General features: G+C 42.3%; 2 protein-coding genes across 2 annotated transcripts; one reads left to right on the top strand and one right to left on the bottom strand.

The window, feature by feature from the left end:
- Nucleotides 1-21,480: 21,480 nt before the first annotated feature.
- LOC147464320 (Glutathione S-transferase family protein) lies at nt 21,481-53,591 on the top strand. Its single transcript, XM_086514001.1, has 6 exons — nt 21,481-21,982; nt 35,191-35,325; nt 35,475-35,562; nt 52,511-52,605; nt 52,881-53,048; nt 53,246-53,591. The coding sequence occupies exons 1-6, from the start codon at nt 21,658-21,660 to the stop codon at nt 53,410-53,412; spliced, it is 978 nt and encodes a 325-aa protein (XP_086370127.1). The 5' UTR covers nt 21,481-21,657; the 3' UTR covers nt 53,413-53,591.
- A 4,560-nt stretch (nt 53,592-58,151) lies between these two features.
- LOC147464319 (uncharacterized) lies at nt 58,152-59,870 on the bottom strand. The gene has a single exon (XM_086508897.1). It carries the CDS (start codon nt 59,390-59,392, stop codon nt 58,919-58,921), a length of 474 nt encoding a protein of 157 aa, XP_086365023.1. The 5' UTR covers nt 59,393-59,870; the 3' UTR covers nt 58,152-58,918.
- Between the last annotated feature and the right edge of the window lie 12,219 nt (nt 59,871-72,089).

Below are 72,089 nucleotides of genomic sequence, written 5' to 3'. Positions count from 1 at the left end.
AACTGACAAAAATTGGGAGGTCTTACCATTTATAGATGGCAGTGTCTATATCCCGTACAAGTTTTGATGTGATGATAACCGACAAGCATGACAATTACTGGCAATGTAAAAGAAAAAGCTTTTGAATGGAAAGTTTATGACAAAACAAGAGTATAACAATTAATTGGTAAACTAAGTTGTGAAAACTTGTACTCTAATCTCGAAGTAGATGTGGATGTTTAGCATCTGTTGATGTAATCCTTGGTTCTTGAAGCAAATCTTCTTTGAAAAGATAGTTCGACAGTTGTCGGAGTGATAGAGCTTGCTATGCATGCATTTGAATCTTGTCCAATACTGACATAGACTTAGAAAGTCAAATTTGGAATGACATATTTGAATTTTTTGAGTTATCGAATCGTCCATCTTCAAGCTTAATTGCCTCTGTACTTGCATTTTGAATGCTTGTCGGAAATAAAATTGCCACCCAGTAGCAAACTTAGTCTCATACGCCGAGACTGCAATACTCTGACCGATATGCCCGACTGCGGGGTGTGAATAGCTTTATGTGTGAGTTATCACACTGTGTAGGAACCCTAGTTTCAATAGGGGTGATGTAAGCAAATCCTTAATAAATAAAATAAAATAAAAAAACGAGTCTGCAGCTTAGAGACACAGCGATGCTTGTTTCTTTGAAGCACCGGAAAACCGCCACAGAGTCTTGCTCGATCTCTGGCTGCCTTTATTGCTCACGGGCATGGCTAGCGCTGCCTTTTGTTAGCCCTCTATGGTGGAGCCAGTTGAATATTCAAAAGCTTTTTGCTCACAGCTTCTCTTCCTACTGTGAGCCTACTTGATGGCCTTTTGCAGCGCCCTAGCCAACTTGCCTATGAAGCAACAACGCGAGTAGCTCTCTGCAGCACCACGAGCAATGAGTAGGGAAGCCTTGTCTGGTGATGAATCTCCCAGGCTCTGAAGCGCTGTGATCACCAAACCATGCAGTTCTGCAATCGGCAATAGTTCAGAACGCTTTGGCGGCCCACCTTCTCTTGCTTGTGGTTACTCAATTGCGGCTCTGTAAACCCCTCAGCACCTCCGGATTCGTGTGCCTCTTGGAGCATCACCTTGAGACGTTAAGCTTGCCATGAGAGAGCACCTAGCTCTGATACGAGTTGTTGGGATCTTGGTCTATGGGGGATGCCACCTTGGAGCCATGGCGAGGAGAAGGTGCAACAGAACAGGATCCTGCAGAGAGAAACGAGAGAGAGAGAGAGAGGAGAGAGAGCGGGAGTCGACACAGTAGAAAAATAACACTATATTATTTGATGATTGCTTAACCTTACATATAAAGGCTTTTTTCTTGCCATGCAACCTTTACTTTAACTAAACTTTATTGCATGCCTATAAGAGGCTTTTCCCACTGACTGGCAAAGGGCTTGAACCCAACATGTACTTCTCATTGTGGTTCTTTATGTTGATGATTTGCTGATCACTGGACCAAATGAGAGACATATTGCTGAATTTAAGGCTGATTTGAATGCTACATTCAAGATGAAAGATTTGGGGCTGTTGCATCACTACTTGGGTATACAGTTTAAGCAATGTGATGGTGGTATTGCCTTGTGTCAGAAAAGTTACATAGAGACATTGCTATGTAAGTTTAGACTTGAGGATTGCAAACCTATTACCACTCCCATGGAAACAGGTTTGAAGTTGAGTCTACATGATGCTGGCGATCCTATTGATGTCGCTCTTTATCAAACTATTGTTGGCTGCCTCATTTATGTATGCAACACGAGGCCGGATATTCAGTTTGCAGTCTCACACGTCAGCAGATTTATGCATAGCCCACGGTCTAAGCATTGGCAAGCTGTCAAGAGGATTTTTCGCTACCTTAGTGGCACTTTACATCTTGGCTTGTTTTATCCCAAGGGGGGATCATTGCTGCCAGACTTACATGCTTTTTCAGACTCAGATTGGGCTGGTTGTTTTGACACGCGAGTGTCCACAAGTGGTTTTTGTTTCATGCTTGGCAGTTCATGTATATCATGGTTGAGCAAGAAGCAACCTATTGTGGCCACTTCGAGTTGTGAGGCTGAGTACAGGCAGTCTTCACAGCTACGGTTGAGTGTGTATGTCTTAGACGTCTTATGGCTAATTTGGGTGTTGGACAGGACACTGCCAACACTATCTACACTGACAGTCAGAGCACATTGGCAATTGTGAGGAATCCAGTTTTTCATGGTCGCACAAAGCACATTGAGGTGCATTACCACTATGTCAGGGAGAGGCTCTGAACAGGAGAGATTAGCTTGGCTTATGCGCCAACACATGACAACCTTGTAGATCTTTTCACAAAGGCATTGTCTCGTGAGAAGCTTGAAGCTTTCCACAAATCTTTGGGCTTACTCCCCTTTGTGGACTGATCATGTCCTCAGGGCATGGCACTTCCCTTTACTCATGTGCCAGCTCTCCTTCACTGCATCACTCCAGGGGGGATTTGTTAACATATACATGTGGTAGTGATGTGTGTGAACACACTAGGACAGCCGAGGCATTTTTTCCCTCTTTAGGAGGTTTTTTCCCCCGAGCATTGTATATACGCCCATCACTCTAGGGCTATCTATCTTTCCATTGCACAGTAAGTAATACACTCTCTATTGTGTGCCTTGAGCTTCCTTCGTCTTCTCCAAGCTGTGTGCATTTCTCTGCAACCCTAATTCCAACAGACATGCTATTAGGCTGAAACACATTTTACTTGGGCCTCATTTAGGCTTACAATAGTGTTCAAGAAAAATCATTTTCCGAGACATACCGAGTTGCTTTCCTTGAGTTTGCAAAGTGGAACTTTTTGGAAAGTAGGGGTATTTATCAGGGTTTTACACTATTTTTCTCTATTTTGGGGCAAAATTCCTCCTTTTCCCTTTGCTCTCAATCGGCACTTTTGATATCAAAAACGGCACGCTATTAAGCTGAAACACATTTTCCCCGAACACTGTAATGGAAATGGCCTATTAACTTCGAGAGTAGCGAAAATTAGAGAAGTACTTTTGTGAAATTACTTTGTGAGCATAGCGGGTGAACTTAATTGATGGTAGCAACATAAACATAGCATTTAGTTAACTTGGCATAAACAATACTTTTGCAAGAGAGAGAGTTTAGAGAACATGACAACATTTGAGGACCGAATTTATCTGGAGCCGGTCCCCCCTCCAACAGGCATTTGTATTATAGTTTCTCCCATCAAGAGAGACTTGTTACAATACAATCTTTGTGTTCCTTGTGACCTAGGTGATGCAACGAAGATGGAAAGCTTCATGCATCACGAGTAAAACATAAACTTTGTGGAAAGCTTTAACTATCCCAAGCCTCAGTCCCAAGACCTCAAACACCTTCGAAGGTGGAGAGAGCTAGCAGGGGATGAGGGTAGGGAAGAGGAAGAAGAAACATTTCATATGAGAAAGAATTAGTTCCTCACTTATCATCATTCTTCTTGTTGCTAGTATACATAATAGCATAGTAATGAAGATGGAGAAGATAGCAAGCTTAAGCATTGAAGCATGGCTCTTGGTTGGATTTGTATTCCATAGCCAAGAGTGTTGGTGTAGGCTCTCAACTTCTCTACTAGCTTGGAGAAGGAGATGGAGCTCTTGCACTTTGCACTTCACACAATGAAGATGTGTGTTAGTGTGCGTAGGAGAGTATACCCCTCAAGCAACCCACTAGCTTGCTTTGGTCGACCCCCTCTTGTAGCTCATTCTTCAGGCTCATTGGACCCCTCCAGGCTTAGCCAATCACAAGCAACAGGCATATCAAGCAAGCATGCTAGTCATGGGACAAGTGGCCCCCTCCAGGCTTAGCCAATCACAAGCAACATGCATATCAAGCAAGCATGCTAGTCATGGGACAAGTGGCCCCCTTTGCCCTTTGAGAGAGAGGACTTGATAAATGCAAAAAAAAAAATTAAATTAACTAATTTGTTATTGGACCCCTTGGGAGGCCAACCAATAGGCTTTATGCACTCCATGAGGGCAACATGGGGAGGAGCTTGACAAGTGTCCCTTTTGCTTTCTTTGTACCAAGCTTGACTTGTGTGAGGGTGTGTTCTAGGGATAGTGATTGACTTTTTCACACCTTACCTCAAGCACCTTAGTCAACAAGCATGACAAAGCACCTCAAGCCTGGGTGGTGTTCAAATAAGCACCTCCAGCTCCCTAGTCGGCAAGCACGACAAGCACCTTAAGCTTGGGCCGAGTTCCCACCTCAAGCTCAACCCTAGCTTACCTAAGGTCAAAGGACTTTTTAATGCTAACCTTTGGAGGTCTTTAATGAAGCTAACCTTTAGGTATTTAAGCTCCACTAGCTAACTTGCTCTTTGACATATCATCTGTCATTTGGGCCCCTTTACCATTGGCCTCGTGTCGAGATAGACCTGAAAGCACATGTCTATATTCTAACCCTTGTTCCCGTCTATTCTCCCACATTAAATGATCAATTCAATATGAGAAAATCATTTGGGTTGGTTAGATATTAGATTTTATGACAAACACTGCTTGCAAGATGTACAACACGGCTTCCTCCCATTTTATACAACGAGTTAGCAAAGTGGTTGTACTCGTAGTGGTTCACAGCATGCGGATGGCTTGCTTGACTTTTGCAAGACTCGTGACTACTCTCTCTCTCTCTCTCTCTCTCACACACACACACACACACACACACATTCATTGGCTATTTTTTTAGTGTTCAACGCATGGGCATGGTGGGAAGCCTAGACCACCAACACACACTCTTGGGCTCAACTCAACTTGCCACCTCAAATTGCATAGTCCATGGACAAGAAGAGTGTGAATGGATAAACTGGGGGTACCCCTTCTCATTGGTCTAGCTCTACCCACTAGTTCACTAATGCCTTTGAATTTGATGTTCTCTTGCATGTGTCTAATATATGTGTCAAATCCATTTAAAAGATTTGATAGTAGGTTAGCCTTAAGACTTTGCAAAAATGGAGAGAGAGGAGGGAGGATTGTAGTATATAAGTGGTGTTGCTCCTGCAAAAATTAGTTCAAGAGTATCCCTCTCCCTTATTGATCCTAAGGTTCTCATTAATGTGTGAAGTATTAGTTGTATGAACTTATTTACCTTTTAGCTAAAGGATGTTCTCTTCCCTTTGCTTCTTTTGAACACGTCAAGTATTCTGTAATTGTTATTTATCATTCTCTCTAATTATGATTGTCTCGTCCTCCTCACCAAATCCATTTGGTGAACATTACAGTGGAAATGATGACAATGTGGAACCTACGTGCGATGAATCTAGTGATGTCTGCTCGATGAAGTTTGAAAATGGTGATTCAATGGCTTGATAGTTTATAGAAAATTCTCAATGTATGCTTAGCAATAATGCGATTTTTCTTTCTATTTTTTTCCCAATCATGTGTCCTCTCTGCACAAGGGCCACTTTGAGCCTACTTAAGCTTGATGTTTCTTCTACTATTGGCGTTGTGTCCAAATCCATCAAATGTGTGGTCCAAAGCGATGTAGTAGCACGTACGCTTTTCAAAATTACGAGGAAACAACAGAACTAAGTAAGACTTGCTTACGTCACATAGATGTTCTATTGTTGTGTCAATCCCTTACGAGTTTTGTTTTTGTTGTGGTAGCCAAATTTGTGTGGAGGGTCCACTGCCTGGATCTATAATAAATGAGAGCGTTAAAGAGGGTGCCAAACTAGATGAGCATATTGTTGTTGAGTGCCATCATGAGGATGTAGTGCCCACTAGTTCATATTCTCTTGTGCCTTATATTCCCACTAAGATCCCACTGTTTCACATTGTTGACATCACTGAGACTTGCCCTCGTTTTGCATTTGAGGGGTGCATCTTGAACTGATATAATGGGACTTACAAACAAAGCCCAGAAGTCGCTAAGTATATGTGCTACCTTAGGTAGAGGTTGATGCACTCAACATTGACACCATCACTTGTGCTGCTAGCGATCAATTTATTGCACAGTTTATTGACAACCTTAATATAGGAGACTTTGTGCACATTGAGACTGTAACAGCGAGAAAAAAATCTAAGTCAGATGGTTTCACATCTCCTTATGTGCTATTTTTCAATGCTTCCACGGTTGTAGAGAAGACAAAGCCTTTTGAAGTCAACCTTAGTTTCTACGCAAAGAGCAAAGTGCGTCAATTTTTGGATGAGGCACAATCCTTGCATGCACAAGGCACCCAAACGCACTTTACAACTGTAGCTTTTGTTGTTATACAGGGTCATTCTAGCACTTCAAAATCTGGTGTTTCCCAGGGTGATCTTGTAGTTCCGGACAGGCCTTCAGTTGAGGATCGTGCCATTGTAAGGCTACGTTATCTTTGCCCTTTTAAAAATTTGTTGCTTTCTAATATGTTCCCTTTCTTACCATTGTAGCTTAGCTTCGTGAATGCACGCAAAGATGATTACCATACTATCTTGCGTGCTCTTGAGACTGATGTGCATCATATGTTTGTTGCGCGAAATATAGGTTCCTTTACTAGTCGAAGCAATACACTCTCAATCTTGGATATTACTATCCTAGCATGCGTCAAAAATCCTCGTCTTAAGCAACAGTTGGAGGAAGCATATTGTCATAATAATCAATATCTAATTCTCCTAACTGATTTTCTCATGTTAAACTGATCATTTAATATGGGGAAGTGCCAGGGGAGAAAAAGCTAGGAATTGGTTAAGCTAGTAGACCGGCCACAGCAGGGATCCAAAGGAGGGAAAATAGGGATCCAAAGGGGGGGCCATCTGTAAAAGATCCATGTGCAACAATGGGCTTAAAAGACCCTAAGGTTCAGCCCATTAAGACTTCCAAAATGCTAAGGTTCCAAAATTCAGAGGTTGTGTCCAAAGGCCAAACACTAGGGAAATTGGATGCTTAGTGTGTGTCACAAAAAGTCTTTGTCAATCCCTACATGGGAGGGGGCGAGCCTTGCAAGTAGGGTATGAGAGAAACACACACACACACACACACAAGCTCCCTTTACACAAAGGGAATGAGGGACACATGTCAACTCCCTAGCCCAGATACCCACAAGGTGTACCCAATTCCTATTGGATGGCTTTGGGGGTGGACCAATGAGAATTAAGCTAGAGTAAATTTAGTTTAATTAATTTAAAAACACTTAATAAAAGAACCAATAAGAATTAAGCTCTCTAGAAGACTATTGGACAGTCTCCCAAGGGGACCAATGAGCATTCAGCAGCTCAATGGCTTGCCTGATTCCTATTGGCCAGGAGGCAAAGGGGTCCAATGAGAGTTTAGTTGAATCAAATAATTACCTAAAGCTCTCACAAAAGGGGAAAGGGGGACACATGTCAGAAGGCTATCACTTATGCTGCTTAATTACCATTGGCTAGGCCTGGGGAGGTCCAATAGGATACTAGCAAGAGCAAATAGCAAGAGGGGTCGACCAAGAGAGAGAGGGGGCTGATTTTTCAAAGGCATTATCACCTACACACTCACAATAGCTCATGTGTGAAGAAAAGAAGACTCTCTCTCCTTCTCAAGCTTTAATGGAAAGCTTACCACCTACTCCAAGCTTGTGAAAAGGGAGGCCTACACCAACAACTCTTGGCTTTGTGATGCAAATCCAACCAAGAGCCAAGCTTCAATGCATGCTCATCTCCTCTACCATGCTAATTACTAAGCTAAGCTATGCTAATATGAGTGATTATGTGAGGAAATGTACATCTTTCTCGTAAGAACACTCCTTCTTCCTCTCAATCTACTCTCATACCCCGCTAGCTCTCACCATCTTTGAAGGTGTGTGAGGTCTTGGGTCCGAGACCGTGAGGGAATCGATGTTGTGTTTGATAAGTGTTTTGAGTAGTGCATGAAGTTTCCATCTTCATTGCATTAGCTAGTATTGAAGGAACACAAGAAATTGTATTGTAAAATGTCTCTCTTTGATGGGAGAAACCATAATACAAAGCCTTTTGGAGGGGGGACCGGCTCCATGCAAATTCCGTCCTCAACTGTTGTCAATTGCTTAATTTCTCTCTCTTTTGAAGTATTGTTCATGCTATCTAACTAGGTGTTATGCTTTTTGTTGCTCTCTCCACCCAATCACTCTTGTTAATCTCATTAGGAATTTATTCTAATGAAATGCTCACTAGGTTCATGCTATTTTCCTCTACACACAAGTTACTACGCTATTAAATGTTACATTGGTATCACAGCACAAGGTTTCTCTTTTCTTGGTCAAGAAGGGAGGTCCTCAAGCTAGCTATAAATGGTTGGTACTATTAATTGCATGTGAGTAAGTAGAATAGGGATTTTTTAGCCTTGCAGTGTGCTTGCCTTTGTGTAGTTAACGGGGCATCACAGTCGAGAGATATGGTCTTAATAGTGGAGCCTACAGGGCTTGCCTACGGCTTAACCACTATTGAGCTATTAGAAGCTTGACAGGAGACAGTGTTGTTTTGGTGTTGAACGACCCTCTCTTCTATTCCTTGCAATTAATGGTATTCGAGCCATGGGTACAATAGCTTGAGTGCTTTTTCTAAAGGGGTAAAGAGGAGTAGCAACTAGGGCTTGAAGTGCCAAAGTACACCAAAAAAGTTTACACCTAAAAGTTGTTAGAATGGTTGACAATAGTAAAGAGAGTGAAATTAATGTTGATAGCTTTGATTTTGCTAATGAGCAAGCTACTAATGATTCCCCGACGCTTGTTAACTATCTTGTTTCTAGGCTTCAACAAGCCATGGGCAATCCATCCCTCCAAAGTGACGTGCAACGGCAGCTTTGTGCTCATGGAATTCTCCAAGCTCCCCACCATGACGAGAGAACACCTAGGAAGCCTCCTTGCGAGACTTCCAAAATAGGTCTCTCTCCGATTCGGGAAGAAGAAGAGGATCCCTATGAAGGGCTCAAAACTTTGCTCCTTGATGACGCATCTCCTTCTCAAAGGAGAATTCAAGAGCCTCCACCGAAGGAACGAGATGGATCCACGAAGACGGCGGGCTAAACGCTCTTTATCACCTCCAAAACGGAGAAGACCATCGCATACTTCTCCACACCATACTTCAAAGAGGGATGACAAAAGGCAAGAGAAGAAAAAGGCGAGAAAGAGGACACCCTCTTCTCCATCTTCTTCATCCTCTTCCTCTTATGAAAGTGATGGTGACGACAAAGAAGATCAAGGAAAGAAAAAGGCAAGAAAGAGGTCACCCTCTTCTCCATCTTCCTCAAATTCTTCATCTTTTGAAGAAAGTGATGGTGCAACCTTTGAACCATCAAAAAGAAGAGGCCATAGGAAATCCTATGTCGCATGGAAGAGGCCGTCCAAGCTCAAGAAGTTCAAACAGGGAGGGAAGAGCATCTCTTTCCTTACCTATGATGGCACCTTTGGTGCTACGGACAAAGTCTTGGCCTTTATGCAACAATTCAATGCAGCGTTTGGAGATGAGGGCTTCACGGAGTCCTCTAAGCTACACCATGTAGCTATGCACTTTCAAAAGTCCGTCAGGCAATGGTGGTCTAGCCTACGGGCCAACGATGAAGCTCCACGAACATGGAAAGCTTTAAGAGATTCCATTATGAAGCAGTTTTTGGCCAAGACAAAGTACTCACCGAATGGCGAAGCTTGAAGCTCTCTCCTTATGAATCCATCTACAAATATGTAGACAAGTTTTGGGACCTACAACTCAAAGCCACTGTCTTCAAAAAGTTGGATTTTGGAGAGCAAAAGCAGCAATTTTGTGCAGGCTTAACCGAAGAAATGGCTGAGTATGTCAACTCCCAAAGGCCACGCACCATATCGGTGGTAATACATCATACTATGGTGGCCTCTCGAATCAATTTCCAAACAGGGGCTAAGAGGAATTCTAAGCCCCTTGAAACAAGAGTTCCAATGAGCCTAAGGGGAAGGACAATGTCCAAAGTCTCCTAAGGGCAACTCCAACAAAGCTAAGGAGAAGGGAGTTTACAAAGGCAAAAATAAACTCTCTCCCGAAGAGCTTGAGCTTATCGCAAGGATAACCGATGTTTCAAGTGCGGCGAACAAGGGCATGTGTACCCCGCTTGTCCCCAAAAGAACAACCGCCATGATCCTCCTAGAGCTACCTTGGTCAAAATCCAAGAGGAGGAAACTCATCACAAAGGATCTCCTCTATGCCATGTTTGAGGACAGGTAAGAGAACATGATGCTTTTATTCTCTTTGACCCCGGTTCTACTCATAATTTTATATCTATAGAGTTGGCCACCAAGCTAGGCATACAAACCTACACAATGGGAGATGTCCTACCCGAGACGGTGCTTTCAAGGGGCAAGAAGCTTCAGTCACTCCCTTAATTGGGAAATTGAGGATCCATGTCCAAAGCTATGTGGACAAAGAGGACTTCTTTATCTCTCCTCTCAAGCATGAGGATGTAATCCTAGGGGCACCATGGTTTGATCGCATGGCTGCCAATGTTAAATTCCCTGGAAGGAGAATATCCTTTAAGTTCAGGGAAAAAGATATGTATATAGATGCTAAGGAAATGGGTAACACTATACCCATTGTACATACACAATCTTTCAACAAGTCAATAAAGAGCTCTATTTCCGTGTACATGATTTTTGTTAAAGATTCTCAAAATGAACCTAATGTTTTAGCAAAAGAAAATATACACAATCAAAAAGGAATTAGAGTTATCCAATTTTCTCAAGGGGTTTCAAGATGTCTTTATTGACGACATCCCTTGTGAGCTACCTCCTAAACGAGGGAATGATAACCATGCAATTGAACTTCTTCCAGGAAGTTCACCGCCTAACAAACCTCCTTATAGAGTTTCTCGAGCTCAACAAGAGGAGATTATGCGGCAAGTGCATGAGTTAGTTGAGAAGGGCATGGTTAGGCCTAGCTCATCTCCATTTTGTTCTCCTGTGCTACTAGTGCAAAAGAAAGATGGCACATATCGTATGTGTGTCGACTATAGAGCACTAAATAGGATCACTATCAAAAATAGGTTTCCCGTTCCATGGGTAGAAGACCTATTTGATAAGCTACAAGGCTCCACCTACTTCAGTAGGATTGACCTAAAAAGCGGCTATCATCAAATAAGGATAGTTGACCAAGACATTGTAAAGACCGCATTTCACACTACGTTTGGTCTTTACGAATACATTGTCATGCCTTTTGGCTTGACCAATGCACCAACCATATTCAACCGCTTGATGGAGAAGCTATTCATGCCTCACCGAACCTTTACTGGAGTGTTCTTTGATGATATCATCATCTACTCTAATTCATTAGACGAACACAAGCAACACCTCCAGGTAATATTTTAAGTTCTAAGAGAGAATAAACTTTATGTTAATCGAAAGAAAAGTGAATTTTTCTTACAAGAGATTCAATATTTAGGTCACATTATCTCTCAAGATGGCATCCAAATGGATCCATCAAAGTTAGAGGTAATAAAAGGATGGCCTAAACCAAGGAATCTTCATGAATTAAGAAGCTTTATAGGTATGTCTTCATAAAAAAGTTCTCACTAATAGCAGGACCATTACATGACTTAACAAAGAAAAACGTTACGTACACATGGTCTGCCAAGGAGAACAATGCTTTCGAAAAGCTTATCTCTTAGTCTGTGCTTACACTACCGGATCTCTCAAAGCCATTTGAGGTCCAATGTGATGCTTGTGGTGATTGCCTTGGACCTGCTTTGCTTCAAGAAGGGCACGCCATAAGCTATGAAAATCGAAGGCTCGACCCTATTGAGCAAGCTCTAGGCATATATGAAAAGGAACTCCTTGCAGTTCTACATGCCTTAGACTCATGGAAGCACTATTTAATGGGGACTCCTTTCATTCTACGAGAACGGATCACCAAAGTCTTAAGTACTTCATGACGCAGACCAAGCTCTCCGACAAACAAATGAGGTGGGCAAATTTCCTTTCGCAATTTCATTTTTATATTGCTCACATTGCTGGCAAGCATAATCAAGTAGCCGATGCACTCTCAAGACGACTGAGAGTGAATGCGGTTTCCATAGCAACTCACAATGATCTATCTTCTATGATATATGAGTGTGCTATTGATCCCGATTTTAGGGATGTGATTTCAGCCCTTGCACTAGGGAAGAAAGAGGAACCATTTACTTTACAAGATGGTTGTCTTCTCTACGGCAATAGACTATGCGTTACTAGCTCACTACGTGAGAAAGTAATGTATGAATCTCATGCTCCTCCTTATGCAGGGCATAGAGGGATTCAGTCTACCCTAAAGGGAATTGAAACATATTTCTATTGGCCTACCATGAAAGCAAACATACAAGAGTATGTTTCTAAATGTGTGGTATGCCAAAAGATGAAGTTTGATAGAGGGAAGCAACTTGGATTGCTTCAACCTTTGCCAATCCCTAATTCACCATGGGAGAGCATATCCATGGATTTTATCTTTGGATTGCCTAAGTCTATCCATGGTAATACGGGAATATGGACGATAATAGTCAGGTTCAGTAAACAAGCTCATTTTATACCTGTCAAAAAGACTATCAAAGCCCATCAAATGGCAACCCTCTTCATTTCACAAATCTTCAAGTACCATGACTTGCCAGTGTCCATAATGTCGAATAGAGATCCTAGAATGACCAGTAATTTCTAAAAGGGTCTCTTTGAGAATTTAGGAACAAGGCTAAACTTCTCTTTGGCCTATAACCCGCAAACGGATGGCCAAAGTGAAATAGCTAACCTAACAATTCTTGATCTAATAAAAGCCTATGTAACGGAAGTAGATCAAAGATCCCAATGGGAGAAGTACTTACCCTTAGTGGAGTATGCCTAAACACTATACATACTTCCATGGGAAAAGCACCTTTTGAGGTAATAGAGGGAAGATCAAAAAGTCCCTTACTACTTAAGGTACACGGGAAGATCTTCGCTACAGATGAGTATAGCCGAGACCTACAAGAATCTTTCCAAAAGATTAAGGATGCTATCTCTATCTCACAACAAAGACAAAAGGCTGTTGTTGACAAGCACAGAAGAGCCCAAGCCTTCAAAGAAAACGATTGGGTCTTACTCAAATTTCCCAAGGCTCGATTAAGGCACACGACGGGCAAGAATCCTACGGGACACCAAAAGTACTATGCTAAGTTAGCAAAAAGGTACTATGGTCCCTTCTAGATTCTTAGGCCAATCAATGAGATGGTCTATCAACTCAAGTTGCCCAGTCATTGGCTCATACACAATGCTTTTCATGTGAGCCTACTAAAGCCTTACAAAGGAGAGCCACCTCAAGGACCAACTATTGAAGACCCACCGAAGATCGAGGACCAAGAAGAGGTGCTGTAGCCCGAGTCCATTCTCCGACATGAAGACAAGGTACTAAGAGGCGGTAAGACTATCCGACGATATCTTATTAAGTTTAAGAATTATCCTTTTGAAGATGCTAGATGGATGCAAGGCATACAATTAAAGGATAACCTAAACCTTGTCAATGCTTACAATGCTTCCCTAGAGTAAGCAAATGTACAAATGTTAAAAGTGAACAAATTTTTTGTCTTATAAGACTCTCTTTTTCGTCATTGTGCTCAAAAATGAAGTAGTATGCATGCTTAAATCAAGTTTGCGGAGACGACGTCTCCCGAACATCAAGTAGAGCTTGTCACTCTACTATGGAAGATGATAGGACTAATATGCAGACATGCTTGCGGCACCCTCAGGCTCTCAAGCGCCAAATGGACTAGTCATCCAATGTGGAATGATGTCGTAGGGTAACATAGGGATCCTCTACCTGCTAGGAGAAAGGACTAATGAATATGCTTTATCTTCTCAACCCCATAGTCGAGGACGACTATGATTTCAAGAGAGAGGTAATGTCATAATAATCAATATCTAATTCTCCTAAATGATTTTCTCATGTTAAACTGATCATTTAATATGGGGAAGTGCTAGGGGAGAAAAAGCTAGAAATTGGTTAAGTTAGCAGACCGGCCACAGTAGGGATCCAAAGGAGGGAAAATAGGGATCCAAAGGGGGGCCATCTGTAAAAGATCCATGTGCAACAATGGGATTAAAAGACCCTAAGGTTCAGCCCATTAAGACTTCCAAAATGCTAAGGTTCCAAAATTCAAAGGTTGTGTCCACAGGCCAAACACTAGGGAAATTGGATGCTTAGTGTGTGTCACAAAAAGTCTTTGTCAATCCCTACATAGGAGGGGGCGAGCCTTGCAAGTAGGGGATCAGAGAGAAAAACACACACACACACACACACACACACACACACACACACACACACACACACACACACACACACACACACACACACATACAAGCTCCCTTTACACAAAGGGAATGAGGGACACATGTCAGCTCCCTAGCTCAGATGCCCACAAGGTGTACCCAATTCCTATTGGATGGTTTTGGAGGTGGACCAATGATAATTAAGCTAGAGTAAATCTAGTTTAATTAATTTAAAAACACTTAAGAAAGAACCAATAAGAATTAAGCTCTCTAGAAGATTATTGGACAGTCTCCCAAGGGGACCAATGAGCATTCAGCAGCCCAATGGCTTGCCTGATTCCTATGGGCCAAGAGGCAAAGGGGTCCAATGAGAGTTCAATTGAATTAAATAATTACCTAAAGCTCTCACAAAAGGAGAAAGGTGGGAACATGTCAGAAGGCTATCACTTTTGCTGTTTAATTACCATTGGCTAGGCTTGGGGAGGTCCAATAGGATGCTAGCAAGAGAAAATAGCAAGAGGGGTCGACCAAGAGAGAGAGGGGGCTGATTTTTCAAAGGCATTATCACCTACACACTCGTACTAGCTCATGTGTGAAGAAAAGAAGACTCTCTCTCCTTCTCAAGCTTGTGAAAAGGGAGGCCTACACCAACAACTCTTGGCTTTGTGATGCAAATCCAACCAAGAGCCAAGCTTCAATGTATGCCCATCTCCTCTACCATGCTAATTACTAAGCTAAGCTATGCTAATATGAATGATTATGTGAGGAAATGTACATCTTTCTCGTAAGAATACTCCTTCTTCCTCTCAATCTACTCTCATACCCCGCTAGCTCTCACCATCTTCGAAGGTGTGTGAGGTCTTGGGTCTAAGACAGTGAGGGAATTGATGTTGTGTTTGATAAGTGTTTTGCGTAGTGCATGAAGTTTCCATCTTCATTGCACTAGCTAGTATTGAAGGAACAAAGAAATTGTATTGTAAAATGTCTCTTTTGATGGGAGAAACCATAATACAAAGCCTTTTGGAGGGGGGACCGGCTCCATGCAAATCCCGTCCTCAACTGTTGTCAATTGTTTAATTTCTCTCTCTTTTGAAGTACTGTTCATGCTATCTAACTAGGTGTTATGCTTTTTTTTGCTCTCTCCACCCAAGCACTCTTGTTAATCTCATTAGGAATCTATTCTAATGAAATGCTCACCATGTTCATGCTATTTTCCGCTACACACAAGTTACTAGGCCATTAAATGTTACACATATAAGGGCAGTATTCTTGATGTTGGTCACAATCAAGAAGTAAGTATTTCTCTGACTTTTCCTTTTTCACAATAATAGCTCAAGAAAGCTCTAACTTGTCAAGTGGCTATACGTAGGTGAGTGGCACATTGCACTTTGTGAATGTGAAATTGATTTTGGTGGAACGTTTTTGTGGTCAATGCAAATCTACTATCACAAACAAAAGGCATATTTTTGCTCTGTTTGCTCAAAAGGTACATCTATTGTTCTGGTGCCCGAAGCTTGAAGGAAACATTTTGACCAACAAAGCTTCCCCAATTGACATTTCCTTAGTGGGTGACGTAGTTGACAAAGTGTTGCATCTTGACAAAAACTTTGTTGAATTATATGTTTAGATGTACTAGATGCACGTGAGATGCTAACCTCACTCGTCCGTACTGGTCAATTCACTGTCAACAAGTTAGGTCTTGTCACGTCTTTTGTAGAAGGAACAAAGTAGCACCCCTCCTCTACAATATTGAAGCTCCATCACCTCCACACGAAAAAAAAATTCTTTATATTATATTTCTTTCATCCATTACTCATATTGCCATCTCTCTCTCTCTCTCTCTCTCTCTCTCTCTCTCTCTCTCTCTCTCTCTCTCTCTCTCTCTCTCGCTCTCTATGTGCATGTTTCATTTCCCTTTCTTCCTCCCTCCCTATAGCCCAAGGGAAAAAAACTATACGTACATGTGTTCGTCAAGCAACAAAGATGCATCTTTTGAACCACTCATTCAGAATGATATCGATAGTGTTTTCCTAGCTAGTCACCCATACAATAATAAAGTTTTTCTCGTGTTCAATAAAAAAATCAAGTCGCGTTTGTCATTGCAAAAAATTAACAGCATCATGGTAGATGCGGTGAGAGTATGATTGGAGCGAACGCCAATTTTGACACTCTTTTTGGTGCATTTGACTTCCAACAAACATGATTCCTCTATTTTGATCCAAGTATTGTATAATCACACATCATCTATTGGTATTACTCTTGGTATTATCCATGTATTCTCCTTTAGATTTAGTATTCCATGCGAGGTTCATATTTATGGTGTACCAATACTTTCACCCAAAAGGACAACATTCAATGGTGGAGCCAATTCAACAACATTCCACAAAATCATCATTGGCAGTAAAAGTGGTTGCCTGCTTTTTTACTTGGGGAGGGTCGATACTTGTGCAAACGCAAGTATCATACCTAGGACAAAAAAGAAACAAAATCATTGAAGGATTTGTTTCTCCAGCAACCAAATGAACTCCCTATTTCCATCACGAGACAATTTGCTTGCTTGGATGCTAGAACCACCCTAGAAATAGGTGCAATAACAACAAAAATAAAAAAACTTAAAAAACAATTACACCCCATGATTCCCTTGAACATAGACATTGAGCAAGCCTCCCCACCAAACAGAGCCAATAATACATAAAAATAGCGAACGATGTTTCTATATATCAATGTTCTAAATGTGGACGTTTAATGTTTTTTTCACAATTAGCTCGAAAAGGGCGTAGGTCAACACTTGGGAGATCTAGAATCAATGAGATACATGAGAAGTGTTGTTAACATTTTGGCATCCTTGGAGAAAACAAAACAAATACTACCGAGGTTCATTCATGATGAAGCCTTGATACTAGTGGGTATTAAGCGCCATCTCTAGTACAACCATTCCTACCTTTTCGGAGTTGTCCGCCCATTGCTTACAATGAAAGCCACTACTCAACTATTGCAAACATCTTTATACAAGAATGAAAAAAATACTCTAAACAACAAGTGGCTCAGCCATTTTCATGGTCTGTAGTACCCTCTACCTAATGATTTTGTCGACGACAATCAACCACCAGAAGAAAATGATCTAGCCACAGATGTCATGCTCCATGGAATTGAGTCATCGTCGCAGCAAGTAGTAGATCATAGCGACAAAGTTTTCTTTATAGCTTCTGCCGAGGGAAATAGTCCTTTGAGTATTTTCAAAGATGAATACTGTGAAGAGCTTAGTTCTCCCACTATTTTCTACGGTGAGCCTCGTAAATACCACACACTTGCTAAGCACAGGTATCAACATGTAGCTCAATGGGAACTTATGAATAGTGATAGAAGATTTTTTATAAATATAGAGAATCTTTTTTTCAAAACAGTCAAAGCAATAACTCAAAAAATCATGAGGTCCATTTGGATCCGTTTGCGCAAAGACAAGCTAAATCACAATAAACTAGTGGCCGCACAAGTTGTCGGAAATACTAACATTGAGAAGATCTTGTCTTCTCAACTTGTATATCGCAACTTTGAAGCATTGCAAACATCTGACTATAAAGAAAAATTGGAACAAAATGCCTTCGCTATGATTAGATAGCTTGGGCCACCAACACTCTTTGTTACATTTTCTACAACTGAGAAACGTTGGAAACCTTTGATTGCAGCACTTGCTAAGCTCAACCCCATTGTGCCTACAAACACACAAACAAAAGCATCACATATACGAGATTTGGTCCGAGGTGACCCTGTAACAACAACTCGCTTTTACCTAAACCGTTTTAACGGGATGAAGAGTTTACTAGACAAGGATATAACTATATAAGAAAAACTCAAAGATTACTTTTTTGTAACCGAGTTCCAGAGCCGAGTTAGCCGACATGATCATGGGCTACTATGGATAAAAAATGCTCCTATTTATGGAAAAGATCCCAATGAGGATGTTGTGCATTTCATTGATAAGTACATAACAACTGATTCCATGCTTCTTCCTATATATTTACAAGAAATTCAAACACACAAGCATAGAAAGGCTTGCTTCAGAAGATGCAAAGGATGTCGATTTGACTTTCCTCGCTACCCAATGCCTTTAACTATGATCTTAGAGTCTTGTCGCTCTCAACATACCGACATCCAATACAACAAAAAGAAACAAAAACAATTTAAAGATAATCTATTGCTACTAGATTATAAAGTAAACATTACATTCAAACAGTGGCTTGTGTCTATGGACCTTCGCTTTGAGGAATACATCCAAGCTATAACATCCACAATCTCATGTCCCACACTTCTGATGAAAAAAATATCGAAGATATTTACACAAATAATTTCAATCCAACCATTTCAAAGCTTTGGGATGCGAATTCAGATATACAATACATTTTAAATGCACATGGAGGTGCTATCTATTGCACTTCATATATAGCAAAATTTGATAACACACTCATCAATGCAACCAAGGAACAATTTGATTCTTGTGTTCAAAACAATGCACCTATATTTGATAGACTTCAAAAAGTAGGAAACAAAATACTAAACACACAACAAATAAGCTCACAACAAGCAGTATATATTGCATTTTCTCTACCTCTCTACAGTGAAACTCAAGAATTTATGTTCGTAAACACAAACCCTCCGCACAAAAGAACAATGCTTCTCAAGTGTAAACATCTCCTGCAACACATATACCCGACTAGCACATAAATCTTTTACGAAACAAGCATAGAAAAATACTGTGCACGTCCTGCTAAACTCAAAGACATATTATTGGCAAAATTTGCCTCCACATACTCTACAACAAACAACACATACAAAAATGCAAAAAGCCACACATTATACGATATGTCAAATATAATGCCGCAAAGAACCCATATAATTATTATAGGGAGCAGTGTCTTTTGTTTCTACTATGGATAAATAATGAAAATCAACATCTAACAAATGGACTCACATGGAAAGATGCATACAATCAAAATTAACTCATCATTGATACAAATGAATCTAAATACAACAAAGACACAACAGTGAAAGACACCCTTAACACCAACTCATTAGGCACCAATTCACCTTTGACATCTACGACATTATCTGATAGTTCCTCCCATATTAATATTGACATTACACGACCTAAATATGAGCTAAATATACAACACCACCAACTACATATACACAATATACCAGCCATAAAAATATTGCTCCAACCGAATGATATTTATTACAAGAGCATTTTGCAGCTTAATGCCCAACAAAGGCTAATATTCGGTGACATTATGCTAAAAACGTATATTTCTCATAGAAGCAATTGACATTTTCCTAACTAGAGGTGCAGGCACAGACAAAAGTTTCACCCTTCTTTTGATTGTCCAAGGGCTTCTACATTTCTATAACCATAAATCACATTCTAGTCCAGCAACAACAAAAGCTTAACTAATGGCATACACGGGAAAGACTGCTTTTAACATTGGCGGAACCACTATCCACTTGGCCCTCCACCTGCCGCTAATCACATCATCTAACACTTCCCTATCGCATGAGAGGCTAAATGAGCTATGTCTGCTTTATCGAGACCTACGATTGTCGTTTTCGATGAAGTCTCCTTGATTGGAAACAATGTCCTCACTATGGCAGACTCTCGTTTGCGTGCAAAAAAAACAACTACAACCAACCATTCGGTGGTGTTGATGTCATCGTGTGCAATAATCTTTGCCAAGCTAGTCCAGTACGTGACTCTTGGATTTTTTCAAGAAAACCTCAATTGCTGGAAGCTATCTCACCCTCTTTCTGGCATGACCACATAAGGTGCTATGAGTTAACAATCACCATGATGCAAAGTAATAAGACATTCATCGACATACTCAATAGGATACGCATTTCAAAACACACCCACGAAGATATTTTATTTCTCAATACACATTATATGTGCACAATACCTCATCCAACAATGATATCCCACCTTTACTATGCGAACAAAGATAAAGATCTACACAACCAACATAATTTCAACACTACCATAGAGACACCAATATTTATTGAGGCACAAGGCACAAGAGCAAAAACTTGCAGCAAAACTATTAAAATAGCGATAGATCCAAAGTTGACAGCAAATCTAAAAAAAAAACTTCACTTAAAGACAGGCCTAATTGTGGAAATTTGTGCTGAAAATATTGACGTTCTAGATGGCCTAGTCAATGGGGCCGATCGTATATTCAAAGCAGTGATACACAACTCCACGACACAAACCATCTAAAGTAGGCCAAAAAGCTAGATATGAAAACTAGCAGCTATACAATACATCAATAGATAAAACAATGGACACCAATCCAAAAAATAACATGTGAGTTTCAAATAGGAAAGAACTTCCTAAACACTATTACTAGAATACAATTTCCAATTCAACCTATAGTTGCTAGGACCATACACCGTGCACAAGGCTTGACACTAGACACCTTGGCTTTCGATCCAGTCAACATTAGAAGTCACGGTCTCGTGTATACTACCCTCTCTCGCACAAGAGATCCCAACCACCTTTACCTCCTAATGTGGAATTAACTTCCACCCATATTAAAGTAGACCAAACAGTTCTAGATGAGCTGCACCGCCTCAAAACATGAGCCACTTGGCAACCTTCATAGCTTGACCTCCGCTCTCTACCTGACAATCACTTGATAATACAATCTCTTAACATTATATCCCTGAAATGATGATAACTTAATGGCTTCACACATTCTTTGTCTCCAAGAAACAAAACTACACATATTGATACCATAGCGATGCATGGTTACACACACACTGGAACATCTGGCCCTATGGGAGTGTCCCTCTTCAAATAAAAGAAAACATACATCTACAACACCACAACATCATTTCCATGAATAAGATAGAATGCACTACAACACTCCTCAATACACCACATGGCCCGCCAATAACTCTAATAACATTGTACCGTAGACACTCCAGTCCAATTCCCTTGCTCCTACAAACATTGAACACACTGCTCACACCTCACCACCAACGCACCCCTACCATTCTGCTCGGTGACTTCAACATAAACACTAACTACCAAACCCCTGAATACATTGCTATTTCTAACCTTCTTTCCACACACAACATGACATAGCATATAACCCACATCACAACAATCTACAATTCAACTTTGGACCACATTTACACTATAAATTCATTGCCTAGCATAACAAAACCCTAAGTCCACACATATCAACCCCCCCTCTTCCTACTTCGTGCCCTCGCCTTCATGATTCCTCTCGTTAGCAGCCCCCGTGATCCCTCACCTTGTTTAAACTACAATTTAAGAGCTGAAAGCCGGAGAAAAAATACTTCACTCATTTACCATCCAGTCAGCCAGCCTAAACTTGACGTGCACGGAATTGAGGAGAGCTCTTCCTCACTCTCTTTCTAGGGCTGTTGCAGGATATCTTAGCACAGAAGAGCAAATGAGGCCATCGCTGCTGAAAGGGCAAGCGTCATCGTGGCTGCTTAGGGGAAGGGCTTTTTCTCCTTACAGCTATGGTCTGCCGCGAGCCAGCAGGGCGTTTCATCCCCTGCTTGGATCTTCTTCCGACAGGAACAACGAGGAGCGCAATGTGAAAGCCCACCCTTCTCTCGGACCTTTCCTGGCTGCGGGTGCCCTCTCCATCTCATTTGCCGCATCTAGCTACACTGTAGCAGCTGCCAAGGAGCTACCTCGGGCAGACCTCATTCCCAAGGAAGTCATCCTCTATCAGTACGAGGCCTGTCCTTTTTGTAACAAAGTGAGAGGTTGGTATTCTGGTTTTCTGTTTAAATGCAGTGATGTGGCATAAGGCATTGCGTTGGACTTGATGTGATACCTTCGGTTTCTGCCTGAAATCTTAAAAAGGAAGTTCACTGAGGAAGTGCACGTGGGTTAGTTGAGCAGTGGGAATTTCCTAGTCAGTAGTAGGTTTGTACATATTTCCACAGTTTGTTTAGGACTGCATGTAAATGTGTGTCTTGCCAGCTGCATGCGAGAAAGCACTCTTCTACTTGTGATGCATAAGAACAGTCATGATGTGTGTGTTGTAACTAAATTTTTTGTTGTTTACTAACACATGCTTTAAATTTTCGTACTTTTTGTAGCTTGTATCTAGAATGTGAGAAGGTGTGAACAAATGACATTGTTGTTAAAACTTTTATGCAATTTTAGTGATGTAGGATTATGTACAGAACTCAGTATGCTGAACTTTGTATTGATGTATGCTCATGTGTGTGAGCGTGTGGTGTGTGTTGTGTTGAGAGCATATGTTAGTACCTAGTTCTACACCCACTATTAGGGTATTGATGACGCTAGTGGGGATGTTGTATTGAGTCAATACTATGCATGATGATGGTTATGGGTGACTATCATGAGTCTATAGCTGCTCTTTCTTTAATAGGTGAATTTGGTCTCTTCCTAGAGTTGTCTAGATATATGATTTAGTCGTATTAGGGGACATGTAGATTTCACATTGTGAAGTTTTTGTCTGAGTTGCGACCAATTGATATTGTGGATGTTCTTCCTATTCTTAGTATTGTGTGAGTCATATCAACTACCTTTTGTGTTGTATTATGTAAGCTTTTTTATAGTACTAGGCTTCATCATGGCTGAGTTTGCCCTTGATCTCTGGAGTCATGATAGAAACTCAGTACGCTGAACTTTTGTTGATATATGCTCATGTGCGTGTGCGTATGGTGTATGTTGTGTCGGGAGTATATGTTAGTACCTAGTTCTACATTCACTATTGGGCACTGATGATGTTAGTGAGGTGATGATGTTAGTGAGGATGTTGTATTTAGTTGATACTATGCATGATGAAGTAAGTAGAGCAGCATGCAGAGCACTACAAAGAGGACAAGTTTTATGGTTGTGGGGAACAGGGGCACATTCTTGCAAAGTATTTTTAGAAAGAACCAAACGAGCAAGCTGAAAACAAGCCTAAGAGTTCCAAATCAATAGAGGAGCGAGCAATTTGTGAGCCGTTTTAATGGAGGAGGGCCATGTTATAGCTTACGAGAATAGTATGTTCTCTAGATCTCAGAGGGTTGCATAGATCTAAGAGGAGTGGCTAGCAGTGATACTGTAATGTGCAGCGTAAGTGATTGATGGTGAATGCTCAGGATGAGTGCTTAGTGCATACCCAAGGTTGCTTTTACTGAATGAGAGAGTTCCTTTTACTTCATGAGAGATGTGCAAAGACTAAAGAGGAAAGAGTGATATTGTGAATGAAGGTTGTGTGTGTGTGTGTGTGTGTGTGTGTGAGAGAGAGAGAGAGAGAGAGAGAGAGAGAGAGAGAGAGAGAGAGAGAGATCATATCAGATGGGGTCCCAAACCCCCCTCCAAGGACCCCCCCTCTATCGTTAGAAAGGTATTTGCTTTAGATTGCACAAATGCTGATACAATGGTCCTAGATGTTGAGATGTTGATGGGATCTTGTGGTAGATACTTGGGTCTGCGAGGCTAAGGGCTGAAGATGCAAAACGTTAGGGATTCTGGTTGGGATTTGCAACTTTGACAAGGCTATGGGCTGATTTGCTATCGCTAGTGGCGATGAGGATAGGCTAAAAACTGAAAAATGTTGGCTAATCTGAGGGCTGAATCTTAAAAGCTGGTTGATTTGGTACGATGGGCTGAATTTTGAAAATGTTGGCTGAGCTGATGTGGAAATCTGAAAACACTGAATTCTGATAATGTTGGATGATTTGGTGAAAAAATGCGAGAGAGGTGGAGGTACTGCGGGTACTTGGTACTAGTGCTGTTACTGATATTGATGGTACTAACTTATTGCTGAGAAGTGACTCCTAGGTCACTTATATAATATGGGATAAAAGCTGGGTCGGGCAATGCCACTTAAAAACCCACGATTTCTAAAATGATGTTATAATGTCACTTACTAATAAGTTTGAACTACGTGTTTCACATGCAAATAAATACCGAGGCTAGGTACTGATGTAGCTCTATGAGAACACTCCTCAATGCCTACACACAAGAGACACTGTCTATGCTCATGTGGAATCAAAGGATATGCAGCTAATCTAAAGTGCCTGGACATGTAAGTCTTACGTACAGGCTCACAAGAGTGCCATAACACATCCTAGGCTGTCCCAAACCCCTTGAAATAGGAGTTAGCTTGTCCACATGCACATAGGGTTAGATGTGCACGTGACATGCATACTTTGACTCAGTGGAGGCATTACCTAGAGCAGATTTTTTAGTGTTTACAAACCATTTGAGTTTGAGATACTTCTTGTCTTGGAAATTGCTTTTGAATAAGTAGATGAGATGTGTGAACATTCTTTTGTAGTTCCATTTTTAGTCGTCCACGTTATGGGAAAGAAGAAGTTGGCGGCAGACGACGTCTCGAAAGCCACAGATATTGGCCATCTCAATGGTACATCATTAGAATTTTGAAGAAATGCTCGATCAGCATGCTACATATCTGCACTTTATAGACATCTTCGATCGGGTACAGAGTGGGGAGACAACTGTAGGATATACTATCAAGGAAAGGTCCTTGCTCAAAATACCATGTGACATGCGGTTTGAGAAAAAAGGTGGTGACGGAGTGTCATATTTCTAATCTTCTTGGGCATAGACGCGTCGAGGATACCTTGAGAGAGGTGGAAAAGTATTTCTACTGGCCTCAACTCAAGAAAGATGTGGATGAGTTTGTGTGCACTTGCTTGGCGTGTCAAAAGTTAAAGTTTGACCGACAAATCGGTAGGACTGTTACAACCTTTACCTATTCTTGACTGATCTCGAGTGAGCATGGCAATGGATTTCGTTCTGAACCTTGAGAAAACTTAGAGTGGATATGATGGTATTTGGATTGTCATCGACAAATTCAGCAAGCAGACTCACTTCGTATTAGTAGAAAAGATAGTGAAAGCCGATCATTTGGCCAAACCGTTTCTATCATAGATTTTCAGACGACATGGCATGCACATTTTTGTAGTGTCAGATAGAGTGTAAGGTGCAACGGAAGTGAATGTTGAACTCTGCTAAAGATGAGTGCTCCGAATTGTGCTCAAGGGTTCCTTTTACTTACGGAAGGGAGAGCCTTCCGTTTCTTTAGTGAGAGAGTGCAATGATTACAAAGTTCAAACAAAGTGATTGACACTGTGAATGAAGGTGCTTTGAGAGAGAGAGAGAGAGAGAGAGAGAGAGAGAGAGAGAGAGAGAGAGAGAGAGAAGAATACGACACAAGACGGTTCTCAAACCCCCCTCCAAGGGCCCCCCTCTCTATGGCGAGAGAGGTCTATGCTATTGATTGCACAAATCTGGTACAATACTCTAGATGAAATGGACTTGCCGACGATGTTGACGACAATGATGACGACGACGAGGACGGGCTGAAATCTGAAAACGCTAGGGTTGAAATCTGCAAATTTGCTAATTATTGAATTTTGAAATTGTGTCGGCGATGGCGACGACGCGACGATGATGCGCTAGCCATTGCATCAACGATTTCAGTTTTCAACACTCAAGACAACAGATCCTATCCTTAGTCTCGCAGATCTCACCTACCCGCAGTAGATCTTCGTCGTACCGTTAAATTAGCCAACATTTTCAGATTCAGCCCACTGTCCGCAGATTTCAGCATCTGCGTTTTCGATCCGACACCAAAAAACTGCAGACGCTAGCAAGGTCTGCAATCTGGAAAACGCTAGGGCCTCTGTAGCAAAAACGTTGGTCTTGATCTACTGTAGAAAGATCTATGCTGATCTGTAGCAAAAACGCTAACTGCATCTGCTGTTGGCTGGAAAGCCAAGATCGGTTCTTCGTGATTGATTGAATCTGCAATGAGGTTACCTTCACTAGAAAAAGCATCAACTAAACCATCATCCTTGTGAACAATCACAGTATTATCATGCAAATCATCATGCTTGTGAGTAGTCACATCTTTATCATGCAAATTATCATGCTCGTGAATAATCACATCTCGATCATGCAAATCATGTGTGTCGTGCTTTGGAGAAGAAAAGACTGAGAGAGTCTCCTTCTCTTGATTCTCTTCACTTTGCGCCTGCACATTAGAAAATAGTGGGACCAACTTTTGCACGTGTTGGTCTCTCTGCACTTCACGCTCTAACCGTCTTTCTTCACGCTCGCGATCCAATTCGACTTTTCTTTCTTTGTGCTCGTGATCCAATTTTGCTTTGCTTTCTTCGTGCTCGCGATCTAATTCTGCTTTTCTTTCTTCGGCCTCCAAGCGTGCTTGCTCGCACTCACGCTCTATGGTTGCCATTCTTTCTTTGTGTTCACGATCAAATTCTGCCTTTCTTTCTTCGTGCTCGCGCTCCAAGGCGGCACGTTTCGCGTATCCTCATGTCCATCATTGTCTTGACCAAAGCCTCCATAGGATTTGGTGCTATCCTTAGCGTAGACGGGGAAGGGAAAAACCTTCTGGTAGGGAAAATTCTTCTTTGCCACTTCCATGCTCACCACCTCCATGCGAAGTATCCATTCCGCTTCGGGTGATGACCATACACTGAAGTCTTGTGTTCTTAAGTTCACGAGGAACTTGGGTTCTTGGTTTCTTGAGTTCTTGAGGTTTTTTCTTTAGCTTGCAATCTGTGCTAGAGAAGGATCTTCTCTTACCCAAGCCCTACTCTTCCCTACAGCGGGCGCACCCCATGGCGGCCTTGCGCTCACACCAAGGTTGCTTTTTCCCACCTCACGTCGATTGGCCAACCGCTAAGTGCACGGTCTGCTCTCAATGAGTGAAAAGAGAAAGAAGGGGAGGTTGGACAAGCGCTTCTTGCTTGGGTTTAAAAAGTAAGCGAGTTTCATTACAAAAACATGAGTATAGAAACTTGTGGCTAATCAATGGCAGCCAAGTAAGAGCTTGATGTAAGTCTCAAGGGGAAGAAGAGGTCACTTTACCCAGTGACACAATGTAAGGTGAGAGACTTACAAAACCTATTTACCTATTGATGATAGGATCATTTTGTTATAGTTTGGAGCATCTCAAGTGAATAGCCCAATGTGATCCCAATATTTATTTTGGCTAATCAATGGCAGCCAAGTAAGAGCTTGATGTAAGTCTCAAGGGGAAGAAGAGGTCACTTTACCGAGTGACACAATGTAAGGTGAGAGACTTACAGAACCTATTTACCTATTGATGATAGGATCATTTTGTTATAGTTTGGAGCATCTCAAGTGAATAGCCCAATGCGATCCCAATATTTATTTTACTTATTGTCAAAGTTTGGGTAGGGCAATTTATTGAGGTTGCTCTATAAGCACATCTATCATTGTATTATCATCAATTCATTGCCAAGGTTGGTTGGATCAATAGTCTCTCTCTCTCTCTCTCTCTCTCTCTCTCTCTCTCTCTCTCTCTCATGCATTCTCTCCTTGGTCTCTACGCTTCCGCATTGTCGACTTTGACAATTAGATCCTTGGTGGAACAAGGCGTCTCGTTGAGAAGAACCAAAGAGAACACTCCCTCCCACTCCCTTGCTAGCGGCGCCACACCTCCCTCTTCTCTGCTATCGGCGTTCTAAAACGTTGCTAATCGGGAGCTCCTTCGCTTTTTGTTGGTGCTCCCCATAGTGCCTCGTTGAGTTTGGCTCCCAACGTTTTGAAATGCCAACCTTTGCGGCATCGTCGACAGCCACAACGCAAGAAGCTTAGTGTGTTTTCGCCAGCATTTTAAAACGCGAGCAATCAATGGCGCCCTCCTTCCGCATTTGAAACGCCCCCCTTGACGGCAACACCTTGGTCCACCCATTGCAAGCGACACCACACTTCCCCTCTTTACTAGCGTTTTGAAACACTGCTCTTGCTGCGTGTTTGTGAGTGCCCCTTTGGGCAGTAAGGTGAAACCCCCACAACCGATCGTCTAGGTGTCTTGGAGTGCGAATTTTTGGAGCTACCCCCCCCCCCCCCCCCTTGCAGAGTTTGGTAAAAAGCTTGAAGTTGTTGCGGCCACCCCTTGGAGTGCGAGAAGGAACCCATTATTTTCAGATCTTGCAACTTCAGTATGGCCCCCCTTGCTCAAGCGCCAATTTCAAATTGAACGGTGATAAATATGTCCAGTGGAACTTGATTTTGCGGCCGTGGTTCACGCAGAAAGGCCTATGGGACATAGTTGACGGCTCGGAGCCCCTCCTATGAGGGATCCCAATAACATGTACACTCCCCTTCAAGATGACGAGTATCAAAAATCATGTGTCGCATGTGAGGAATGCGAAGGCAATGTCGGCCATTCAGAATCTCTTACAAAGGAAATTTTTCCAGCCATTCAGACTTTGAAGACTGCCAATGATATGTGGTTCAAGCTCGTTGGAATGTTTGATCGGGATTCTATGATGCGAGCAATCACCCTTCTTGGACAGTTAATTGCCATCTAGCTCAATCCCATGCTGTCATTTCTTATGAAGGCTAAGGTTATTCTTGATTAACTATCAGCTATGAAAAGTGCACTGACCAATACTCAATTAGCTGCTTTGATACTCACGAAATTGTGTGAGGTGTACGAAACAGTGGCTAGGACACTTTGGCTACAAATCTCGAAGGAAAAGCTAGAATTTGATGATCTTAGCTCTTTTCTCGCCGAGGAGGAACCCATGTTAATTACTGAAGGCAAAGTTCAGATTTCTGACAATGGTGTTGAAGCACTTGCTGCATTGGATTTCAGAAAGAAGACAAATAGCCGTTGTTACAACTGTGGGAGGATTGCAGATTCAAAGGCAAGATAGAGGCTCTACAAAGGACAAAGGCAAAGGCAAGCATAATGAGGAAAGTAGTGATGATGACTTAGGGAAGGAAAGCAAGGAATCTGTTGGTGTGGTGGAGACTACACTGGCAAGGGCCCCCCCCTTCTAGTCAAGAGGATATTATGCCGTCACTAGCTTCAACCAGAGAGAGGCTTGTGAGTGGCAGAGAGAGGCAAGCAGTGCTCCCTATAAATAATTTGGACCCTTGTGTTGGAGTTCAAGTTATCGATGTTTGAAGCTGTGGGTTGAGTTTAAGGCACATGCATCTTGTAAGGAACCAATTAGCGTATCTAAACCACTATGGATGAGTGCACCAGTCCATTGTTGTTGGTCTAACTACGGACAGGATGTGTTTCAAAGTTCATTGTTTCGGAATGTTTGGACGTGATGTGTTCATAGTTTTTGAATGGGGATTCTTGAATGTAGTGTGGTCTAGAGACAACTTTCTAAAAGGCATCTAGTGTTTCGAGATGGCATTATTCTTAGGTTACATGTTGATACTAGCAAATCCGAGGTGTATCCAACATGATAGTTGTTGTTGGGTGTCCATGGTAGCTTCTTCATCGACTTGGTCTCACCATTTATGTCCACTATGAGCTGTAGAGAGGGTGCTAAAGTTTGGAGCATCTCAAGTGAATAGCACAATGTGATCCCAATATTTATTTTGGCTTTAGATATTTATTTTACTTATTTGTCAAAGTTTGGATAGGGCAATTTACCGAGGGGGCTATATAAGCACGCCTAGCCCCCATTGTATTATCATTAATTCATTGCCAAGGTTGGTTGGTTCAATACTCTCTCTCTCTCTCTCTCTCTCTCTCTCTCTCTCTCTCCTTGGCCTCTACGCTTCCACATCGTCCACTTTGACTGCCATGTGCACATGCTGTATGCCATGTGGACATGCTTCATCGACTTCTAGAGCCAGTTTTCCCCTTCTTCCTAGATAGGGATGTTTAGAATTCTAGGAGGATTAGTACCGGCAATTTTGTGAGCCTGTTCGTAGGACCTACATGTTCGGACAAGTCCATTAGATTAGGTTTTCCAGATTTGGAACCCTCTTGCATAAATGGTTTGTATACGTGTCTTGACAGATGTTATTACACTACGTTGGGCATCTGGCATGACAAGCACATAGTTTTAGGTTAGAGGAATCCAACGAGCCATTCCCCGCGTTAATCGAACTCCCAGGTGGGCAGATGTGAGACAGTTTCACCCAAATATGGACCCTTGGACAATTTCTAAATAAATCATTTTATGATTTATTTGTTGGAAAAGTTGGTGGCAGTTGCCCTACCTAGGCCTTACTAATTACTTAAGGCCCATCCCTCATGTATATAGGGGGCAAGTGAGCTCTCAATTGAGACAAGTTGCAGAAGGAGATAGATGCCCTAGCGCTAGCATCAAGGAGCAGGATCAGCTAGCGTTTTTGCTCAAGGACAACCAACGTTTTCTGCCATGAGCTCTCAGTGTCACAAGACGGGCACCACGTGCCAATAGAAAAGAACAGACTGAACAGACTTTTAGCACTTCGATAACAACTGAACTGTGAGAGAGAGAGACGACACGCGACTCGGAGTGGCGGAATTCCACCCTAGAGAGTATTGGCCCCAAACCTTGGCGTCCCTTTCGGTATTTCTTTATATTGCATCAACATAGTACAAGTCGGTACTCGAGACTCTGCACCTTCTCCGGGAAGCATGCCAGAGAATGAGCCCTTAGCACATATTTAAAGGCCCTAGGCCCCAAAAAGCAGTTTACATGAAAAGCCTTCAAACTCAAAAGCTTCTGGTCCAATAGCAATGCCAAAAAGCTGTCAGCGTAAATCACGGAATTCCGTATAGCAGTCAGCGCAAAACGTGGAAATCCGTACAGCCTGCCACGTCATCATGTCAGCGCAATTTTTGAAAATCTGCCACGTCATCAGTTTGCTCAAGTCTTTTGTGTGTGTGTGAGAGTCCAGCTTTATTTGAGTCCTTTATGTCACTTGGGGCCCCATCGGACGGGGTCCCCATAAGTTGGTAGGACTTCTTCTTGTGTTACTTGTTCTTCTTAGGGTTTAGGCCCCTTGGCCGACATCTGCAAGTTGGTTTTTTTCTTTAGGGCTTTGTTACGCCAGCAGTTTGTGACAACTTAGCCCTAGTGTTTTAAGTTCTCAGCCCTTGGCGTTTTTGGAAAGCAATAGATCAGCCAACATTTTCAGTTTTCAGCAATCCTTCGCGACAGAATTTCTCGGAAAGCTGCCCACGCGTGTTCCTGCGCGGTCCGGTACTTCGGTAGCCCATCGAGCTTCACCTCGGCCATTCCCTCGCCGGCATCGAGTGCTCACATTGCTGCCCATCATCGCCCTCATCGAGATCTGCGTTTTCAGCCCTGTTTTACGCCATAGATCTGCTGCGCTTTTCGTCGCAGATCTGCGTTTTTGCAGCCAGCTTTCAGCCCTTCATTCCTCTCACATCGGGAGTGCAAATCAGCCCCTTGGTGGCCATCCGCAATCCCACATCGAGAAGTATTCAGGTGCATCAAATCAGCCCCGGAGGTGCCTCCTCCTGAGGAGTTACTGCCGTCATCGAGTCAATAGAGTCTGCATTGAGGTATTGCATTGTGTATACATTCCATTTATGCAATCTAAAGCAAACACCACATTGGTAACGGTGTGGGGGGCCCTTGAGAGGGTTGGTTGGGACCCCATCGGGTGTTGCTCTTCTCTTCTCTCTCTTTCTCTCTCCCTCTATACATCTCTATTGTATTCTCTTAGCCCCTTTCTTCGAAGGAAAGTAAAAGGAACATTTATTCAAGCATAAAGCAATCACTAGTGCAAGGAAAGAAGTAAAGGATTGTGGAAGTGTCAAACTAGATCTCCACCATTTCATTTTCGTTGCACCTGACATTGACTCATTTCCCATTAGAAATGTTGTCAATGTAGGCTATGGGAAAAGGTAGTGAAGTGGCTTGGAAACAAGAAAGTTAAAGGTGGAAGACCAAGAATGCCAAGCCACTAGTAAACGATCACATCTGGTCCAACCAAGTAGTATGGGATGCTTGGCTTATGTATTTTAGGCACTAAGGCGCCACAGATAATTGTTGTCATGAAGGAACCTAAAAGGTTAGATGAAACCGGCCCGTAGGGCGGTAGACTTTGGCTTTTACTCGAAACTTTACTTTACTTGAACTTTAGGACACGAAGGAACTTCACGAATAAACCTGTGATTGGAATTCAACACTACAAGACATTTCACGACTTGGTAGCTAGAGCACTATCAAGCAGACGACGACACCCTGTAGATCCCAAAGGCTGGCGCCCCTTTCAGTATTTCTTTATTCTTATTAAACTTGAGAAAAACCTGTAAACTTCTACAAGCTGTCCCACTTTTATCGGGCTGAAATTCCTCTACTCTAACCCGATTTCGGCAACATAACCACAGTAGAAGTCTCCACGGACAAAATTCCAAGTACACGGTGACTTTCCATGCCCTTAAGAGCACTTTACAAAACCTGGCGAGAAATTACAGCATGCTGAATTCTCTGTTTTGTGCTTTGATTCGCGTGCCGATCACTTCTGTGGATAGCCCTTGAGTTCTCACACCTGTAGGGTCACTTGCCTCTTGAATTAGACAAGATTCCTTGCGGGAAATTTCTCTAAATTGTCATGTACAAGCACCCAATGCTTTCCCGAGGCTCCCCTGGCAAATAAACGATCCAAACACTTTCACCTAACCCTCAACAAGCTGTCCAAACCTGTCCATGATTGTAATTGCAGGTTTTTGACCCAATTTCGCCAGCATAACGGCACAAAAATCCGTGTAGTTCAAAAGTACACGTCAAGGACGCTTTCCTTTGCGGTATGGAAGCTTTCCAATGAGTTAAATGTCAATTTCAGCATGCTGTAATTCCCTGTTTTGTCACTTCAGGTGCCCAAAGCCCTGTTAAAGCATCGCACGGCTTTTCCGAGGCTCCCCTGACAATGTCCTGTAGTTTAGTGCGAAACCTAAATCTGCAAAAAAACACAGTAGGCTGTATTTCTCTGTTTTGGATCATTTTGGATGGAGCGAACACGTTTACGCGTGTCAGACACTCCTGCATGCAATGGGAAAGTTCCCCTTTAATTGGACGAGTTTTCACGTGAGAAAACTCTCTGTTTTTGCATTCCTTCACGATGGAATTGTGTGTACTTGAAGGGGATTAGCAACTAGCTAATCTGGTTCCTGTACAGAAGGCTCTTGCCTTGGCAAACGTGCATAAAACCCCCAAAATTGTACATGGTCATCTGAGAAGCCCAACTAGTGGGGCATTACCATATGTGCAAAGGGGGAAGAGAGATGCGCGAGAGAAAATCGTCGCGCTACATAGAGCAAGGGAGAAGGCAAGCTTTCCATTAAAGCTGTGATCACTTGCATCCACCACACACATACACAGTGTAGCATACTAATGGGCAAAAATCAGCCCCCTCTTTTGAAATGGGTGCCCCCTCTTGCTGATCCCCTGGCAAATGCATCTGGAACCGCCATGTGTCCCTTATGCCTCTTTTGAGTTAATTTCCTAGTACCCACCAACTTATAAGTGTAGCGAGGGGCCTAAATGACTTTGAACTTAGCCTAGACACCCTTTTATTGCTCGGATTCCAGTTCCGACTAGCCCGACCATCTCGTGGCGACGTGCCCTTCTCGATTGCGGGTGAAACTCTCGGTCGTCGGCTTTTTCACACTGGCCACACAATGTCCGGCCATTTGTGACTTCAAAAAGAGGGTCCCAAAAATTATGTAAAAATCATCAATAGAAACAAATGACTTAATGAGACCTTCATAGCGAGCATAATACCTTCAACACTTGAAGAGTGATGCACACTTCTATTGCACTGATTCATTTGATGTGCTAGCTCCATCATTACCCCTCCTTGAACACGTTGAGTTGGGGCATACGTAGGCTGTAACCCAGGTAAAGCTGGAATACTTTTGGTGATTCCAAAAGTTCACACTCTTCCATCTACTTTGCATCCATAGGTGGATAGTTCTTGAACTTCACCAAATAGCGTTGTGCAACCTGTCTCCTCAACTTTTTTTCTTTTGGCTTGTGCTCCAAAAGACTCGGCTGAATCTTCAGCTTTCTCTTCTCTTTCAGACTCCTGGGAAGCTTCAGGAGCCGCTTTTGCAAAGGACCTCTTTGCTGGTCTTTTCTTTGACGTACCCTCTTTCACGTTGCCTTGAAACCCACTGTCTTCTCCCTTCAACAAAGTATGACCAATGTTGGCAACTTCATAAGCTGAGTAAGGGTAGCCTCTTTGTTCTTTGTACAGTAATTTCTGAGCCCTCTAGGCAGCCCACAACAATACTTCTCAATCTGCTTTGTCAGCGGCAACCTATAGGAGGTTACTAAGAGCATCGCTTTAGAGAACTTCTGATTGTACTCCTCTAAGCTCTTGCAAGTAGTGGCAGTAAGTTGGTGCCAATCCGTCATGACATCGGCTTCAAATTCATTTGACAGCCACGCAGATGCAAACATTTGCTTGAAGTACACCCATGTGGCGGGTGCCTATCCTTGCATTAACAGTGTCGTCCACCATGTGAGCGCATTGCCTTTCAAGAAAGTGGCAGCTTTCCTTACCTTAGAGGCCTCTGTAAATTCCCTCCTGCATAAGTTGTATCAAACTGCTGGTTGCATAGGGTATCGATGTCATATAACTAACTTACAATGTTTGTATGGCATTTGTTGTGTTTCCTACGGAGCCTTCTTTTACCTTGTAAATTCACATTTGTTGTCCGTGTGTGTTTGTTTCCTTCTTTGTCTGTTTTTTAGCAAGTTTTGATTTTAGCTCTTTTGCAAACATCATTCCTTTGCCTTTGGCACTTCTGCTCTATTAAATATATAATGCGATGAAAACTTGTTGCTTGAGTTGGCCGGGTAAGTCTCCTAAGTTCAAAGTTCCAATCTGAACTAGTATCTATGCATGCCAATGTTATGGTAGGGTATCTGAAGCTCTTGTAGTTCAGCTCTTTTGCATTTGTATGGTTTACATCTTTATTATTGTTATGATTGTCGAAACAAAGCACGATACCAATGGAGCAAAACAAAGGTTGTTTATGGTACTCTTTTGTGTCTGAAGATATTGTAGTCTAGTATACATTGTGTGTTTTTGAATGTATGCGAGAGAGATAGATGCGGTGTTTCAATTTAAGCTTCAGCATGTTACATTTTATAGCAATTCATTTCTTTTGGCTGACACTATTGTTGTCTTGATTCCTTTTTTTCCAAAGCATTTCTTGACTATCACAACATCCCATATCGAGTGGTGGAGGTGAATCCAATGAGCAAGAAAGAACTGAAATGGTCGGAGTACAAAAAGGTTCCAGTTTTGATGGTCGATGGACAACAAATGAATGATTCAACTGGCATGCCTGTCTCCCTCATTTCCTTTATCATGCTGATACTTGATGTTAGTGTTCACAAGACCTTGTATGAGGTGCACTACAGTTAATCTTGCACAAATTGTAAAAGCAATGAATGAGAGTACTAACCTACTCTTCAAACATCGCTGCAGCTATCATCTCCACCTTGAATGAGAGAATCAATCCAGGAGAAGCGACTTCATCAGCTGAACAGCTAGAGGAGCAAGAGACCTGGCGGAGGTTGGTTGGGAATGTTTCTTCATTTTTCAACAATGACTCTAGCTTTTTCTAACCGTTTGACAATTAAAGAATAGAGAAGCTCTTGCTCAAGTTTTTATGCATATTTTGGTGAAATTTGTACTCGATCGATCAAGTATTTAAATGCCTATTTCATACTGATGGAGTGTTAGAAAGTTTGATCCCTGCATGCATAAATACTAGATTGGTTCTGTTTTGATTCCAAAAAAATTGTCTTAACTTCTAAGTTAGGTCTCTCTTTACACGAGAATCTCAGACTGTAGACTTATTGAAAGAGTATCTCGTCTCTGGTGGCAGCGGCTGTGCAATTCTGACATCTGTAACCGCTTTAATTGTCGTCTTAAGACCCCTCGTTTAACTGTCTTATATCTTATTTTCTTTCAAGAATTGTGAGGTTCAGTTCACTGGAATATTCTGTGTGGATGAGGTCCTTGATTGGAGTATCAGTAGGGTCACTTAGTTTTTACAAGCAGTTGAATTTAAATTACGGGAGGCTTTTTCATAACACATGGGTTTAGTGCATATTCACATTCATTAGACAGTTAGCGTGCAGTTATGACATAGCCTTTTTCTTGAGGATAACTTGCTATCAAATCTACTGAAGTGACAGCCATGAAGTCAAATTTAAGAAAGCATGGCATATGAGACTAATATGAAAGGGCAGCCAGTTGGATTCTATAAATCTAGTCGAGATGATTCTTATAGCACTTCTTGCAATCAGTCATATTTATAAGTGTCGGAAACAATGTGGAAGGGACAATGGGCAAATAGTCAAACACGTCGGATGATAAATGTTACACAAAATAGGATACTAACATAACACCCCTTCTCACTCGGTTGCTTACGATTTCTTCGATTGCACCTAGTGTGCTCGAGGTCGAAGCCACTCACTTGCCCATGGAACGGCTCGGCTTGCTGGGAATGCTCGTTTCTGCCTGGGCAATCTGTTTGCTATGCAGTTGCTCGGCTTGGCCTCCCTCGCCATCGATGGCCTTTTCCCATTTCTTCCTTGGTAAGAGGCAATCACTTGCAAGGACTCTCTAGATCGGCTCCTGCTAGGTCTTCAACAAATCTTGCAAGCACTGGAGCCCTACAGCAGAGAAGTGGTTGGGTGTTTTTCCGGGTAATGCAGACACCCTTGCAGTTGTTCCAGCTTTTGCTCCCTTCACTGCTCTTGGTGGCTTTCGGGTTTTGGTCCTGTAAGAGGTTCATTCTCATCTTTCAACAGTACATGATTCAAAGAGGGGTTAAATCTCTGCGGTTGCCTTCTTAAACGAGTTGACCTACATACCCAATGATCTACATTCTAATGCAATGGTTCTACATTATAAGCAACTCATTTTCAGCTCTATCATGCTGCTGAAAATCATTTTCAGCCAATCCAGGTGGCTGTTCATCCTCATTAGGAGCATCAATATCATGTCCTACCTCTTCTAGCTCAAGGTTAATCGGCTGATTATCAATTTCAGCTTGCGGTAATGCATCATGAGGCTCTTTCTCAACATCAATGGGTGGCACGGAAGACCAAAATCTGACTATTTTCTTGTCAACATCAGTTTTTGTAGCATTCTTAAGCAATTTTGCCTCATTGAACTCTACATCTCGGCTGCGTATTACCTTTCTAAACTGTGGTAACCACACTCTATAGCCCATTTCACCTTCTTCCCCATAACCCAGGAAGACTCCTTTAATGGACTTCATATTAAGCTTTGTTCTCAAGTCAGTGCGTACATGAACAAAAGCTTCGCAGCCAAAAACTCTCAAATAACCATAAGAGGCAGGTTTGCCAGACCAAACCTCTTATGGAATGTCATTTTTCAGCGTACTATTAGGAGAGCGATTGCAAATATGAACTGCAGTTTTCAATGCCTCCCCCCAAAACTCTTGGGAAAGATTAGCGGTGGACAACATGCAACACACTCTCTCACATAAAGTACGAGTATACCTCTCAGCCACATCATTAGAAGACGGATTATAAGGGGCTGTCAACTCTCTTTTAATCCCATTCTCATCACATAAACGTTGAAATTAAGCAGATACATACTCTCCCCTATTATCAGATCTGAGACATTTAAGCTTAGTACTCTTTTGAGTAATGACAAAAGCATAAAACTTCTTAAAAGCATTAAAAGTATCACTCTTACTTTTCAACAAATGCACCCATCTTTTCCTAGTACAATCATCAATGAACGTAACAAAATACAATGCACCACCAAAAGACTTAACAAGCATAGTGCATACATTGGAGTGAATAAGATTAAGAGGATTAGCTTTGCGAGAGACACTAGAGTAATAAGAAGATTTCTTTTGTTTTTCATAAAGACAATCGTTACAAAAATCAAAGTTTTTGCCTTTTACATCAACCCTCTCTAAAGAGGAAAGTACATCAATACCCTTTTGGCCCATATGGCCAAGTCTCTTATGCCACAATTCCGTGTGAAGCAACTTCAGCAACAACAAGAAACTTGCCAGGCAAACCTTTGTATCGAAGACAGTACAAAAGTACCTCTTTTAGACCCTTTTGCAACAAGCATAGAGCCCTTAAGCAACTTCCATGAACCCCCAACAAAGATGGTAGTATAACCATGTGCATCTAACTGGTCAACAGATAACAAACTTTTCTTAATGCCTGGTACAAACCTGACAGCATTCAACACAAGCTCTTGACCATTGTTAAGAGCCAAACGCATAGTACCCATTCCCTCAATATTGCAACCAAAATTATCACCAAGGTATACCTTGCCATAATTGTCTGCAACATATGTAGCAAAACACAGCTTATCATTGAATTGCTGAATCCCACTGTTCCGCAACTGACTCAACACACTTGTAAAAGCACTCGAATGCTCAAAAGTTGACTTCGAGTCATCAAGCTGCATATTCACCAACTTTCGCATCAAATGCACCCGGTTCACAGGCGTGGTGTTCTCATAATTGGACTTTAGCTTTTGCCATATTGCAGAAGCAGAGTCCAAACGCTTGATGGCCGTCAAAATGTCATCATTGATAGCCATTTTGATGTAGGCCATAGCCTTCTTATTCAACCCGGCCCACTCTTCGTCAGACAAACCTTGCGGCTTATTCTCTTTCAATGCATCTTTATAATCCTTTTAGAAAAGCATACCTTGCATGCATTCTTGCCAAAGATCGAAGCTTTAACCGTTTGATTTCCAACCGTTTAACCATCGAACCGTTTGATTTCCATCGAACTTTTAGTGTCAGATACGGAAGAGGAAGAAGCCATTTTAATTCAACCACAAGTGTGTATACAAGAGGGATGCAATAGGCTGAAAATTTCAGCAAATAGTAGCAACCACAAGACTTTGCATACGAAGAGCCACAGTTTCTTGACCAATGCATCTTCACAATCCTTTTAGAAAAGCATACCTTGCATGCGTTCTTTGCCAAAGATCGAAGCCTTGACCATTGAACCGTTGATTTCCATCAAACTTTTAGTGTCAGCAGATGCGGAAGAGGAAGAAGCCATTTCAATTCAACCACAAGTGTGTATACAAGAGGGATGCAATATGCTGAAAATTTCAGCAAATAGTAGCAACCACAAGACTTTGCATACGAAGAGCCACGGTTTCTTTACATGAAACAATCCAAATCTGAAATTTTAGCTGAAATGTGCAATTTTAAGCACATGTACTCAGCTTTTCACTCAATTTGTCGCGACAAACATCAATACATGTAATCCCACAACTCAGGTACACTTGTGTATTGCTGTTTTGACCCGTTATAACTTGTAAATCACCTGTTTTGACCTAAAAACACGGTACCTAAAAACAACGTGTTTTTGGTTGTTTTGACAGTTTTGCTGACCTGTTCGACTGCGGAAGCAAGGGGCTTCCCGAAATTGATTGCGGGAGAGCAATTTTAACTCATTGTGGAGTAGACTGCGTAGGGCTGTTTTGAAACCCTAGAGCTCTGATACCAGTTGAAAGCGCGTAGCAGAAGGTATCGGTAGGTGCGCGTCGCGATGTAGTGCAGGATTGGGGCAAGAAGCAAGAGGCGGAGTGCACCTGAGAGAAAGCGCTAGGGATCGAAGCAGGGAGAGAGAAGCAGTTCGTACGATTTGGGGGAAACTCACAATTGTGAGGTTGTGGGTTTTCCTACTATTATTATAAGTGACTTTAAAATGGTCTAGGTTCAATGTGAACCTAGACAAAAGTATAAAATGTACATTAGAGTACAATATGGGGGTCATTTAGGGCCTTAACCCAACAAGATTTTGTTTGCTTTCTGTGTTTTATTTCCTTTGTACTCTCAAGACTTGCTTTCGGGTGTGTGTGTGTGGGTGGGTGCATGGGTGTCGGTGGAGTTTGTCCTTAAGAGTACGTTTTTTATTTGTTTTTGAATTACTTTGTTATTGTTTTTGCCGTTATCTGTTATTGTTCTTGTTTTGTTTTTCTAGGGTTTGTTGTTTGTCATGGGTGGTTGTCTCGCTGCTTTGCTGTTTGCTCGTTTTACTAGGAGTCTACAACAAGTTTTCACATGGTCACGGTCTTCTTGGAGTTTCTTCCCCAGCTTTGGCATCCAGGAGCCACCCTCAGCAAGTGGAGTATTTTTTATACTGGTTGACAGCTCCTTGTTTGCTCCACTGCCATTGCAGTGCTTTGGTACTCCCTTGTGGCCTCCTCTTGCAATCTCTTGGTGATGTTAAGTCGTTTCTTCTTCATCATATTTATGATGGATTGCCATTTCCCTTTTGTTCATCTATTCCTTTAGCTATCAGATGATACCAAATAGCGGGTATATGTCCGATGTCGAGCTCTCACCATTGTAGATATTCCTTGTCCTTTTCACCGCTGGCTACTTTTGGTGGTTCAGATTCGGCGGCTCAGATTTTAATATACAAGTGCAGAGAGTGCTTTTGGTAAAAATGCCTATATTTCAGAGGTTGCTGGCATCCTGTAACTATGTCAGACTTTGTGGATAATTAATTTATTTACGAGAAAAGAATTATCTAATTAGTTGTGTGCACATTAGAATAGATTTAGCAGTTCTGGGGCCTCAGGTGCGTCCAAGTTTGGGCAGAGCATTTCAGGGAGACTCTAGCAGAAAATAGCCTGAAGTCCTAGTGATTGAGAAATCGGGTCTTCAATGAAGGGGTAGATAGTAGCCTTAGATTCCAGGCTTAGAAAATTACGCGCGTTAGTGCAAGCACAGGAATGAGATGGGGTCCTTAGAACAACACTAACCCTAAGGCTTGAATTATTTTTACGGCCTTAGGATAAGTCAGTTAAAGTATTTTTAAATTATTTATACTGGACTAAATGGTCGGACAAGTGCGAATAGGTATTGCCAGAGCAGTGCCGGTATGGCATTGCACTGGGGAGCAACTAACATTTTCATTAGTTGCATCTATGTGTGCAGTTGTGGTTCAATTTGCACTTTACATTAATAGTTTGTGAACTTTTAAAAGTGAAAGTCGAAGGGTTTTTAAGTTATTAAGTGTGCCAAGTGGCACACTTACCAATGCAAACTAACCCTCTTACTCTCACTCACTCTCACCCTCTCTCTCTTCCTAGCGTCCCCTCTTCCTGCTGGCTTGATAAGAGCCCCCCCCCTCCCCCACTTCTCAGTGTTGGCAGTGCTCCTATCCTCCCTATTGTGAGTATGATCTACGCATTGGAGCTCTCCATGGAAGCTTGAGAGCAGCCCCTTGCGACATATGTGGTGGCCTCGTGCTCCCATTGTTTAGAACAAGGGTTCTCATAGCCATAGCCAGCTTTTGGTGAAGTTTCATCGCGAGAAGTTGTAGCAGGCACTCTTTTCGTAGAGTGTGTTTGCTGTAAATTCTCTGTTTTCAGCCCCTAATCATCTCTTTTAGGGTGAATTTCCGCAAAATACACATAGAATCTAGTTCTTCTCTACCTACACTACGAGCACACAAAGTTTGGTGAAATTCCATCGCGAAAAAGATCTCTATTTCGGCTTTGGAAGGTGCTCAGGAATGATTATGCATAAAGGGACACAATTAGTGGAAGGTAGACTCTCGTTTTCGAGAGCTTCTGTTGAGTTTTGTGGAAGATAGACGCTCGTTTTCGAGAGCTTTTCAAAATCTCATAGTAGAGGAAAAAATCTTCTCAGTATTCAGAGAGTAGCTTTCGTGCTCTCTCAGTCAAAAGCAGAAAAGAAAGAATAGAGGACAGGCTATTGCCTCGTTCCTGTGCTTGTAAAGATTCTCCCTTAGTAATAAAGATAACCTCTTTATGGGGGGGGACTAGCCCATCTTCTGGTCCCCAATGAAGTGTCAAGCTTTTTCTCTCTCTCTCTCTCTCTCTCTCTCTCTCTAATTCTCTTGAGTATTTGAAATACAATTAAAAGATAGTCTACGCTTCCGTATTTTTGTGACAGTGGTATCAGAGCAAGATCATCTCTCTCTTTCTTAAGGGATTGACGACTCTTGGCAGACTGCAGAAATGGGAGGACGCGAGATAGAGTTCTCTCTCCTTCAACATGAGGTGGTAGAGTTGCAAAAAGCTCTCTCCCATCCAGAAGTCCAAAAGATTCTCCATACTCTTGAGAAAAGGAAGGAGAAAGTGCCCATGGGGTCGGGAGAAATCCCGCAGAACCCAAAGTCGCAAGAACCAAAGAAAGATCCTTTAATTGGAACCTCCCACATGCACGAGAGGTAGAGGAAACCTCTAGAACGTCATGTGCGGTTTAATCCAAAGGTTCAAGAGCTGGATCCTCTTGATTCTCCTCAGTTTTCTTTCATGAAGGATCTGGATGTTATAGTCGCTCCAAAAGACTTGTTCCTTGACGATCCGTCGCAGCAAGAAGTGCATTTAAGAGAAAGGACTCCTGTCCACAAGGAGTCTAAGCATAGAAAGGAGCACTATAAAAGGAAGCATCACAAGCAGAAAACATTCAAGTCAAGAGACAAAGATGTAAAATTCGACACCCATAATGGACGGCGTGATAATGATAAAGCTTTGGCTTTTATCCGCCAATTTGAAGTTGCATTTGCAGAAGTGAATTTAAAGAAAGATCAAAGCTTCGCCATGTCAGCATGTACCTGAAAGGCACCGCCAGTAGTTGGTGGTTAACCTTGATCCTAGAAAATCGCAAACCCCAAGATTGGACTGTCATCAAAAAGGAGATCTATGCACAATTTCTTCCTCCAGACTATGAGGAAGAAGTAAAGAAAGAATGGGATAGACTCTCATAGTCAGATAATGAAACTGTTCCATGCTATGTGGATAGGTTTTGGGACGTTCTCTCGAAAGTCACTCCATTCAAGAAGATTGAGGATTCGGAGAAGATGCACAAGTTTGAAGCAGGATTGCATGAAGCCTTGCAAAAGGCTATGAAGCTTTACCCTCGAGGTAACTTGCAGATACTTATGGAATCAGCTCGCATAGCTGATGGAATACATGACAAGGGTACTCCCAGGAAGATGGAGCAAAGCACCTATCATGCCAAACAGAAGGCTCTCCATGAGCAGCCTACCTCTACTTCTTCTTCTCAAAAGAAGAAAGGAACCGCCTCCGATGCAAAAGCAAAGCCAAATTAGCCCAAGAAAGGGAGATGTCTCTCTCCTGCTGAATTGAGAACGTACATCAACGAAGGAAGATGCTTCAAGTGTTGACAAATTGGACATATGAAGGGTGATTGCCCTACTAAAACCCCGTAACTACCCTCTTCCAATGCAGTCCCAAATGTACAGGGGAATACAACCAAGGATGGAAAAGAAAGAGCTCTTCTCAAAGCATGGGGTAGTATCAACAACGAACCGGCTCTTATTTTGTTTGATCCTGGCAATAAACAATTTCATCTCTACAAAGCTAGCGGATGACCTCAAATTTACAACCCAGCCGTTTTGGAGTTTCTATTCAAGCACAATCTGCTTTCAAAGGACAGAACTCCAGCTCTACTTCAATCATAGGGAAGTTGAATTTAAAGGTCGACAACTACAAAGATCAAGAGTCTTTCTTATTAGCTTCACTTGAAGGGTGCGATGTCATCTTGGGAATGCCTTGGCACTACAAGATGCATCCCATTCCTGACTGTGTTCAAAAAACTTTATCCTTTGCTCATAAAGGAAAGGAATATATCTTGTACTTGCGGATGCAGGTGATTGGCGTATCCCCATCGCCAATCACATTGCAATCAAGAAAGTAATGAAAAAGTTTGTTTCAACGTACTTGATTTTTGCAAGAGAGAGAGATGTGTCTGCTTCACAACTTTCTTCCTCTTTAGAGCAAAAAAGACTTAAGTTATTAGAAAGTTTTAAAGATTGTTTTGCAGACGAACTTCCAAATGAACTCCCACCTTCTCGACCTGAGGATCATACAATTGATTTGATCTCAGGAAGTTCTCCTCCAAATCACCCCCCTTATCGAGTTAGTCTAATGCAACAAGAGGAAATCCTCAAACAGGTCAACGAACTTTTGGAGAAGGGCTTAATAAGGCCTAGTACTTCTCCATATTGTTCACTTGTCTTGCTAGTATAGAAAAAGGATGACAGATTCCGCATGTGCATAGACTATAGATCTCTAAACAAGATCACAATCAAGAATCGATTTCCAATCCCTCCGATTGATGACATTCTTGACAAGTTACAAGGAGCAAGTGTCTTAAGTCAAATAGACTTGAAGAGCGGGTATCATCAAATCCGCATAGCTCCTCAGGATGTGCATAAGACTTCATTTAGAACAACCTTCGGGTTGTATGAATTCTTAGTGATGCCTTTTGGACTCACTAATGCACCAGCCACATTCAACAGAATAATGGATAGAATCTTTCACTCCTATAGAAGATTTACAGGAGTTTTCTTCAATGACGTCTTAATCTTCTCAGAGACAGAAAACGAACTATAAGCATCTCCCATTAGTGTTTGAAGAATTACGCAAACACAAATTATTTGTGAATGCTAAGAAGAGTGAGTTCTTTTTAAAAGAAATCCATTATTTGGGCCATATAGTATCTCACAACGAGGTGAGAATGGACCATGATAAGATTCAAGCAGTTGTAGAATGGCCTATGCCAACTATAGTACATGATGTACGAAGTTTTCTCGGCCTCTGTTCCTATTATCGACGTTTCATTCGAGACTTTGCCGCCATAGTAGGTCCCCTCATGATCTGACAAAGAAGTGGATTCCATTCCATTGGGGGCCTGGACGAAAACAAGCTTTTGAAAAGCTTAAGTATCTACTCAGTCATGGACATGTTCTCACCGTCCCTGATCTTCGCAAACCTTTCGAGGTATATTGCGATGTATCTGAAGATTGTGTAGGAGCAGTTTTGAACCAAGAGGGTCACGCCATAGCCTACGAAAGTCGACGCCTTAAAGATGCAGAGTTGCATGCTTCCATATATGAGAAAGAGCTAATGGCAGTAATTCATGCTCTTTCCATTTGGAAACATTATCGTTAGGAGCTGATTTTATAATCAAGACAGAATATCAGAGTCTTCGCTACTTTCTCACACAGTAAAGTTATCAGAAAAGCAGATGAGATGGGCCAACTTTCTTTCAATGTTCCATTTTCAGATTTTACACACTTCTGGAACAAAGAATGCAGTTGCAGATGCTCTCTCCAGGCGTTCAAAGATCAATGCACTAACAACAATTTATCATGAGGAACTAGAATCTCTCAGTGAGATGTATCCTCAAGATCTAGACTTTGCTACAATTTGGGTAGACCTTCAAGCTGGTCACTCAAGGCCACCTTATTCCATTAGGGATAATACGCTATATCGTGAACAAGCAATATGTATAGCTCAGCCCTTACGACAGAAGGTGATGGATGAAGCATATAATTCTCCTTATGCCGGGCATCGGGGAATTGTTGTTACCACTAGTGCCCTCGAAAGATATTTCTTTTGGCCAACACTCTGTGCGGACATTGAAAAATATGTACGCGAGTGTTTAGTCTGCCAAAAAGTGAAATATGACAGACAAAAAGTTTATGGTAAGCTTCAGCCACTCCCTGTGCCTAACACGCCCTGGGAAAGTATTGCCATGAATTTTATTATTACGGATCTTCCTAGATCCAAGAATGGAAATGATGCAATTTGGGCTATAGTAGACAGATTCAATAAGCAAGCACATTTCCTTCCAGTTAAGAAGTCGATTAAAGCTGATCATATGGCTAGAATATTTCTAGCTCAGATTTTTAAACACCATGGATTGCCAAAGATTATTGTCAGCGATAGAGATCCTCGCATCACTAGTCTATTTTGGCAAGCATTGTTCGAGAACTTGGGAACTAAGCGTGATTTTTCGTCAGTTTATCATCCTCAAACAGATGGTCAAAGTGAAATCGCTAATGCCACTGTTTTAGACCTCCTCAAGTGCTATGTTTCGGAACGACAATCCGAATGGGAAGAGTACTTACTGTTAGTTGAGTTTGCGTATAATAATACCATACATTTCTCAACTGGTAAAAGCTCCCTTTGAAATTATTTATGGGAAGCCACTCTTACTTCCTATTATGGTTACCAAAGAAAACATCTTCGCCGCAATTGAATTTGTGCGCAATATTGATAGTGCCTATCATCAAGTAAAGCAAGCGATTCTTCGTACTCAAGAGCAATAGAAGAGAAAAGCAGACAAGCACAGAAGGAATCTCAATTTTGAAAAAGGACAATATGTCCTGCTTCGGTTTGAGAAAGCTAGATTGAAACAGCGGGTTAGAACAGGGAAAGTCGTTAAACTTTCCCATAGATTTTACGGCCCTTTCAAGATTACAGATAAAGTCAATCACGTGACTTATAGGTTGGATTTGCCTCCTCATTGGCGCATCCATAATGCTTTTCATGTAAGTCTCCTCCGACCATATGTTGGACCTTCTCCGGTGGCGCCAGTACAAGAAGATCCTCTAGAAATCGAAGAGACTGAGGAAATCCTTCAACCTGAACAGATAATACACCACTCTGAGAGACAACTAAAGTCCGGGAGCCTACATCGAAAGTATTTAGTCAAGTTCAACAATTACACCCCTTTAGATGCAAAGTGGATGACTGAGTCCGATCTCAAGGACTACCCGGACATCTTGCACATTTAAGTTGACGCCCTACAGTTGAGGTCAACTGTTTAGAACCAAGAGGGATGTAACTATGTGAGACTTTGTAAAAACAAGAAAAGAATTATCTAATTAGTTGTGTGCACATTAGAATAGATCTAGCAGTTCTGGGGCCTTAGGTGTGCCCAAGTTTGAGCCAGAGCACCTCACGGAGACTCTAGCAGAAAATACCCTGAAACCCTAGTGATTGGGAAATCGGGTCTTCAATGAAAGGGTAGATAGTAGCCTCAGATTCCAGGCTTAGAAAATTACGCACGTTACATCACTAACCCTAAGACTTCAATTATTTTTACGGCCTTAGGATAAGTCAGTTAAAGTATTTTTAAATTGTTTATGTTGGACTAAATGGTCGGACAAGTGTGAACAGGTATTGCCAGAGCAGTGCTGGTATGGCATTGCATTGGGGAGCATCTAACATTTTCATTGGTTGCATCTATGCGTGCAGTTGTGGTTCAATTTGCACATTTCATTAATAGTTTGTGAACTTTTAAAAGTGAAAGTTGAAGGGTTTTTAAGTTATTAAGTAAGTGTGCCAAGTGGCACAGTTACCAATGCAAACTAACCTCTCACTCTCACTCTCACCCTCTCTCTTCCTAGCTCCCCCTCTTCCTGCTGGCTTGATAAGAGCCCCCCCTTCCCTACTTCTCAGTGTTGGCAGTGCTCCTATCCCCCCTATTGTGAGTATGCTCTACGCATTGGAGCTCTCCATGGAAGCTTGAGAGCAGCCCCTTGCGACATATGTGGTGGCCTCGTGGTTCTCATAGCCATAGCCAACTTTTGGTGAAGCAAGAACTTGCAGCAGGCACTCTTTTCGTAGAGTGTGTTGGTTGTAAATTCTTTGTTTTCAGCCCCCCTAATCATCTCTTTTAGGGTGAATTTCAACAAAATACACATACAACCTAGTTCTTCTCTACCTACACTACGTGTACACAAAGTTTGGTGAAATTCCATCACAAAAAAGGTCTCTATTTCGGCTTTGGAAGGTGCTCAGAATGATTATGCATAAAGGGAGACATTTAGCGGAAGGTAGACTCTCATTTTCGAGAGCTTCTGTTGAGTTTTGTGGAAGATAGACTCTCGTTTTCGAGAGCTTCCCAAAATCTCATAGTAGAGGGAAAAATCCTCTCAGTATTCAGAGAGTAGCTTTCGCGCTCTCTCAGTCAAAAGCAGAAAAGAAAGAATAGAGGACGGGCTATTGCCCCGTTTCTGTGCTTGTAAAGATTCTCCCTTAGTAATAAAGATAATCTCTTTATTGGGGGGGACCAGCCCATCTTCTGGTCCCCAATGAACTGTCAAGCTTTTCCTCTCTCTCTCTCTCTCTCTCTTTCTCCCACTCTAATTCTCTTGAGTATTGAAATACAATTAAAAGCCAGTGTACGCTTCCGTATTTTTGTGACACATCCTCTCTCTACTCAATTTGCCATGGCATTTTTACTATGGTTTTCCGTATTTTTGTGACACATCCTCTCTCTACTCAGTTTGCCACGGCATTTTTATTGCGGTTTTTTCCTTGGCTTTCAGTATTTACAGTTTGCTCATGTGGTTATTTGTGTCCAGCTTTTACAATTTCCGTGTTGTTGCCCTCAGACCTATTTCGTAAATAGTTGTGTGATTGCCCGGAGAATGCGCACCATTTGGGGGCTCCAAGGGATTTAAAGTAATAGAAGTCAGCCTCTTTGAGAGAGAGAGAGAGAGAGAGAGAGAGAGAGAGAGAGAGAGAGAGAGAGAGAGAATGATATGAAACGTCTTAAAAAGGCCAAAATGACCTATGAGAGCAAAGTGATAATCTTGGTGGATTTAATTCAATGTCTAGGTACAAAAATAAAATGAAGTAAAGTGTGAACTGAAATCTTAACTGCCAGATGTGAACTAAGCACTAGCTTGAACAATGTAGGATATGAGTAGGGGGGTGAAAGTAGTGACTGGGGGCTAATACAACACAATGTGGGTGTGCGTGTGGGAATATAATGGGTGAGATCTGATATTAAGGCTGATACAAGATGAGAGCGCGCGCGCGCGCACGCGCACACACACACACACACACACACACACACACACACAGAGAGAGAGAGAGAGAGAGAGAGAGAGAGAGAGAGAGAGAGAGAGAGAGAGAGAGAGAGAGAGAGAGAGAGAGAGAGAGAGAAGATGAAATGTTATATTAACGTCTCCAGAAGGCCAAAATGACCTATGAGACCAATTTGTTACAAAACAGTGAATCTGATACCATGTCTAGGTACAAAAGAACTAGAACAAAAGTATTACTACTACCATAATCCATCCTCATCTGCACTCTGGATGTCGAGAGGGTATGGCTCGGATCCTTTGCTGTAGTCTCCATCAATGCTGTGTAGCCCCTCTCCTCAATCGTGGCTGTCTGGATCTTTGTAGCTCCAGTGCTCGGTCGATGAGAGTGCTTGTAGTGGTTGAATGAGTGTGGGCTGAGCTCTGCAGTGATGGTTGCTCCTCTGGTTTTCCCATATCCAGTGGAAAGAAATCTGTAATCTGTCTCTGGGACTGTCTCTCTCTAGCTCTCCCCAGTAAAGTATCTCTATATCTATGTAGCTCAAGTAGATTTAGCACAAGACATCTCTGATCCTCATAACTCGTGACCCTAGAAAAAGGATCGAAACCCTCTCTGAATAAGTAGTGGACGGCCCCGTATCTCATAGTACACTGTGCAATGACATATGTAATGTAGCTTTGTCTCTAGCTCTAGCTGGCATAAGGGGCATATCTTGCTGTCTTCTGGTATCCCTCTGAATCTACCGGTCTCAAATCTCCAGCTGATGTGAGGATCTACGTATCTGACAGGTGGAGAAGATGCTTTGCATAGAAAGCCATCTTCGTGCCCAACTCCTGTGGCGGCTCTTCCCATGTCCTCTTGGTATCTAGTTGATGAACGAGTCTAGTAATCTCCACCCGTGTAAGAGACATCGAGGGTGCTTGAAGAGAGTATTGGAAAGGGGGCAACCTCTCCATGGTGAAGCCATGCGTGTGAAACCATGAGTCATCCGTGCATACCAACATGAAGTGTCCCCTTGAAGAGCTAACTCTCTGGAAGACTCAAGGGCCAGTCTAGCATATCTGTTTCTAGTAGTATCCCACAAGGTGCGCGCAAAGGAGACTGATCTGGTAAGTGCCTCAATCTCCATAGGAGGGGCAGCTAGCTCTGCTCGAACGATAGCGTGGGGTACGGAGGCCTTGGCTCTAATCAGTGGAGAGATCATAGATACCAAGGGCCTCTCCATACGTCTCCAACCATCCTGGTCTACAGAAGGTCCCCATATCTGCACCCCATACAACATAGCTGAGGCTACACACACACACACACACACACATATATATATATATATATATATATAGATACATATATATATATATATATACTCACTCTAAAGGCGGGGTGGAATAATATTATTTCTCCTAGTGACCCAAGCACTGATGTCATCCACGATGCTACGGTTGTGCCAGCACATAGTGACTGGAAAAAAGCGTATGCATAATGGAACACATTAGAAGATTCAATATATATATATATATATATATATATATATATATATATATATATATATATATATATATATATATATATATAAAAATAGAGAGAGAGAGAGAGAGAGAGAGAGAGAGAGAGAGAGATCCAGCCCTTATGCTTACCTCGACTGGTTACCGGCGAGGGACTTTGGCTATGCTACCACAGATTGCTTGGCAGGGGGATCCTCAGACACGTGATGAAGTTTTCTCAGTCATCACTAGCATTACACTATGGAATGTTTGGAGAGCTCGTTGTCTTCACATTCTCAGTGCGGCTCCACAGCTCCTCCAGGATACCCTCACTGCCATTTGGCTGGACATCATTCACACACTGATTTGGCAGTGGGATTCTTCCTCAGGTACATCTCGAGCAGCCGAGGCTCGTCGATTTGCCTTCCTTCGGCGTTGGGCCCGATTCCCACTCTTCTTCACACTTACAGGTGGCCAGATTACATGGCATTATGCCCCTCCTCGGTGGTTTCTCCTCCACTCATCACACCGACCACCATGAGATTGTTCGAGTCGAGTTGTCACTATAGTGGCTCTCATTCTTACATTCAGCTTGTACACCCCACGTGATAGGCTATTTTGGCATCCGCTGGGGATTATATTGTACTCAGTAATATACAGCCCTGACTTTTCCCAAAAAAAGAGAGAGAGAGAGAGAGAGAGAGAGAGAGAGAAGCAAAGGAACTCCATTCACTCAATGTCTATTGGCGGGAGTCTTAGAGCAGCTCACTCCTTACGATGTGTGGAGTTAGGAAGATAGTTTTCCAAAGCAGTTCATCACATATCCATGTGGTCGAGAGCTCAGCCCACTCTGTACGATGTATGGAGTTAGGAAGATAGTTTTTCAAAGCAGTTGATCACATATCTACGTGGTCGAGAGCTCAAACAAGCAAGCAATGATTCGAGCAAAGCAAAGAGACAGGGAAACTAATCTTCTTTATTTCATAGCTTCTACAAATTATTGTCGCTTCTACAAATTAGGGCAGCTTCGAGGCACCAAAGAGCCACATGTGACGGTGATGCTACAAGTCATTTGATTGCAAGGAGTCCATGCTTTTTAGGTTTCTAGGCAAATGATAAGCGGGTTGGTACATGGGCCAGGCAATTAAACGGTTCACATCGAAGTGGGAGTGTCAAAACATGGATGTCTTGCTGTACAACAGAAATCCATCGAGACATAGTACGGGCAACTAAACTCGTCATGCTTGCATTCCTAGAGACTCTTTAATATTTATCACATTACAGGAATGGCCATTTTCAGGTCTCTTCTCATTCCAACTTCTTGTTTAGAATCCTTGTTCCATGTTTCAGACCTGAGTATCCTTAACAGCGAATGGATTATGGCATTTCATGCCCGCTGCCGTTCCCTGCTCCTTGTTTAACACTTGTGTTCTATGCAAGTAGCTCAACTTCTTCAGGACATACCACATGGCCTTGGTAGTATTTTGTTGACACCAGCTTTGGTTTTTAATGGTCTTTGTACATTTAAAGTACCTAGCTAGATCAAGTCTTTGTCTTAGAGTAGCTTGGGGTCTTCTTGACACGCTGAAGATCTTCAATCTTCATATTTGGTCCCCTCCATTAAGAGGACGTGGGTGTCCACAAAAGGCATTGCCAAGTTCTCTTGCAACTGCCTCTCCAGACCAATGCAGCAGGTGGATCAGCACAATGTTACCTTTTTGGGAAATGTACAAGTATGGGGGATTCTACTTGGATTTTCAAAGCATACTTTTAAGCTTTAAAAGTTATCCAAATGTGTGCATGCTCTTTTCTGAAGTACAAAAACAATGCACTCCTTATTTACACTTAAACGTTGTTGCACATATACATCCATAAGACCCTAACGCTTTTGCAAATATACATCCATAAGACACTTGGCGCATGTGCTTGGTTCCAACGAGTATGTCAAAATTCCGTCAAGCAGGGGTGTATATAAGGGGAAGGTGACCCAACATAGGCACGGAGAATCTCTGCACGCACAATGCTTTGTCACGTCCAACTGTCCTAGTGCAACCATGCCACTTACTCGTCACAAGGCCAATGGATAACCTCAAGATAAAAATCTGTTTGCCAGAAAAAGCAGCTCCTCTCCTTTTCCATCACGGGGTCTGGACCCTGCCTTAGTATTGGGACCATCCCAAGATAAAGAATCTCAGATAATCAAGGAAGCCCTGGGTATGTTGCAGCATCCCTCAGAAAGGGGTCAAGTTCACATATTACATTTAATATGTGCACTTATGCATGCTTGCTTGTGTTATTTTGTTTTTTTTAAAAGGGGTTTATCTTCTCATGTACAGTATGTATCAAATCAATTGCCGTCCATGTTTAAAAGAGAGCATTCTAATGCAGGTGGGTTGATGAGCATCTGGTGCACGTGCTGTCTCCAAATATATACCGAAGTCCATCGGAAGCCCTGGAGTCCTTTGAATACATAACAACTCATGGTAGTCATCGAAGACATTTACTTAATTGCAGCTTATGAGATCAAGGAATCTAATTGTTTGTACTATATTTTGGCTGCATGGTGGAAGTTGTAGCCCTTTGTGCATGCGTGTGTTTGTGTGTGCATGCGTGTATGTACCTGGATTAATCAAAGAACAGCCTAGATTCACTTTGAAAAGCAAATTATTATGTTGTAAGTGGCTGACTGCTGGGGAGGTATGGCGTGAAATTGGAGGGTGTGGTCTCTAAGCCTGATTACTTGTTTTTATTTGGACAGGCAACTTCACGACCATGGAAAGGTTGATGGCAAAATATGCGGGAGCGACGGCAATGTACTTTATATCCAAACGGCTCAAAAAGCGATACAACATAGTGGATGAACGTGCTGCATTATATGATGCAGCTGAGCATTGGGTCCAGGCCCTGAAGGACAGATCATTCATGGGTATACACGGACCGTGCAACTTTCATCGTGATCTTGGAGCTTGTATGCTGCACTAGTGAGCATGTTGTCAATGTGAATGTTGGTAGTTACACATGTTGCACTGGCACTCATTTTATAAAATGGATGTGTTTATTCTACCTGTTCAAAAGGCCTCATTATTAACAGAGAGAGCTAAGGTTTCTTCTCGCAATGTTCAGGAGGTTCTAAACCAAACTTGGCAGACCTTGCGGTTTTTGGAGTGCTTAGGCCATTGCGACACCTTATGGCAGGTAAGGAGATGGTGGAAAATACCAACATTGGACCATGGTACGCACGAATGGAAGCGGCAGTTGGTGATTCCTCAAGATTGTCAGAGGAGAAATGAGATTTTGCAGGAACCATTATAGTAAGCGAATTCCCAGTTTTGTCTAGGCTATACAGGTGGTGAACTCCAGTAGTTAAAAACTGATTTTGGAATGCTATTCTTTGAAGAGAACTGTTTGAATTCTTGTGAGTACATTCCATGGGAGGCAGTTCCAGAGCTAATAAATGGAGATTCTTGAATCTTGTTCTAGATGTTATCTTGTTTTTGCAACATAAGGAAGGGGGGGGCCTGGCGACTTGATGGGTGTTATGGTATGGTATGCTCTGAACAATGACAACCTAAGGCAAGTAGAGAGTCGAGGAGTGGTATTTCAAAATAGATAGCAACTAAGTTGCTTTTTAAGTTGTGACCGATTGGCAAAAAAAGAAAAACCTTTGTTAATATGGGCTTTCTTTCTTTTGTTATTAAAGTTCTTCATGTTAGGGCATACTGCAACCTAAAGGTTTGATCTTTTGGCTTTGTTTCTAGCAATTCTTTTTAAGATATGCTTCAAAATAGGCTTGGTTTACAAATTTCTGTTTTGAAACAATTAAGGTGCTTGTAATGGAACTCTAGGAAATTTACCAATGAGGAGCATCAAGTGAAACCGAGTTCACATTTTATTTTAGGAGCTGTAATTGAAGAATTTTGCATATGCACAGTATGGTGATTGAAATTTTGACCCATTTCTGCGATTGGACATCCATGCAAACTCATGTTTTACAATGCTTGGGTCGTTTGTGTTACGGATGTCAGGTCGTAAAGGAAGCTTTCCTGGTCAACTAGCCTTATAATTGACACTCATGATGTTGAACATAGCATGCATTGGTCCATGTATTATTATATCTATCTCCTCCTCTATGTATTTTAAAGCTAACCATAACTTTTATTGACCTATCTATATATCGAAGCGATCGTTGAATGTGATATAAAAAAGAGAATCATGAAAATTTTTTTTGGGGGGGGGGGGGGGGGGGAAAGAGAGAAAGAGAGTTACATTTGGCTTACAGGAGGGGAGTTGGTCTAAGACACCGTGGAGTGGACGCTCGGTGTCCGGGCGTACGTATTGTGACTCGGCCAATGTGGCCGGCCACTTTTATAAAAGGGAGGGCTAAGGTCTCATTTGCAGTTATTGACCCCCATTGACAGAGTGCCGGTGGTTAGATTGTGAGGCTAGGAGTGCATGAGATCACATCGAGGAGGTGAGGTTGGGTGGTATGGGACGCTCAGTGTTACATGTGCACGACTATGTCCGCAATCGTTGGCTCCAACATGGGGGTGTTGTCGGATGGTGGTTATGGTCGGGCCGTTTGTTCGATGTGTATCTATAGGTGGTTCGTGTAGTTGGGAGATCCTCTCTCTTTGTTTATTTCATGGTATCAAGATCCGGCGTGGTCGTAGAAAGGACCATATGGACACCTATGGATCGGTTCAAGTCGGGTAATTTCACTTTTGCGTAATTTTTAATGACTTTTTTTTCTTGCAAGCATGTGTACAAGCAAAAATTAATGTTCTTTTGTTATTTATTGATAAAAATTCATCAGTAACATAATAGGTGGGAATGTTGAAAATCATAAGCTTTTTTAAAAGAATTTGATGATGGAATCATTAATTTGTTAATTTATAATTAGATTCAGCATACAATATTTTTTTGATCTCTCTTTGTGTTCTCCCTCTGTGCGAAGCACACACACACACACACACACACACACACACACACACACACACAGAGAGAGAGAGAGAGAGAGAGAGAGAGAGAGAGAGAGAGATTGAACCAAAATAAAACCTTACAACGGTTCCTTCTAAGTGAAGGTGATTGATATACATCATTGAAGGATTGAGGGTCCATCCGCAGGGTAGAAGAAAGGGAAGAGCAAAACTTAGGGTCTATCTGAAGACACCCAAGGATTTTGAGACCATGCGAATTGGAAAGTATTATAAGCTTTCAACTAGATATTGTAGTCGATTCTTGATCACAAAGAAAATTGGCCAAGCTGTTTATAAAGTGGCTCTTGCTTCGGATATAAGTGTACATCCAGTGTTTCATGTCAATCGTCTTAAAAAAAAGTAAGGCAAAGTCGACATTGTTGTGCCTATTGAGAAAAATATGTATGGCAAGGTATGCAAATTGAGTATATTCCTCGAGAACCAAAGGCTGTACCTGTCATTTGGGCCAAAGAGCCTATGATGAGTACTTAATTGAATGGAAAGGTCAATGTGAAAGGTTTGTTACTTGGGGGAAGTATGTTATATCTTGTTTATAGGAGAGGGGATTTGGTCTAAGACACCGTTGGGATGGGCGTGTTGTGTCCGGGTTCACACTACGTTCGGGTGGACTTAGTGTGAACCCTATCAGAGTGGTTGGCCACTTTTATAAAAGTGAGGCCAAGGCCTCATTCGTAGATATCAACCCCCACTTGTAGTCTGCCAGTGGTTAGCTCGTAAGGCTAGGAGTGTGGGAGGCCACCTCGAGGAGGTGAGGCCGAGTAGTATGGGATGCTCGGTCTTATAGGTGCACAATTACAGTCTTCAGCTGTTGGCCCCAGCACGAGGGTGCTGCTAGATGGTGGCTATGGTCAGGTGTTTCGTCTGACGCGTGTCTATTGGCGGCTCGTGTAGCCAAAAAATCCTCTCTGGTTGTTCATTTGAGAGAGAGAGAGAGAGAGAGAGAGAGAGAGAGAGAGAGAGAGAGTATAGGTAGTGAATGCTTGGATTATATTGCTTTGATGGCTATCTAACACTTGTTACTAGTTCCCCTAGGATAATTTCAGCTGTGAGAGTAGTTGACCAGACAAACTTCTGCTTTATAGAGAAGTTAAGATCTAAGTTTGTTCATCATGCCTCAATTTTAGGATGAGATGGGCTGAACTACTACTTTTGGGCAAAAGTCTTGAAGATTGCTAAGGAGTTCTAGTCATAGTTGTTCACATGGCTGTCGGCTATAGAGGGCATGCTTCATGCATAGAGGAGGTTTAGTCAATCATTGTGCCTAGAGCCACTTCACTAATAAGTAATTCATCGTTGGCCCGTTTTATAGAGAGAGAGAGAGAGAGAGAGAGAGAGAGAGAGAGAGAGAGAGAGAGCTCTTGTAGATATTCATGCTCCAAGTCTAGGGGATGTTGGTCTCACTAGTTAGTGTTTTCTTGACCATTTGGATATTTTGCACTTACCTCTTCTCCGAGGTTTTGGACAAATTTTTGGCATTGGCAAGATGCATTCCTCGATTACCTCAAGAATTATGATGGTGTCAAAGGAGAGAGATCACACATTGTATCATTGGAGGCGTCCCTTTACTTCTCTCTTTTGAATAAGTTTCTTGCTTATATGATGAGTGCTAGACCTGGACAGTTTTTACCAGATTTGAGACTTGTCTCGTATGGGTTTTGTGCGCAGTCAATGCATTCTAGACAACATCTTTATATTTTATGTGGCAGTGAGCATGTTGGGAGAGCCCCTAGCAATCCTCCTCCTCGACTTTGAGAAAACATAAAGTGGATTGGGGTTTTTTGGAGGGCAACTGAGGGTGCACTTTTCACATGATGGACTTGGCTTTAAGTGTTGTACATATCTTGCAGGAGTGAGATGAGGAGTTTGTTGGAGAGTCTTTCACATTGCCATGATTTGTTTGACAGGTTGTCCTCTGGCACTGTACTAATTTCTAGATCATGTCCTCTTATTTGCGATACAAGAGGGTGCTTGTCTGCATGATTAGAGTTTACTAAGTATTTTTTACCAGTCTTGGATTCTCTGCGTCTTTGTGTGGCTGGTGCAGCTCCAATCAATTGGAGCAAGTTGCATGGGATTGCCATCAGGGTGTAGGATTAGAGTGAGTGGGGGGCAAATAGATGGTTTTGCTTGTCTTGCATTGGGCTAGATGGGTCGATATATGGGCTTTTACATTGGGATTGATGTCCCATCTTAGCATCACTTTTTGCGGGTTTTGCAAACTATTGGTTGGAAGTTGTCATTGGTCTTCCTCTCATTTGTCTTTGGTCATACATGCTTTGGTGGCTTGGCAGGTTCTTTTGGCTACATGAGCTTTGTGCTGGATTGTGCATTCAAAGAGTTTGTCAGATTGCATAGTCTAATTAGGAGATTTGAATGGGACTATAGAAAGCCCCCCTAAAGTTGCGTGGGATATATGTGTGTCATCGTGATTTAAAGGTGGCGTGGGGATTATTGATCCAGAGATGCAGAGTTGTTCCGTACTTCCTAAGCTTATACTTCGTGGTTTGTTCCCAGGAAATAAATCTTGGAAAGTCTTTTAACATCATTTTGTGGAAAACAATATGGTCCATTGTCCTTTCTTCAATGCTTATCTTTCAGTGGTTTCTTTATGAAGATTCTGGTGAAAATGAGAAGGCCTTGTTCGCCAGCTGCCTCGGACCTTCGAGGAGCTTTAGCATCAACCATCGGTCTAGAACCCCTTTGGTCAGGATTGTAAGGGATTCTAGTTAGGGGTGCATACTCAAATTGATTGAGCTAGCTCTGATAGAGAGCCTATAACATCCTTTGCTTAGTGTTCACATCATCGTTGTTTGGATGCATAGCTCAGTGCTGACAAGTTTGGCCCACATGGAGGGATATATACTTGGATTGTAGAATAAGTAAAAACATGCAATTTGTGAAACAAAATATGTGCGAATTACGAGATGGTCATCTTATTTGGAGATTATTGTGGATTGACAAGAAGTCTAGCATGAATGAGATCGAAGCTAGGCTTGGAACGTTAGATGTCCTTATCATACAAGAATCACATCCGTCATGCTAAAAAATAAGTTGGAGCAAGCTTAGATACAAAACCCTCTGAAATGGAGGATCATTGAACGCTTCCATTTGGCACATAGTTCGTTGGCAAGGCATGGATCATTTTGTATGCCATTTGCACCTTTTGTGACCCTTTTTGACTAGATAGAGGAATTTGAGCTAAAGCGGCCACTCTATTCAATCATAATAATGGCCAGGAGGAGTACAACAACCTATCATCATCTTGGCATCTATTTGAGGGTTCACACCAAGGCCGTTTGGCCACACCACATGCACGGAAGACTGGACCAAACTCGGCTTGCGCTCCACCAATGAGGCAGCCCATTGTATTGAGTGACTAGAAGGAGTACAATAACCTATCATTATCATGGCATCTACTTGAGGGTTCACACCAAGGCCGTCTGGCCACACACCACACCTCCCCCCTTAGGGAGAAAAAAATGGACATCTTTTTAGAAATTTGGGTTAGGAATGGACTCAACATGAAAGGATCAACTCCAACGCCTCATCTGGGGGGAGTGATCATACAACGACTTAGGGGCTAAGGGACTGAGCTTGGGGGGTAGACTTGTCATCATGCCGATCATCATCAAGGCATGGAACTCGTACATCTCGCTTATGCAAACATCATGTCACTATCTTGATGTAGTGGACAAGACGAGGAAGGACTCGGGGTTGCATCATAATAACAAGTATGTGACGACATACATCTCTTCCAAAAGGGGTTTGGTGTTTGATGATCCTTATTCAATAAATAATGTTATGTAGTAGCTTCAGAATACTCCATTGGCAAGAGGCACCTTAACAACCTAGGCTGCAGCAACTCCTCCGTGGCCATAAGGAGCTCATGATCGTCTGCTGGTTTGCAAAGTGCAAAAATATCAGAAGCATCTAATTCCGCAACACCCATGCACCCCTTCCCTTCCCCATCCGAAAGGCTGCAATATTGGGTCGGTTCCTGCTCATCCTCGATTACCAAAACTCCTTCACGTACACCTTCTACAACCATGCGGAACCTGGGTGTCGGGTGAAGAAGCTGAAGACTTTGCGGGAGAAGAGGATGAACGAGGAAGACCATTGGATGCCCTCCTACTGCCTCGCTTAGGAAGACGTAACTCGTTTTCCACTTCACTTTGTGCTCTCCTTGTGCGCATTGTAAGAAGTTTAGCTTGTTCTTGGGCAAGCACATAAACTTGTTTTGGGTAATGCAATCAATCGGCGATGTGAGCACCATGGAAGCTCTCCTCTTTTAGTGTGTGCGCGTGCGTGCGTTGTATGTCGTGGGCAGAGATGGCTACCCGGTGTCAAGCAAGAATGCCATGAGCCAGCCAAAAGCAAGAAATGCCCCGTAACTACCTAGTTGTCTGTCACGTTCAGAGGCCGTAGGTGATTAGATGATCGCGAGTGAGGTTAATCTGGCTTTAAGGTGGACGCCATCGCCTATGCAGCATGCAACAAGAATTGAAAGAATAAGAGATCAAGAAATGCCGCCTGCCGCCTCCACCAATGTGGTGTGCACGGACTAGGCCAAACTGAGTGTGTTTTGCCTCGAGCAAGCACCCTTATATTGAGCTAAAGGCACTTACAGGTACATTCACACTAAGGCTGACCTGGCCACACACCATACGTCCCCCCTTAGGGAGAAAAAAGATGGACGTCTTTTCTCCCTAATGGGGGAAGTGTGGTGTGTGTGTCCGACCAGTGTGGGAGGACCCTTAGTAGTTCTTGATGTGTAGCTAATCTTGGTATGCATTCCTTAGTTGGTAATTTAAGGAGGCGTATGACAAGAGGAAGACACACTCAATTTGGGCCTAGTCCCGTGCACACCACAATAAGATCGCGAGCTACAAAATTGGAAATCATACCTAAACCTGTTTTGATTCCTTCTTGAGGCTCCTTCAAAGGATAATAAATATTTGGAAAGAAATCCATCTTTCAAGAATATTATGGGATCTTCAATCTGCCTAGTTCTCAAAGCCGTTGAAACCTTTTGCAAGGTGATGTGAACCCCTCTCTCTCTCTCTCTCTCTCTCTCTCTCTCTCTCTCTCTCTCTCTCTCAAGCGTGGTAGATTTGTTATGCCATTTCCCTCTTGAATAAGAGGTCTTGAGTTCAACTCTCGTCGTCGGATAGATCTTTAAGGTCTCTTAGGATAGTTTCCTACATCGTTAAAATTCTCTTCATCTTCTTCTTCTCCTCCTCCATGTGTGTGGGCGTGCGTGTGCGGCTCTCTATTTCTGAGTGTGTTTTTGTGTTTGTCCACTACCATGTCATGTCACTTACATAGCTTTGGAGCTGCCAAAGCTTAATGACAACAACATAAAAAATAACCTAATGGTTGGTTTTCATCCCACCGACCCACTTAAGCTATGTGCAAGATCTCACATTTACGCCACGGTGGTGGCAACGTTGGATCACCCTTGTAGTTGTACTCCTTGAATATGGCCTCACAAAGCGGCCAAAAGAAGGCCATCCATATAGCCCAACCTAGTCATGTTGATCTCATGATACAATGGCAAAATGAGTAGCCTAACCTCGCTACATGACTAACCAATGCGGTCTTAAGGTGTGCTCACTGTGTGCTAGCCTCACACTGGTCATTGTCGTGTCCACACCATTGAGTACTATCTGTCGACATGACATGGTCCCATCATCATGTCGATGTCATGTTTTCTATTTTAAGTAAGCCGTATAGTAGCAGGTGTCCATTTGTATAATGAAAATAGAAATAGGGTAAAGGGGCCAACTTAGAGAGAAAGATATTTGACCCCCAAGTTAGAGATGGATCCCCCCCAACTTAGAGACAAAAATGTTGTAATGTTCTTAGAATCCTGCTTACATCAAAGGAGATGGCCAATGCAGTAAACCAATAAATATGATCGATAAAGATGAAAATACAAAAACCAAAGAAAGTAACTTATACGGACAAACATTAGCTTGTGAAACTCACCGAAAATTTTTTAACCGTTAGAGCTATCCTGTGCCGCCATGCATGGCTTGAGTGTCTCTAATGCCTTAAAAATCTCAAAAGTAAAATCTTCCCAAATGGAGCAATGAAAAAAATCTTTAAAAAATCGATCTTGGTATCATTTGATTCACCTTTTCATGAAGATTTTGGTGTAATGTCTAAATATTCAAAATGATGAGAATTGCCAAATTCCCCCCAAAAACATAAAAAAATGATTAGCTTTATAGAAAGCATTTCTAAACTGGCTACTTTGCTGTTGGCCCACTTTCTCGAAGGAGTGGTTTTAGTGGGCAAAAGCGAAAAGGGAAAGCACAACACACACTCAGCCTACTCACCACAAGATATTAGCTTTTTTTTCCCTTTGTTGATAAACTTTTACAGATATGACCTCTTTTTGCCTTGGCTCCTCTAGGGGTTGCAATCTCTCACCTAAACCTTGATATTGTGTATCAAGGATTCCTATCTGCACCGTGCCCAAGGACACACCAACTATACATAGGTATGCATGCAAGAAATATAAATTTCTTAGTCAATTGATTTCTTGGTGATGAATCACGGCAAACATATTTACAAACAACTAAATTCTTATTTTAGTCCAGTCCATTAATTAATTAAAGCTCAAGATTCCTTGCCCAAGCTTCCTAAAAGCAAAATTCCCTAGCTTCGATTGTTCCCACGCAGCCCCTCCCTCCCTTTGGCGCAGTTGCCCCTCCAACTTGCGTCCATCTCTCTGCCTCGCTCTGGTCTTTGTGTTCATTGACCATACTGCCCTAGCCACACTTCTGCTCTACCGCCAATCTAGCTTCAACCTCACCCAACGCATGGCGTCATCCACCATTGCAACCCCCCTCCCCCTCTCTCTCTCTCTCTCTCTCTCTCTCTCTCACAAGCATACGAAGTTGTTTTATGTACGATGGACTTCAACGTGGCTCTGCTCAAGGCTCAACAACCGGGCAATAAGGCTATGCACAACAAAAAAATATATATGTCGCACTCTCTATGTCTGCTCCACAACTATCATGCACGTACCATAACCTCACCTCTTCCTCGCTGTGTTGTCCTCTGTCCTCGCCCTCGTTTCTCCTGTCCAGGTCCATCACCCTTCCGACCAGCCTTTGCGTCTCTTGCTCGACACAATGTGCCATATAATGGCTGCCTACCTAAGATATTGCATAGCACCACAACGTGCGTCCTTTTTGTCGCAGCTCTTTGATACGGCAATCTCTCTCGCTCTCTCTCACTCTCACACACACACACACGAGCTCGAGACACAGAGACCACGTCCGTGATATTGCATTGTCCCTCATGATCTCTCTCCCCCCCCCCCCCCCCAAACCCCAACCCACACACACACAAGACACAAGAACACCTGCTAGTCACCTCCTCTGAGCTCTCACACAGCTTTGAACAACCAATGCGTCATACCAGCTTCTTGTGTGTGCTAGTCACAAGGAGACACATACACACACACACACACACACACACACGTGAGATACACGAGATACACACAGGGACACATGCTAGTTACTTGTACCAGTACGACAAGACTCTGCCAACCAAAGGTGAAAATATCTCTGTCTCTCCATCGTTGGCCTGACAAACGGGGACCTCTCTCTCTTTGTGTGTGTGCGCGTGCGCGCGTGCGCACGCGCGCTACACGTGCCATCTTGCTAGATTCCCACTAATGAGAGTAGCTTGCAAAATAAAAAACACTCCACGTCCACGTGGCAAGGCTTTGTCTTTTTACTTCCACCCCATTTCCTTTTGCTTTGTGAAATATCTTGCTAGATTCCTACAAAAAGAAAAAAAAAAGATTAAAGAGAATAATGCATATTCGCTTTTCTTTAAAAAAATTATATTAGTTAATAGATTCTCTCATCCTCACTCGTGGCATCGTTCCCTCTTATCGACCTTGAAGCCTCCCCACGAAGTCTTGCTGCTTTCTTCTCACATCACTCAGGTAGCCTTGCTGCTCACCCTATCGCCTTCGCCTTATTAGCCTTGCTACTTCCTTCACCACCAGCTATTGACGAGCAATCTCCTCATGAATTCCCTTCACCATAGTTGGAGGGCAGGGTCACCATAGTTGGACGCCACCCTACCGTTGCTCCCAATGGGAAAGCCTCCCTTGCGTTGCTAGCAAGAGTATGCGAGAAACAACCCTTGAAGCCATTTTTGGCCTTCAGAAGGCCATAGGAAAGTGGGTGGAGAATTGGTGCACTTTTTGGATCGTTGATTAAGAATCACGGATTGGCGACACATGTCAAGTGAGCTTGTTTTATAATGTATATGGGTATTTCCATCATTGTAACTTAGTTCCTTCTTTTAATGCTCAATTGACTTCAAGGTTATATTTTATTTTTATAATGTAAATGGGTCTTACCTCATTGTGATTTGGTCCCTTTAATTAATGCTCACTTGATTATTTTTTTTAAAATCTTTGTTTAGTTTATAAGTTTTATAAATGCTATGTTTTCCTTTTAAAATGTAAGTCTCTCTTTTCATCATTGTAATTTGGTCCCTTTATTTAATGCTCACTTGAAGTTTTTTAAATCTTTGTTTAGTTTATAAATGGGTCTCTTCATTTAAGGATCTTATGACTTTCTTGTCAACTTCTTGATTTAAAACATGCTTTTTTTTTTGTTGTAAATTTTCGCATTTGTAGACAACTACTAACAAAAAAGTCCTTAAATTAAAGAATTTTTTCATCACTATGATTTTTTTTTTCAACTTTTGGTTTTGATATGCAAATGTCACCTTATTACTTCAATGCATGTATTATTATTGAGGATTAGCTTTAGAATTTTTTCACAACCAAGATTTTTTTTTCAACTTTTTGTTTTGATATGTAAACGTCACCTTGTTACTTTAGTGCATGTATCATTATTAGGGATTAGGTTTAGACATTTTCAATATTCATTTCTATCCTAAAGATATTATGGATTTCTTTCAGTTAATAGCATGCATCATTTTATTATGTAATTTATTTTATTGATATATTTATACAAGAATTAGATCAATTCCTAAACTCTCACTAATATTTGATATGCTTTATGTTTTCATGAGGTCAATTAATATAACACTCATACATAAGGGGATAAGGAAAAGCGAAGATTTTTGGTGAGTGCATCCTCACTCTCTCACTTCGTTGGAGTCGAGGTAGCTCTCTCTCTCTCTCTCTCTCTCTCTCTCTCTCTCTCTCTCTCTCTCTTTCTTTCTTCTGTAGGCCGCCGTAAATCTTTACATTGTTCTCTCTAATAAAGAAGTCTCTTACTATGAAATTCTTCTGGATAGCCTTATGTAGGCCATAGTGAATTTTCACCTTGTTATGCACACTAGGAAGTCATAAAATCGAAGCCCAACCCGGCTTGAGAGAGAGAGAGAGAGAGAGAGAGAGCAACTGTTGTGGCGAGCCCTCGACCTGACGGGATGAGCGGTGCAGATATCCGCATTGGGGAGAGAGAGACTGATGTGGCGAGCCCTCGACCCAACAAACTGAGCTGTACACACATCGGCCTTGGGGGGAGAGAGAGAGAGAGAGAGAGAGAGAGAGAGAGAGAGAGAGAGAGAGAGAGAGAGAGAGAGAGAGAAGGCCCTGCCTCTCGTCCCTGCTGTGAAACAGAGGGAGAGAAGAGACCACACCTTGCCTCTCGTCGTGAACTCACACGAGCAATTGCTCTGTGTGTGTGTGTGTGTGTGTGTGTGTGTGTGTGTGTGTGTGAGAGAGAGAGAGAGAGAGAGAGAGAGAGAGAGAGAGAGAGAGAGAGAGAGAGAGATGCCTGTCTTTAGATTCTAAAGGCGAGAGGGAGAGACTTGCACAGTTTCCTACGTTTAGGAGAGTGTCCGTCTCGTCATGCAACACATGGATAGAGAGAGAGAAAGAGAGAGAGAGAGAGAGAGAGAGAGAGAGAGAGAGAGAGAGAGAGAGAGAGAGAGAGAGAGAGAGAGACCTGCATGTCCTTGGATTCCCTGTTTATCAAAATTCTATAAAATTATTGGCACATACTCCCTTATTCTACTACTGGCTAATTTCTCCTACTTACCTACTGGCTCTTCTTCCATTTTATTCAAATTTATGTAGATTCCTTCACACACATTCCTCCCATTGCACACACATTCCTCCCAATGGTCTATTGTGCTTTGTCTGCACACTGACGAGCGAAATAACCAGGTTTCGAACTTCAGCCCATCACGAAATGACAGACTCAAATCGATGCGCTAACCATCCCAAGTCGAACAGTTTCATGCCTACGTCCGACTGCGATTTTTGCAATTTAATGAGGATCCTACTACCATAAGTACAAAAAATTTAATGTGGCGTGACAGCTTTAATGGTTGCGTTCTGTTGCTACTACGTGACGGGCTAGTGATCGGCTCAAAGGCAGGATATCATGCCTTGCGACAAGGCTCTCAGTTGATAGTTGATAGAGCAAAGAGCCTCACCTATCTTACTCACTTACATGAGTCCTCGTGAAGTTGGTGTGTGGGTGAATGCAACGAACTGAGGGCAATTGCAAAGATAAACAAGTGATAAAATCACGAGACCTGTCAAATTAAGACACATGAATAAGTCGTGAGCTCCCAAACCTCATTGGTTCCATTTACTCTCTCCCCTTCTATGTGACCTTTCATCTCCATAATCTCAATGTAAAATAAACACAATAACTTAAGCCTAAGAAAGTTAGTTTGATTTGTCAAGGGTCTGCATCAAGTGTAGAATTAGAAAGTTTAACGTGAATTTGACATGTGCCACATATGCCAAGACATGAGCTAAAGACATAATGCTAACAGAAATGAAGACTAGTTAATCCACTCAACCACTAGGTGCACTCTTCCTAGCTAATAGTAGTACATGGTTGTGCTTCAAACTATATTTGCTTAGCATCGGGTGGATACTTTTGAATATAGAGTTGAATGAAAGTAAATTTTCCACGATAGAGCTTTGAGTTTTTGGTGTGTTGCATTATCTTTTTCTTAGGTATACACTATATATTAGCAAAAAGTATTTTGACTTTTCACTCCCACAGGTATTTTCGTTTCTAAACTCACCTTTCACTTATGCACTTAAGATGTTTTGAAAGGTAGGGTTTGGCAGAACCTCAAACAGGGTTTGCATAGGTTGGAATGTGTTTAAAACGCCACCTAAAAGCATGGTTATCAATGTCGGAGCTGGACTAGTTACTATTCCGCTAAACTTTGGAACATACTTTGGGGCATGTTTTGAATGCAACAACTTTGGACACTTCGCCAAGGACTGCCCCTTGAGGTGTAAGGATACTGCAGCTCCGGCAGCACAGGCCCCCTGTAAAATGGAATCCCCGATGGAAGGACTGGAGAAGCAAGGAGGCAGTGACGAAGGGGTAAATGCAAAGAAGGATAAAAGAGGTATGGTATGTGACAAAATGGATATTAAGATGCAGGATAAGATTGTGGAGGAATCGATCCCCATACAACGAACTTCAGAAGGTGCAGACAATAATAATAGGAGCGTTACTCTCGCTGCTACCCCCAAATTTATGACAGTGACAACGGTGACGGCTATCCAAGTTCCTGGTCTGAAAAGAGCCAGAAGAGTGAAGGCAGTGGCAAGAGACTCCAAAGTGCTGCAAGTTGTGAGAACACTTGAGGTGAAAGGATCTAATACATCCTCCACCCCTTCGAAAGGAGGAGGGTTCACTGTCCCACTACACAATCCATTTGCAGCGTTGCAAGAAAAGAAATCCTCTGACTTGGAACCCCCGGATTCTCCTAAGACCAAGGAGAGGGGGGGGGGGGATGATTCAGATGTTGAAGAATACGTTCCTCTATCCCATGAACCCTTCATTTATGATGGAGTCTCTCGCTATCCAATCTTGGAACATAAAGGGGTTGAAAACCTGTAAAAAGAGTATCCTATTCTGGGAGAAAATAAAAAAGGAGAAGACAGTCAACTGCTGGGCCATCAAGGAACGCCACTTAGATGCCCATAGCAAGAGAAAGCAGGTGCTAGGAAATAAACGGGTATTCTATGGAGAAGGAAGTAACGATTTCAGTGGTGTCCTCAGCATTGTGGATAGAGAATTGGAGCCGAAGTTGGTTCTTAACCACCCATCCGGCAAAATCCTGGGGATTAGAATCAGATGGGAAGGGAATCCCTTCACCATTGTGAATGTGTATGGCCCATGCAATGCAAAAGAAAGAGCTAAACTGTGGATGCATCTTAGAGATACTCCTATTGAAGGGGAGTGGTTGTTGGTTGGCGACTTCAATATGGTAGAAAACAGTAGAGATAGAACAGGATCCTCCAGTATGTTGGCTGGCTCGGAAAGGTCTAAATGGCAAAGTTTGTGCGAAAAGTGGGCGATGATTGACTTATGGGAAGTCGGCCCATGGAACAGCACGCCTGGTTTCACCTACACAAGCCTCCAGTATGCCCGCACTGCCTCTAGGCTGGACATATTCTATTGCTCACACCAAGCTGACTGGATATCGTCGGTGATGGAGATGAAGGTAGTCCCAACAAAAAGCCTTTCGGATCATATCCCTCTGCACATACATTTTGAGAAGAATAAAGGGGAGGAGCAGACCCCAAGAGGTGAGAAAAAACTGTTAGTAACAGGGGCACACCTATTCAAAGACCCTCTTTGCAGGAATTTGACCACGAAAGCACTGGGTAAGCTCAAAAAAGATGTCGACCTCAATAAACACGATGCGTGGGACCTCTTTGCTTGGAGCATCTAGAAAGCAATCAAAACTTCGAGCCCCCGAATTAAGAAAGCTAGGGAGGTACACCTTCTACATCTGATAGCAGAGGAACAATTGCTTACCTCCATAAAAGCCAATGGGCATGCTACTGAGGAGGAACTCAAATGATAGCTTGAAGCCAAAGCTAACCTTGCTAATGAGCAGCTAGAAGATATCAGAAAGGCAAGACTTCTATCTAGGAAGACTTTTCTTCAACCTGAAGCCTCCAATCAAGCTCAGTGTTTTAGGGCTTTAGAAGTCAAGAAGAGCCGGGGCCATGTCCGCTTGCTCTATGATGAAAAAGGGATAGCGGTCCATAACCAAGATGAGATGGTTGGTCTAATGTTGAGCTATCTTAGTCAAATCATTGGACAGCTAGAGATCCAGTCCCAAGAAGTGGAAGAAGCCAGAGGGACCTTACTGCAGAGTTTCAAGAAGGAAATTCCCCACTCATAAGCTAACGGCTTGGAACGGGCATTCTCCGAAGAAGATTGATCACTAGCATTGCAAGCCCTTGGCAAGGAAAAGTCCCCCGGTTGGGATGGGATGACTGTGGAATTCTATAGAGAATTTTGGGATGATCTCAAGGCCCCAATCACAAGATTGGCCAATAAAGCCATGGTCGAAGGGTCGTTGGAGGTAAGTGTAAAGAGAGGACTTATCAAACCCATCCCAAAACAGATCTGTTGTTCTCAACTGAAACATGGCGCCCTATAACGATGATATCGGTGGCCTACAAAATTATAGCTAAAGCAGTAGCCCTCTGACTAGCCCCCTTACTAACCAAGATCATCTCTCCCCATCAACATGGGTTCATCAAAGGAAGGTCCATATACGATAACATCTTGGCAGCAATGGTGGGCATTGAATACACAACTGTCACAAAGGAGGAGTGCATTCTGCTGCAATTGGACCTGGACAAGGCTTATGATAGAATAACATGGACATATATAGCAGCCATCATGGAAGCTCTGGGCTTTGGGCCTCGCCTATGCCGTTTGGTACGTGTACTGGGGGTTGGAAGCCAGTCAGAGCTCCTATTCAACGATAGAATTGTTGGCTCTTTTGAGGTCAATTAAGCAGGGATGCCCTCTAGCCCCCCTACTTTTCCCCATAGGGTCACATCCTTTAATCACGACGCTCAAAGCTAGTGCGGAACGAGGGGAGTTGCAAGGCCTCGGTTTGCCAGGAAATAACCAACTCCTAGCTAAACTTTTTGCATATGATTCCCTCCTCTTCTTGAAGGCGTGCCCCCAGGTCATCAGAAAAGCTCTGGAGATTGTATAAATATTCTCAGTAGCTTCGGGGTCCTAGTGTAATATAGAGAAGTCAAGGCTGATCTCCCTATCAGAAAATGACTCATTTGACCCCTCTGTCTGGTCGGGGGAGATTGTCACAAAAGGGAATATCTTCAGACATCTGGGAGCCCCCTTGGGGGTGGACATAACTCACAAGCAAAGATTTGGGTGGGTGCTTGATAAAATCAAAACAAAAATGAGTAGGTGGGAGTATGATCTTCTCCCATTCCCAAGTCGGATAAAAGTGATGAATGCCTTTATGATTCCTTACATTGCGTTCACTAGCCCGCTTCTCAAGATGGCTAAGTGTCACTAGAAAGAGTTCTTAAAACCAGTAAAAAGGTTCTTATGGAAAAACAACACGAAATCCTCCAGGACATTGCAATGGGCCCGTTGGGAATCAGTTGCACGGCCGGTGAATCAAGCAGGCCTCGGAATTATCAACCTTGTGGCCCATGCAGAAGCTTGTTGCACCAAGTTTTTTGTTTCCTTAGCTAAACAGAAGCAAGTTTGTGCTGTCATGGTTAGAGATATGATAGAAGCAACTAAACTTGGATCAAAGGGTGGAAAGTGGAGAGGGATGGAGGTTTATGACAAACTGTTAGCCCCGGAGGGGTTTACCTTAAGACTAGGGGGCAACTCAGGAGAATTGATAAGAAAATGCAATAGAGTAGCAGGAGTCTTAAAGTGGGGGGAAGAAGTCAGGTACTTCAAGAACTCCATTTTGCATTGGTCCCCCTGGCTTTCCAAAGTTGTAGATCCGCCACAAACTGCCTATTGGATTGAGACAGCTAGGAAACTGAATAATAAGGGTCTGAAGAGATTTGGGCACTTTTGGGACAGTGGTTACAAGAGTTGGAAAACCATTGACCTTCTGGTTACCCTGTACCAACTTAATAGCTTGGAGGTTTTGCTTGTCCACAAAGTGATGAAAGAGCTTGACAATTTAGTGATGCCAATGTGTGATTTGGAGTTTGACTAGAATGCCTGGAAATGGCCCGGAAGCAGTCTCTTTTGAAAACCGCATCCTAAAAGCATTTATCAGACAATGATGCATAAGAAGAATTGGTCTAGCCCCCTTAACAAGCTATGGAAAAAACAATGGCCGGAGGAAAGGTGGGAGCAAGCAATGGAGAACATATGGAAGCCAAAGGTTCCTCAACACATGAAGGTTTTTTTATGGAAGGTTATTTGGGGTGCTCTTCTGACGGGGGTGAAGATTCAGGAGAGAGGGATCGGGTCAGATCGATGCTTGGGGTGCAGGATGGCTAGTGAAGATCTGGGCCACCTATTCATGGATTGTCCAACTATCAAAGGCCTCGTAGGGAAAATATGCAAGTGGGTCCAAAGAACATGGACAAATAGTTTTTTAAAGACTGACCTTTTCCTTGGAGGTAAGAATTCAAGTAGTCCTGTCCTCCTCATGAGCACTCAAATCGTAAGATACTTCTTCTTACATAATGTATGGCAAACAAGGAACCACCGTGTGTTTGAAGGAGGTTTTGAGGTGGCAAGCTTCGTAGAAATTATTCAAGAAAGCAAAGTGCTAATTTGGATGCTCGGGTGCAAGCAACACTCGGAGGATTGGTCTAGGACTACTTGTGCCTTGTTTTCAGCAGATGGAAGGCTTAGGTCGGGGGAAAATCTTGGCCATCGATAAATAAAAGATCTCAGAAGGACAAGATTATGGAACTTTTGTGTCAAGGAGGAGAAGGTGGGTTGGTAGGGGTGGCTGCCCTAATAGCTGATGTAATTATAGTCCCTGGATGATGTCATACAAGAACATGACAAGACCTTGTAATTTTTTGGGCTGTTCAATATAATCTACTCACAATTGTGAGTTTTGCTATAAAAATAAAGATGTTTTGAAAGGTGTTTTAATTTCCATAGATTGGGAGACCTAATCACACAAGCTATAGTCCTAGTTGTGTCAATAACTTACCCTAATCACTTGCCTAGGATAATGGTAAAAAAGAAGTGTCTATATAAGTTTTTTCTAAGAAAATATTCTACAATCGGCCAGATTTGATGTAGTGGCAATTTGGCACCATAGTCGTGTCTTATTTCACCATTTGTTAAATGATTGATGTCTTGAGAAAATGTGCCGGATTAAGTTTCTTTCAATTTCCATAAACTATGTTGCCTAGCTTTTATACAACAAAAGTCACAATGTACAAATCATAAAGGAAGACGTAGAACCCTATTGGGATGACAAGAATCAAGTAAGTACCTCCACTTTGCTAAAGTGAAAAGAGGCCTCTTGAGCAGATTTTGATGATACTTCGTTAGAGCTCCTTGCACATGATGAGTAGGCTATGCATATAGGACTTGAAGCTTGCCAAGTGAGAACGTCTATGCAAGAGCCAAGGATCAACAAGGGCACTCCCTGGCTTTACCAACTCTCTTCTCCATCATTCATATTTGATGGTCGGGAGGAAAAATATAGGCTATCACACAACTAAGTGGCGGTGACCACAACACTAGAGCCAACAACCCCAAGGATTGAGGCAAATCACCCTAAATCAACTCTACCAAGAAAATCACATTTCATCAATCTCTTCTACAGGCATGGAGTTTGCTTCAAGCACATCAACTCTACCAAAACAATTCACATATTTTGGATCTGCTCTACGGGCCTGCAGTCCCTTTCTACAGGTACTTCCGAGTGCTTGAGGATATAAAACTTTGAAAAAGAGGAACACAATTAATATAATCGATGAGAACAGTCACTATGGTCATGTCCTCCGATACTCATCACGATGTCCACCCGAGGAGCATCTACACGAGAAAACACAATTGCAAGTGATCTGAGTTATTCATCAAGCTTGTAACCTTACAGAGAATCCACTGCTTTAGAAGAATCCTGGAACTTGACAAACCACTCCCCAAGACCGCTTGGATTGTTTTGGCACAATACAAACTTCCTTGTAACCACTAAAAGGC

Source organism: Adiantum capillus-veneris, chromosome 1 (genome assembly GCF_014529385.1).
Source record: "Adiantum capillus-veneris isolate H3 chromosome 1, ASM1452938v2, whole genome shotgun sequence".
NCBI lineage: Eukaryota > Viridiplantae > Streptophyta > Polypodiopsida > Polypodiales > Pteridaceae > Adiantum > Adiantum capillus-veneris.
Note: the sequence above shows the minus strand (reverse complement) of the source record. Positions and strands in the feature narration are given on the sequence as shown.

Bases quoted from the DNA above. Each gene is read 5' to 3' on its own strand.
- LOC147464320 (XM_086514001.1), top strand. From the start codon at position 21,658: ATGAGGCCATCGCTGCTGAAAGGGCAAGCGTCATCGTGGCTGCTTAGG. The intron at 21,983-35,190 runs GTTGGTATTCTG...TTTTTTCCAAAG, and splicing joins TTTTTGTAACAAAGTGAGAG to CATTTCTTGACTATCACAAC. The intron at 35,326-35,474 runs GCATGCCTGTCT...ACATCGCTGCAG, and splicing joins ACAAATGAATGATTCAACTG to CTATCATCTCCACCTTGAAT.
- LOC147464319 (XM_086508897.1), bottom strand. From the start codon at position 59,392: ATGGTGCTCACATCGCCGATTGATTGCATTACCCAAAACAAGTTTATG.